At 62.5% G+C, this 68,947-nt stretch overlaps 4 protein-coding genes across 4 annotated transcripts in view; 1 reads left to right on the top strand and 3 right to left on the bottom strand.

Annotated features, from left to right (window-relative positions):
- The window catches only part of CACNA1F (calcium voltage-gated channel subunit alpha1 F), a 21,699-nt gene extending 20,374 nt beyond the window's left edge, over window positions 1–1,325 (top strand). Inside the window, 3 exon segments of the mRNA XM_054001905.1 lie at window positions 13–125; window positions 206–436; window positions 679–1,325. Coding sequence (XP_053857880.1) covers window positions 13–125; window positions 206–436; window positions 679–918 — 584 coding nt within the window. The 3' untranslated portion in view covers window positions 919–1,325.
- Window positions 1,326–5,467: 4,142 nt separating this feature from the next.
- LOC128821038 (lysine-specific demethylase 5C-like) lies at window positions 5,468–39,792 on the bottom strand. The gene is given in 29 exon segments (XM_054001904.1): window positions 5,468–6,021; window positions 7,045–7,230; window positions 8,214–8,413; window positions 9,224–9,281; window positions 10,383–10,907; window positions 11,808–11,942; window positions 12,030–12,209; window positions 12,980–13,118; window positions 14,081–14,442; window positions 15,962–16,058; window positions 16,915–17,062; window positions 17,159–17,270; window positions 17,272–17,284; window positions 18,455–18,636; window positions 21,027–21,221; window positions 23,687–23,806; window positions 23,889–24,051; window positions 25,982–26,163; window positions 28,508–28,549; window positions 28,551–28,667; window positions 29,674–29,793; window positions 31,800–31,958; window positions 32,052–32,230; window positions 34,388–34,511; window positions 34,608–34,742; window positions 34,825–34,995; window positions 36,091–36,213; window positions 36,311–36,388; window positions 39,012–39,792. Coding segments are annotated over 29 exon segments (4,872 nt in total). The 5' UTR covers window positions 39,630–39,792; the 3' UTR covers window positions 5,468–6,012.
- A 3,154-nt stretch (window positions 39,793–42,946) lies between these two features.
- Window positions 42,947–60,709, bottom strand: LOC128821015 (IQ motif and SEC7 domain-containing protein 2-like). Its single transcript, XM_054001872.1, is given in 19 exon segments — window positions 42,947–43,647; window positions 43,649–43,803; window positions 44,542–44,591; window positions 45,584–45,745; window positions 47,488–47,649; window positions 48,700–48,799; window positions 48,902–49,027; window positions 49,963–50,102; window positions 50,630–50,796; window positions 51,314–51,436; window positions 51,524–51,685; window positions 52,503–52,854; window positions 52,857–53,340; window positions 54,026–54,101; window positions 54,157–54,277; window positions 54,309–54,498; window positions 56,224–56,418; window positions 56,420–56,501; window positions 60,590–60,709. Coding segments are annotated over 19 exon segments (3,528 nt in total). The 5' UTR covers window positions 60,655–60,709; the 3' UTR covers window positions 42,947–43,031.
- A 6,967-nt stretch (window positions 60,710–67,676) lies between these two features.
- LOC128820982 (structural maintenance of chromosomes protein 1A-like) overlaps window positions 67,677–68,947 on the bottom strand; it is a 17,726-nt gene continuing 16,455 nt past the window's right edge. The window contains 2 exon segments of the mRNA XM_054001835.1: window positions 67,677–67,714; window positions 67,950–67,974. Of these exon segments, the coding sequence (XP_053857810.1) occupies window positions 67,677–67,714; window positions 67,950–67,974 (63 nt within the window).

Here is a 68,947-nt window from a genome sequence, read left to right on the forward strand (position 1 = left end):
GCTGCCCCCCAGGCCGGAAGCCCTCCTTCACCATCCAGTGCCTGCGACGCCAGGGTAGCTGCGAAGACGAGCCCATCCCGGGCACGTACAACCCCTCGGGCCCGCCCGGCCCCGCCCGGCCGCAGGTACCGCTGGAGATGGGGCACAGACGAGGGGGGGACACGCTGACAGTGTCACCCCCGCACTGACCCCCTCTCGCCCCCAGGGCTACGGCAGCTCCGAGACCTGGCGGCTGGGGGGCTCCTCGCAGGCCTGGGCGGCCCCGGCCCGCGGGCACGTTCTGTACGCGCCCCTCATCCTGGTGGAGGGGGCTCCGGCGGCGGGGGGCAGCCTGCCCCCGCTCAACCGCTGGTTCCCCCCGGCGCCGCTGCGCCTGCGGCCCTGCGGGCCCCACGATGCCCTGGCCCGAGGCTCGGCCGACAGCCTGGTGGAAGCCGTGAGTGGGGGGACATGGGGGGCACATGGAGTGACATGGCTCAGATGGGAGGCCATTAGTGGGGGGACATGGGGGGGACATTACTCGGCCGACAGCCTGGTGGAAGTAGCGAGGGGGGGGGACACTGGGGACACCCCATGGCTTGGCCAGCAGCCTGGTGGAGGCAGTGAGTAAGGAAGGGGACACGCGCACGCCTCCGGTGCCAGTGCCAGCGCCTCCCCCTCTCCCCCCTCCCAACCCAGGTGCTGATCTCGGAGGGGCTGGGGCTGTTCGCCCGCGACCCCAAGTTCGTGGCGGTGGCCAAGCGCGAGATCGCCGACGCGTGCGACATGACGATGGACGAGATGGAGAGCGCGGCCGCCGACCTGCTGACCCGGCGCCGCGCCCCGCCCGCGCCCGCCGTCTACAGCGACGAGGAACCGCTGCGGCCGCCGGCGGAGGAGGAGCTGGCGGACGAGATGGGCTGGGCCGGCGGGGTCTAGAACCCGGCACAACGGGGCCGGGAGGGCTGGCTCTAGAACCCGGCAAACAGGGCTGAACGGGCCGGCTCTAGAACCCGGCACCGCGGGACTGGACGGGCCGGCTCTAGAACCCGGCACCGACGCCGGACCTCGTGAGGGCAAAGTTACCTCAGGAAAAAAAAAAGGGATTTTTATCAGAAAGGTTTTGATTTTTTTCCTCACAAGGAGGGATTTCCTCTGGAAAATGGGTATTTGCCGCACTGATGGGTTTTTTTCCTGAAAAATGTGGGTTTTTCCTTAGGAAAAGGGGTATTTGCCTCAAGGCTCTGGAACCCAGCACCGACGCCGGACCTCGTGAGGGCAAAGTTACCTCAGGAAAAAAAGGGATTTTTATCAGAAAGGTTTTGATTTTTTTTCCTCACACAATGAGGGTTTTCCTCTGGAAAAGGGGTATTTGCTGCACGGATGGTTTTTTTTACTGAAATATGTGTTTTTTTCCCTCAGGATAAGGGGTATTTGCCTCAAGGCTTTAGAACCTGGCACCGACGCCAGACCTTGTGGGGGAAAAGTTACCTCAGGAAAAAAAGGGATTTTTATCAAAAGGGTTTTGATATTTTCCTCACAAAGAGGGATTTCCTCTGGAAAAGGGGTATTTGCCTCACGGATGGGTTTTATCCTGAAAAAGGTGGGGGTTTTTTCCCTCAGGATAAGGGGTATTTGCCTCAAGGCTCTGGAACCCAGCACCGATGCCGGACCTTGTGAGGGCAAAGTTACCTCAGGAAAAAAAGGGATTTTTATCAAAAAGATTTTGATTTTTTCCTCACACAATGAGGGTTTTCTTCTGGAAAAGGGGTATTTGCCTCACGGATGGGTTTTTTTTCCTGAAAAAGGTGGGGTTTTCCCTCAAGAAAAAGGGTATTTGCCTCAAAAAAAGGAAGTTTTTACTCAAAACCAATAAGTGTGTTTTCCTTCAAAATAACCAAACCGTATTTTCCTCAGGAAAAGGGAGGTTTCCTCAAAAAAGGAAGGGATTTACCTCAAAAAAAGGAATATTTTTTTTGGTATGGAACAGAGATATGTGTTAAACGGGGGGGAAATATCATCAGAAAATGAATTTTTTTCCACAGAAAAAGTTTTTTCCTCAAAAAACCCACCCAAAACCACACATATCCCCACATCAACTATTTTTCCCTCCAAAAGGACGTTTTCGCTAAAAAAAAAAAAAAGGGACTTTGCCTCAATTTAGAAAAATGAGGGCGTTATGTAAAAAAAAAAAAAAAAAATTATAAAGAAAGGAGGGGTTTGCCTCAGAAAAAAAAAAACAATAGGTGTTTTCCTCCAGAAAAAGATTATTTGCCTTAAATTTGCTGCTCAGAGGAGGGTTTTCCTCAGGAAAAGGGATGTTTACCTCAAAAAAATTAAAGTTTTTACTCAATAAAGAGAGGGTTTCCCTCAAAGAAAAGAAAACAAAACAACCTACCAAAAAATCCCTCAAAGAAAAGAAAAATTTTAAAAGGTGGAAATATAATTTCCTTAAAATGTGTTTTTTTTCCACTGGAAAAGGTATATTCACATCAGGGAGGAGTGGGGAGGGAATATTCTCAAAAAGGAGGTTTTTATTTCAGGAAAAGGGACATTTAAGACAAATTTGTGTTTCTTCTCAAAAAGGAAGTTTTTACTCCAAAAAGGAATTTTTCCCCTCAAAAAAATTAGGAGTTTTATCTCAGGAAATGAGACGTTTACCTCCTGGGGACAGGGAATTGTTCTCAAAAAGGAATATTCCCTCTTGAAAAGGGATAATTACCACAAAAAAAAAATCCTTTAAAAAAGGTTTTGCCTAAAAAAGTTTTTACTCCAAGAAAAGGAGATGTTTTCCCCTCAAAAAAAAAAAAAAAAAAAGGAGTTTTGCCTCAGGAAAAGCGAGATTTACACCCAAAAAGGAGGGACTGCCAAAAAGAAAAAAAAAAATGGAGGGGGGATTTTACATCAGGAGAGAGGATTTTATCACCTCAGAAAAGGTAAATTTTACATTACAAAGGAGGTGTTTGTTTCCCCGATGAAAGAGGAAATGGGGATTTTACTTCAGGAAAGATTTTACCTCAAAAAGGAGGGTTTTATCTCCACAAAAGCAGAATTTACCTCAAGCAAGGGAGTTCTACTGCAAATAGAGGAATTAACACAGAGGGAGATTTTACTTCACAGAGTGGAGTTTTAAACCAGAAAAAATGATTTTTTTTATCTGAGAAAAAGTGAATTTTACCTTACAAGAGGGGTCTTACCTGAGAGAGGGGGATTTTACCTCAGGAAAGGTACATTCTACCTCAGAGACAAAGTTTTTACCTGAAGAAAGGTCAATGTTTTACTTCAGGAAGAGTAAAATTTACCCCATGAAACAGGGTTTAATTACAAGAAAGAGCATTTTTCACCTCAAGGAGGGGAATTTTACCTCAGAAAAGGGGTTTTTACCCAACGAGAGGTAAATTTTGCCTCACAAAAGAGGGTTTTACCTCACGAAAGAACATTTCACACCCCAGAAAGGGGGATTTTACCTCAGGGAAGGGGTGTTTTACATCACAAAAGTGGATTTTCCCTCAGGAAAAGTAAATTTTACCTCACAGAAGAGGGTTTTACCTTAGGAAAAAACATTTCTCCCCTCAGGGAGGGGGAACTTTACCTCACTCACTGAAGAGGGTTTTACCTCATGAGTGTTCTTCCCTTCAGGAAGGGGGTTTTTATCTCAGGAAAGGTGAACTCTACCTCATAAACGAGGGGTTTACCAAGAAAGGGACATGTTTTACCTCATGGAAGACAGTTTTACCACATTAAAGAACTCTTCACTTCTTTTTATCTGCCTCGGGGCGGCAGATTTTGCCTCAGAAATGTAAAATTTAACTCACTTAAAAAAGGGTTTTACCTCATGAAAAAAAACATTGTTCTCTACATGAAAGGGGCATTTTACCTCAGAAAAGTGGTTTTTTTACCTCAGAAAGGTAAATTTTACCTCACAGAATTAGGTTTTATCTCATGAAACAACACATCACATCTTAGAAGAGGGAAATTTTACCTCCGGAAAGAGGGTGTTTTACCAACGGGGGGAAGGTTTTACCCTCAGCCAAGTGGGTCTTTACCTCAGAAGAGGTAAATTTTACCTCACGAAAGAGCATTTTTCACCTCACGGAGGGGATTTTTTCCCTCAGGATCAGGACTCGCTCCGGGGCTCCGAGCGGAGGTTCCCGCGCCCCCCCCAGCCCCGCCCCTCGCGCGCGCCCATTGGTGGAGCCGGCGGCCAATGGGGAGGCGGCACCGCGAGCGCCCCCACGAGGCTGCGCGGGGCGTTCGAACCCCCAAAACCCCCCAAAAACCCGAACCCCCCAAATCCTGAACCCCCAAAAACTCGAACCCCCAAAACCCGAACCCCCAAAAACCCCCAAAACCCGAACCCCCCAAATCCTGAACCCCCAAAAACCCGAACCCCCAAAACCCGAACCCCCCAAATCCTGAACCCCCAAAAACCCGAACCCCCAAAACCCGAACCCCCCAAATCCTGAACCCCCAAAAACCCGAACCCCCAAAAACCCGAACCCCCCAAATCCTGAACCCCCAAAAACCCGAACCCCCAAAAACCCGAACCACCCAAACCCCTGAACCCCCAAAAACCCCCAAAACCCGAACCCCCAAAAACCCGAACCCCCAAAAACCCTGAACCCCCCAAAACCTGAACCTCCCAAAACACTGAACCCCAAAAACCCGAACCCCCAAAAAACCCTGAACCCCCCAAAACCCGACCCCCCCAAATCCTGAACCCCCAAAAACCTGACCCCCAAAACCCGAACCCCCCAAATCCTGAACCCCCAAAAACCCGAACCCCCCAAATCCTGAACCCCCCAAATCCCAAACTCCCCAAAATCCTGAACCCTCTGAAACCCGAACCCCCCAAATCCTGAACCCCCAAAAACCCTGGACCCCTAAAACCCCCAAAAATCCAAACCCGAACCTCCCAAACCCCTGAACCCCAAAAACCCCTGAACCCCCAAAACCCCTAAACCCCGAACCCCCCTAAAACCCTGAACCCCCCAAATCCTGAACCCTCTGAATCCCTGAATCCCCAGAAATCCTGAACCCCCAAAATCCCAAACTCCCCAAAATCCTGAACCCTCTGAAACCTGAACCCCCCAAAACCCTGAACCCCCAAAATCCTGAACCCTCTGAAACCCTGAATCTTTAAAAATCCTGAACCCCAAAAACCCCTGAACCCCCCCAAAATCCTGAACCCTCAGAAACCCTGAATCCCGCAAAATTCCTAAGTCTCAAAAAACCCTAAACCCCTCAAAATCCTGGACCCCCCAAACCCCAATCCTACCAAAATCCTGGACCCCCAAATCCCAAACTCCCCAATTACCCAAACACCCAAAATCCTGAACCCCAAAAAACCCAAACCCCCCAAAACCCCTGAACTCAAGAACCCTGAACCCCCAAAATCCCTGAACCCCCCAAAACCTCAAACCCCTCACAATAACTCTGACCCCTCCCCAAATCCAGACCCCCCCCCCCAATAACCTCAGACCTCCCCTTTTAACCTCCAAAGTTTAATAATAATAAAAAAAAATCATAATACAATAAAATAAGGCCCCCCCCCCGCCCCCGCCCCCGCTACAAAGAGCTCGAGACTTGTTAGTGTCGGCGGGGGGGGGGAGGGGGGGGCAGGGGGACCCCAAATCCGTCCCCTCCCCCACCCCCACCCCCCCAATCCTATAAAAAACCCGGTGGGGGAGGGGTGGTGGTGGTTGGGGGGGGGGGGCTGGCCCTGCTGTGCTGGTTGGGGCCCCCCCTTCTCCCCATTTTGGGGGGGACCCCCCCAGCTGTGTGTGTGGCCCACCCAACCCCCCCCCCCCCCCCCCCGGGGCTGAACGATACAAAAGAAACAACTCAAATAATTACATCGCTGGGGGGGGGGGAGGGGAGGGGGAGACCCCCCCCCTCCTCCTCCCCCCCTCACCCCAAATTGGGGAGGTTTGGGGGGGGGGGGGTCTCAGGGTTGGGGGGGAGGCCCGGGGTGGCCCCCCCCAGTCCATCCCCACCGTGTCAGCCGCGTCCGTCCGAGCTGGGGGCTCCACGTCACGAGTCCTGGGGGGTTTGGGGTACAGGGTTAGGGGGGGACAGCCCCAAAATTACTGCACCCCATTGAGCCCTGGTTTTGGGGGAACCCCCCCTCCCAAAGGCTCCACCCCATAACTCGCCCCTGTACCCCATAAATTCCCAAATTTTCATCCTGGACCCCTTTCACCCCAGAATTCCACCCCATAACTCACCCCTGTAACCCCAAAATTCCCAAATTTTCATCCTGGACTCCTTTCCACCCCATAATCCCATCACATAACCCCATAACTCACCCCTGTAACCAATAAATTCCCAAATTTTCATCCTGGACCCCTCTCACCCCATAATCCCACCCCGTAACTCACCCTTGTACCCCATAAATTCCCAAATTTTCATCCTGGACCACTCTTACTCCATAATCCCCCCATTAACCCTTTCTGTACCCCACAATCCCCCCATTAACACCTTCTGTACCTCATAATCCCCTTATTAACCCCCTCTGTGCCCCATTAACCCCCTCTATACCCCACAATCCTCCCATTAACCCCTTTGTGCCCCATTAACCCCCTCTATACCACATAACCCCCCATTAACCCCTTCTGTACCCCACAATCCCCCCATTAGCCCCCTTTGTGCCCCATTAACCCCCTCTATACCCCACAATCCCCCCATTAACCCCTTCTGTACCCCATTAATCCCCTCTATACCCCATAACCCCCCATTAACCCCTTCTGTACCCCACAATCCCCCCATTAACCCCTTTGTGCCCCATTAACCCCCTCTATACCCCATAACCCCCCATTAACCCCTTCTGTACCCCATAACCCCCCACTAACCCCCTCTATACCACATAATCCCCCCATGAACCCCTTCCTTCTGTACCCCATAATCCCCCATTAACCCCCTTTGTGCACCATTAACCCCCTCTATACCCCACAATCCCCCCATTAACCCCCTCTGTACCCCATAATCCCCCCATGAACCCCCTCTGTACCCCATAATCCCCCCATTAACCCCTTCTGTACCCCACAAACCCCCCCCCGCGCTCACCCCCGGGGTCTGGGGGCCGGGCGTGGGGCTGTCCCGGGGGTCCCCCCCCTCGGGCCCCCGACTCCTCTTTGGCTCCAGCTCCTCCTTGGCCAGGGAGGGGAGGTGCCCCCGCTCTGCCCGGCGCTTCCGGCGCCTCTCGGGGTCACGGCCGCGGGCTCGAGCCCCCCGACGCTCCGCCTGCTCCAGCTGGAGTTTTTGGGGGGGGGGGGGGGGGGGGGAACACCCCATCAGCCACCCCAAAATTGGGAGTGGAGGGGCTGGGCTGCCAGGGCAAGGCGGGTTTGGGGTGCCCAGGGCAGGGGGAGGTGGTGGAACAGCAGTGGAAGGAGGGATTTGGGGGGTCTCCAAAAAGTTTTGGGGGTCTTCACCCCGAGGAGTTGGTGGGAAGGGGTAAAGAAAGGGAATGGGGAGAGTTTTGGGGTCGCCAGAGGGGATTTTGGGGAGCCCCACCATGAGGAAGAGGGCACGAGGGTTCTGTACCCCTGGGGAAGGTTTGGGGGGTTCTGGGGCAGTTTGGGGGGGTTCTGAGTCCCTAGGGAGAGTTTGGGGTCCCCAGGCAGTTTTGGGGGTTTGTTCTGTACCCCAGGGAGGTTTTGGGGGTGTCTGGGGCAGTTCTGGGGGGTTCTGAGTCCCCAGGAAGGGTTTGGGGGACTCTGAGGCAGTTTTGGGGGGGTGTTCTCTAACCCGGAGAGGTTTTGGGGTCCCCAGGCAGTTTTGGGGGTATCTGGGGCAGTTTTGGAGGTGTGCTCTGTTTTGGGGGTGTGCTCTGTACCCCAGGGAGGTTTTGGGGGTGCCTGGGGCAGTTTTGGGGGTTTGTTCTGTACCCCAGGGAGGTTTTGGGGGTATCTGGGGCAGTTTTGGGGGTTTGTTCTGTACCCCAGGGAGGTTTTGGGGGTATCTGGGGCAGTTTTGGAGGTGTGCTCTGTTTTGAGGGTGTGCTGTACCCCAGGGAGGTTTTGGGGGTACCTGGGGCAGTTTTGGGGGTGTGCTCTGTACCCCAAGGGAGGTTTGGGGTCCCCCGGCAGTTTTGGGGGTGTGCTCTGTACCCCAGGGAGGTTTGGGGTCCCCCGGCAGTTTTGGGGGTGTGCTCTGTACCCCAGGGAGGTTTGGGGGTGTGCTCTGTACCCCAGGGCGGTTTGGGGTCCCGGGCAGTTTTGGGGTGCCCGTACCTCGAGCAGCAGGCGGAACAGGGCCAGCGGGGGCGGGCGCGTGGCCTGCAGCAGCCGCCAGATGCTCTGGGCCTCGTCCAGCGTCACCTCCAGCAGGTCCCCCTCCATCATCAGCTCCTCCAGCGGCCGCCGCGTGCCCTCGGCCAGCTCCAGCACCGGCCCCTGCAGCCGCGGCAGCGCCGCGCTCAGCGCCTCCAGCTCTGCGGGGACATGGGGACATCGTGGGGACACCACAGGGACATGGGGACATGGTGGGGACACCACAGGGACACAGCGTGTCCCCTCAGCCAGCTCCAGCACCGGCCCCTGCCGCTGTGGCTCAGCGCCTCCAGCTCTGCAGGGACATGGGGACATCGTGGGGACACCACAGGACATGGTGGGGACACCACAGGACATCATGGGGACACCACAGGGACATGGGGACACAGCGTGCTCAGCACCTCCAGTTCTGCAGGGACAGTGTGGGGATGTTGTGGGGACACCACAGGGACATGGGGACATGGTGGGGACATCATGGGGACATGGGGACACAGGGTGCGTTCAGCGCCTCCAGCTCTGCGGGGACATGGGGACATTGTGGGGACACCACAGGGACATGGTGGGGACACCACAGGGGACACAGTGTGCTCAGCGCCTCCAGCTCTGCAGGGACATGGGGACATTGTGGGGACATCACGGGGACACAGGGACATGGGGACACAGGGTGTGCTCAGCACCTCCAGCTCTGCGGGGACACCGTGGGGACACCACAGGGACATGGTGGGGACATGGTGGGGACACCGTGGGGACATCACAAGGACACAGGGACATCACAGGGACATGGTGGGGACACCACAGGGACATGGGGACACTGCAGGGACCCCCACAGATCCACAGAACTCTCCAGCCCCCCAGGGATCCGGGGGATCCCCATCTCCCCCGTGCTCCCGGGGGATCCCCGGACCCCTGTGTCCCTCCCCAGTGGGATCTGCTGGATCCCAGCGGGTCCCCGAGGCCCCGACCCCACTCACCCGAGGGCAGGGGCCCGTTCTTCTCCGGGCTGGGGGCGTCCCCGTTCTCCACCGACACCTGGGGGGGGACGGAGGGAAGGTGTTCTGGGGGGCTCAGCCTCCCCCAGCCCCAAAACCACCCCATAACCCCCAGACCTGCCCTGGAGCCCCAAAACCTGCCCCACACCTCCGCATTGCCCCCTAGACCCTTCCACCTTGGTCTGCTCGTTGTGGCTGGCCTTGCACAGGGGCCTGACACACCAAATTCCCCCCAGATCTCCCCAAAATCCCCACAAATTCCCCCAAAACCCTCATAATTCCCCCCAAAATCCCCATAATTCCCCCAAACGCCCCCGATGCCCACCTTGGTCTGCTCACTGCGGCTGGCCTCGCACAGGACTCTGACACCCCAAATTTCCCCCAAATCTCCCCAAAACCCCATAATTCCCCCCAAAACCCCCCAATCCCCACCTTGGTCTGCTGATTGTGGCTGGCCTCACACAGGACCCTGACACCCCAAATCTCCCCCAAATCTCCACAAAACCCCCACAAATTCCCCCCAAACCCCCATAATTCCCCCCAAAACCCCCACAAATTCCCCCAAACCCCCACAAATTCCCCCAAGCCCCCCGTAATTCCCCCCAAACGCCCCCGATGCCCACCTTGGTCTGCTTGTTGCGGCTGGCCTCGCACGGGGCCCTGACACCCCAAATTCCCTCTAAATCTCCCCAAAACCCCCATAATTCCCCCCAAATTTCCCCCAAGCCCCCCGTAATTCCCCCCAAACGCCCCCGATGCCCACCTTGGTCTGCTCACTGCGGCTGGCCTCGCACGGGGCCCTGACACCCCAAATTCCCTCTAAATCTCCCCAAAACCCCCATAATTCCCCCCCAATTTCCCCCAAAACCCTAATAAATCCCCCAAACCCCCTCGATGCCCACCTTGGTCTGCTCGTTGCAGCTGGCCTCGCGCAGGACCCTGACACCCCCAAATTTACCCCAAATCTCCCCCAAACCCCCCGTAATTCCCCCAAACGCCCCCGATGCCCACCTTGGTCTGCTCGTTGCGGCTGGCCTCGCACGGGGGCCCTGACACCCCCAAATTCCCTCTAAATCTCCCCAAAACCCCCATAATTCCCCCCAAAACCCCCATAATTCCCCCGAACGGCCCCGATGCCCACCTTGGTCTGCTCGTTGCGGCTGGCCTCGCGCAGGGCGCCGTCGCTGTCCCCGTGCAGCCGGTGCCGCAGGGCCGCCAGGCGCTCCAGGGGCCCGGCCACCTCGGGCGAGGCCAGGAGCTGGCGGGCACGGTCCTGCCAGGTGATGGCCCGCTCGGTGAGGCACTGCAGGGCCTCGCCCTCGGGCAACCGCACCGGCAGCTTCTGCAGGGCCACCAGCAGCGCCAGGATGGTCTCGAGGCGCGGCCGCCGCGAGCGCTGGCACAGCGGGCACAGGAACTTGGCGTCCCACTCCCACCAGGCCGGCGAGGGCTTCTGGGCGCCCAGGCGGGGCCAGGCCACGCAGGAGCCGTGGAACCAGTCCCGGCAGAGCTGGCACTGCAGCATGCCCGGCCCCGCCGGTTGCCCGCACACGCAGGATGGTGGCCCCGGGCCTGGCAGAGGTGGCGCGGCTTTCTGGGCGTTGGCGTGGCGGAGCCGCAGCATGCCCTCCTTCTCCTTCTGCTCGCCCTCCTTGAACGCCACGATCTGGGGGAGGGAGAGGGGGGTGAGGGGACAGGGATTGGGGAAACGTGGGTGCCCCCCACCCCAAACCCTTCAATGCCAAAATCTGGGGAGCTGAGGGGTGTGAGAAGGAACAAGGATTGGGGAAACGTGGGTGCCCCCCACCCCAAACCCTTCAATGCCACGATTTGGGGAGCTGAGGGGTGTGAGAGGGGACAGGGATTGGGGGAAATGTGGGTGCCCCCCCACCCCAAACCCTTCAATGCCATGATTTGGGGACGTGAGGGGTGTGAGGGGGGACAGGGATTGGGGGAAATGTGGGTGCCCCCCCCACCCCAAACCCTTCAATGCCAAAATCTGGGGAGCTGAGGGGTGTGAGAAGGAACAAGGATTGGGGAAACGTGGGTGCCCCTCACCCCAAACCCTTCAATGCCAAAATCTGGGGAGCTGAGGGGTGTGAGAAGGAACAAGGATTGGGGAAACGTAGGTGCCCCTCACCCCAAACCCTTCAATGCCACGATTTGGGGACGTGAGGGGTGTGAGAAGGAACAAGGATTGGGAAAATGTGGGTGTCCCCCACCCCAAACCCCCGAACACCAAGATCTGGGGTGAGGACAGCAGGGGGTGAGAGGAGACAGGGATTGGGGGAAATGTGGGTGCCCCCCACCCCAAACCCTTGAATGCCAAAATCTGGGGTGGGGGAGAAGCAGGGGGGGGGTGAGAGGGGATAGAGTTGGGGGTCACAGGGTGTGCCCCACCCCAAACCCCTAAACCCCACAATCTAAAGGGAGTAAGGAACGTCAGCAGTGACAGGAATCGAGGTCGGATGTCCCAAACACCCCAATCCTGGGGTGGGGCAGCAGGGACAGGAGCAGTGCCAGCGCTGGGGGTCCCGGGGTGCCCCCCACACCCCCCACTCCTCACCACAGCACCGGGGTCCCGCAGGTCCTGCGCCGACAGCCCCAAGCTCTCGGCGTCCAGCCGGTACAACCCCGGCTCCTGCCGCCACTTGAGCCTCTTGCTGCTGTCCGAGCCGGCGTCGGCGCAGGGACACAGCACCTGGGGGACACCGAGGGGGGGTCAGCGCCCTGCCAGGACCCCCCCCCCTAAAGAAAACACCCCAGAGCCCCCCCCCCCCAGACCCACCTCGAGCAGGGTGTAGCAGGAGTTCTTCTTGAGGAAGGTGCGGGAGGCCTTGTCCCGCCAGGAGTGCGCGGTGCCCACCTGCACCTCGAGCTGCCGCAGCTCCTCCAGCCGCACCGGCAAGTCCCGGCCCACGGCCACCAGCCCCTCCAGGTCGTCCAGGCACGGGTAGTGGTCACCGTTCTGGGGGGACACGGGGTCAGGCGGGGTGGCGTGGGGACACGTGGGGGACGGGAATGGGGTGAGAGGGGGACGTGGGGGTGGGTGGGGATGTGGGAGGGACAGGGGTGAGGTCTTGGTGGGGGACATGGTGGCAGGGACAGGGATGGGACAAGATGGGGACATGGTGGCAGCAGGGACAGGGATGGGGACATGGTGGCAGCAGGGACAGGGATGGGGACATGGTGGGGACATGGTGGCAGCAGGGACGGGGACATGGTGGCAGGGACAGGGATGGGACAGGATGGGTACATGGTGGCAGCAGGGACAGGGATGGGCTCACAGTGGCAGGGACAGGATTGGGGACATGGTGGCAGGGACAGGAATGGGCCAAGATGGGTGGCAGGGACAGGATGGGATCATGGCGACAGGGACAGGATGGGATGAGGACATGGTGGCAAATGGGAGATCCATGGGGACAAGGACATGGAGGTGTCCAGGGGGGACAGGATGGGGACACAGGAGTGTCCAGGGTCCATGGCAGGGACAAAAACGTATCCAGTGTCCATGGGGACAGGATGGGGACACAGGTTCACTGTCCATGGGGGACAGGACGAGGATGTGCCATGCCCAGGATCCATGGGGACAGGGACATGGAGGTGTCAGTGTCCACAGGGACAGGATGGGGACACAAGGATGACCAAGGGTTCAGCCCAGGCACTCAGGGGTGTGCAGTGAGGGGTCCCAGGGGGTCCCAAGCCCCCCTGGGGGGGTGGTGGGGGCGCAGAGCCCACCTGGATCTCCTCAACGTCGGCGATCCAGGCGCGGGCCTTGCCCAGGGCCTCCTTCAGGGCCTGGATGTTGGCAGCAGCGCCGGGATGTTCTCGGCCTCCTTGATGATGGCGGCCAGCGTGGCCGGGGGGGTGCTTCTGCCTGCGGGGGGGTCAGAGCCAGGGACCCCGAGACCCCCCGACACCCCCAGACCCAGGGCAGGAACCCCTGAGGAGTGGCCAAACCCCAAACCTTCATCCCCCTCCCACAGAGTCACCCCCAGCCCCTTTATTTCCTTCCTGGGCACGTGGGGAGCAGCCCCCAGCCCCTTTATTTCCCACACAGACACAGGAGGGGCAGCCCCAGACCCTTTAAAGCCATGGGCTGGAGCCCCCAGACCCTTTATATCCCCCCCAAAGCTATGATGAGCAGCCCCCAGCCCCCTTATAACCCTTGAGAGACACAAGGGGCAGCCCCCCAGCCCCTTTGAAGCCATGGCTGGAGCCCCCAGCCCCTTTCTATCCCCCCCAAAGCCATGAGGGGCAGCCCCCAGCCCCTTTATAACCCTTGAGAGACACGAGGGGCAGCCCCCAGCCCCTTTATTTCCCACACAGACACGTCAAGGGGCAGCCCCCAGCCCCTTTCTATCCCCCCAAAGCTATGAGGGGCAGCCCCCAGCCCCTTTATTTCCCACACAGACATGTGAAGGGCAGCCCCCAACCCCTTTCTATCCCCCCAAAGCTATGATGAGAAGCCCCCAGCCCCTTTATAACCCATGAGAGACACGAGGGGCAGCCCCCAGCCCCTTTGAAGCCATGGGCTGGAGCCCCCAGCCCCTTTCTATCCCCCCAAAGCTATGAGGGGCAGCCCACAGCCCCTTATAACCCATGAGAGACACGAGGGGCAGCCCCCAGCCCCTTTATTTCCCACACAGACACGTCAAGGGCAGCCCCCAGCCCCTTTCTATCCCCCCAAAGCCACGAGGGGCAGGCCCCCAGCCCCTTTATTTTCCCACACAGACACGTCAAGGGCAGCCCCCAGCCCCTTTCTATCCCCACCCAGGGGACACAGGCTACACCCCCAGCCCCCCAGCTCCCCCTGGGGAGGGGTCCCTCCCCGCTGACCTGGCCTCGAGGCACATCTGAGCCTTCTCCTCCCAGCGCTGGGCGATGGTCAGCAGCTCCTGCAGCTCGGCCATGGCCACGTCCACGGCGGGGCTGGGGGCCACGGTGCGGCCGGCCTGGATGAGGCGCGCATGACGGGCAGGGGCACGCGGGCCCCGCGGGGAGCGCAGGGGGTGGCCCGTCACCTCCTCCAGCCACGCGGCCTGGGCCAGCTGCCGCTCCAGCCGCCGGCCCTCGGGCACCTCGACGCCCAGGCGGGCCCCCCGCTCCAGCAGCTCCTGCAGAGCCCCCGGGCCCGGGGGGGGCACGTCCAGCGCCGCCCGCGCCTCCGCCTGGAACGCTTCCACCCGCTCCAGCAGCGCCTGCGCGGGGGACACGGGGACAGGGGCGGCCGTGGGACACGGTGGGACACAGAGGGACACTGCTAGGATACTGTGTGACACTGCTGGGACACCCCTGGGACACTGTGACACTGCCAGGACACAGAGGGACAGCGCTGGGACATCCCCGGGACACTCCTAGAACACTGTGACACCACTGGGACACGGTGTGACATTGGTAGGACACTGTGTGACACCCCCAGGACACTGTGTGACACTGCTGGGACACCCCTGGGACACTGTGACACTGCCAGGACACAGAGGGACAAGCGCTGGGACAAACCGCTGGGACACTGTGTGACACCACTAGGACACTGTTGTGACACCACTGGGACACCCCTGGGACATCGTGTGACACCGCCAGGACACAGAGGGACAGCACTGGGACACCCCTGGGACACTGTGTGACACCACTTAGGACACTGTGTGACACCACTGGGACACCCCTGGGACACTGTGACACTGCCAGGACACAGAGGGACAGCACTGGGACACCGCTGGGACACTGTGTGACACCACTAGGACACTGGTGTGGACACCACTGGGACACCCCTGGGACATCGTGGTGACACCGCCAGGACACAGAGGGGACAGCACTGGGACACCCCTGGGACACTGTGTGACACCACTAGGACACTGTGTGACACCACTAGGACACTGTGTGACACCACTGGGACACCCCTGGGACACTGTGACACTGCCAGGACACAGAGGGACAGCGCTGGGACATCCCCCGGGACACTCCTAGAACACTGTGACACCACTGGGACACGGTGTGTGACATTGGTAGGACACTGTGTGACACCCCCAGGACACTGTGTGACACCACTGGGACACTGTGTGACACTGCTGGGACACTGTGTGACACTGCCAGGACACAGAGGGACAGCACTGGGACACTGTGTGACACTGCTGGGACACCCCCGGGACACTCCTAGAACACTGTGACACCCCTGGGACACAGAGGGACAGCACTGGGACACTGTGTGACAACCCTGGGACACTCCTAGAACACTGTGACACCGCTGGGACACCCCCGGGACACTGGGACACTCCTAGAACACTGTGTGACACTCCTGAGACACCTCTGGGACACCGTGTGACACCCCTGGGACACTGTGTGACACCCCTGGGACAGCGTGTGACACCAAGGGACACAGTGTGACACCAAAGGACACTGTGCGACACCAAGGGACAGCGTGTGACACCCCTGGGACAGCGTGTGACACCCAGGGACACCGTGTGACACTCCTGGGACACCATGTGACACCAAGGGACAGCGTGTGACACCAAGGGACACTGTGTGACACCAAGGGACACTGTGTGACACCCCTGGGACAGCGTGTGACACCAAGGGACAGCGTGTGACACCAAGGGACAGTGTGTGACACCAAGGGACACTGTGTGACACCCCTGGGACAGCGTGTGACACCAAGGGACAGCGTGTGACACCCCTGGGACAGCGTGTGACACCAAGGGACAGCGTGTGACCCCGTGGCACCTGCACGTCCCCGATCTGGTGCATGACACAGGGCAGTTGGTTCATCTGCTCCAGGAACGCCCGCAGCTCCTCCACCGTCAGCGCCGGCGCGGGGACCCTGCGGGGACAGCGGCACTGCTGGGACACCAGGGGACACCGAGGGGACACCGAGGGGACAGCGGCACTGCTGGGACACCAGGGGACACCGAGGGGACACCGAGGGGACAGCGGCACTGCTGGGACACCAGGGGACACCGAGGGGACAGGGGCACTGCTGGGACACCAGGGGACACCGAGGGGACACCGAGGGGACAGCAGCACTGCTGGGACACCAGGGGACACCGAGGGGACAGCGGCACTGCTGGGACACCGAGGGGACACCGAGGGGACAGCGGCACTGCTGGGACACCAGGGGACACCGAGGGGACACCGAGGGGACACTGAGGCGACACCGAGGGGACACCGAGGGGACACTGAGGCGACACCGAGGGGACAGGGACCCTGCAGGGACAGCGGCACTGCTGGGACACCGAGGGGACACCGAGGGGACAGCGGCACTGCTGGGACACTGTAGGGACACAGGGACAGGGATGGGGGACATGGGGACTGATGGAAAGTCTACAGGGACCAGAATGGGGACACGAAGTTGTCCAGTGTCCCTAGGGACAGGACAGGGACACAGGAGTGTCCAAGATGGACAGGGGACAGGACAGGGACATGGAAGTGTCCAGGACCCACAGGGGACAGGACAGGGACACAGGAGTGTCCAGGACCCACAGGAGACAGGACAGGGACACAGGAGTGTCCAGGACCCACAGGGGACAGGACAGGGACACCGAGAAGCACAACAGGGACAGCAAACAGAGCACGCTGAGACTCGGGCTGGACACACAGGGAGAGCGCCCCATGATGGTGACACTGAGCTGCTGGGGACACTCTGGGGACACTCTGGGGACAGCTGGGGACACTCACACCCGGTCTCCTGGGAGCTGATGAGCCCCAGGGCCTCGGACACGCAGCGCTCGGCCTGGCCCAGGCAGCCCTTGAGGCGGTGCAGCAGCTCGTTCTCGGGGAACTTGCGCTCCCTCGCCTCCGACTCCAGCGCCCGCAGCTCCTCCAGCGCTGGCCGGGCACAGCCAGGGGGTCAGGGCTGAGCTCTGAGCCCCCAAACCCCCCCTTTAGAGCCCCCCAAACCCCCACCCGGGACCCCCCACTCACTGCGCTTGCGGCCGTCCTCCACCTCGAGGGCGATGCGCACCTTGTTGGCCCAGGTGTCGAAGGACTCGGCGCGCACCTTGAGCTTGTGCAGCATGGCCGGCAGCTCGTCCAGGTGTGTAGCGGTACCTGGGGGGCACTGGGGGTCACTGGGAGCCCCCCCCGTGCACCCACGACCCCCCCCAGAATGTACAAACAGGACCCCCAGGCTGAGCTCATGGGGTATGGGGGGTGGATTCCGGGCTGGTGAGGGGTAGAGAGACGCCCCAAATCGGCGGAGGTGAGACCCCAGGTTGTGGCTGTGTCCCCCCCCCCCCACCCCACCCCAGGGACACCCCGAGATCTTCAGCACCCCCAAATCACAGCCAGGACTTCATCCAGGGTCACACCAGGACCCACAGACCCCCCAGCTCAACCCCATGTGTGTCCCCAAGGTCACAACAAGGGCCCCAAAACCCATCCCAAATCGCACAGACCCCCCCCCCCCCCAAACCACCCCCATGTCCCCCCCAAGGGCACATCCAAGTCCCCAGCCCCCCAAAACCATCCCAAATCTCACAGACCCCCCCCCAAACCACCCCCATGGGCACATCCCTGGTCCCCAGCCCCCCAAAACCATCCCCACGTCCCTTTCCAGGGGCCCACTGAGACCCTCCAGCCCCCCTGAAACGTCCCCACATCCTGTTATAGGGCACACCAGCCCCCCAAACCCCATCCCAACCCCAAAACCCATCTCCCAGCCCCCCAAAACCCCCTCTCCCAACCCCCAAATCCATCTCCTGGACCCCAACCCCCCTCTTCCACCCCCTCAAAACCGCTCCCCACCCCCCCCAAACCCCATTCAAACCCTCCCAAACCCCTCTCACCCCCCCCCCAATCCCCTCTCCCACCCCCCCCAACCCCATTTAAACCCCTCCAAACCCCTCTCCCATCCCCCAAATCCATCTCCCACCCCTCCAACCCCCTCTCCCAGTCCCCCAACCCCATTCCCAACCCCCCAAACCCCTCTCCCAACCCCCCAAATCCATCTCCCAGTCCCCAAACCCCTCTCTCACCCCCCCAAACCCCATTCAACCACCCCCAATCCCCTCTGCCACCCCTCCAACCCCCTCTCCACATCCCCCAACCCCTTTCCCACTCCCCAAATCCATCTCCCAGTCCTCAACCCCCTATTCCACCCCACCAAACCCCATTCAAACCCCTCTCCCAGCCCCCAAATCCCATTCAAAACCTTCCCAAACCCCTCTCCCACCCCTCCAACCCCCTCTCCCAGCCCCCCCAAGCCCCCCAGCCCCCCACCTGAGGTACTGCTTGCTGCGGGGGCACTTGCAGAGGTCGTCCATGTGGTAGAGGCAGACGAGGCCCTGGGGACAGTCGTAGCAGGCCAGGGCTGACAGGAAACACGTGGTCTTGCACTTGTCACACTGCCGCTCGTCGTCGGGCAGCAGCTCGAAGGCCTCGCGCTCCGCCTCCGTGATGCCCTGGGGGGGGCCAAAAAAACGGACATCAGATCCCCCCCGTGGAGATTTTGGGGTGCCCACAGCACCCCCAATCCCCTCCTGATGCTGTGACTGGGATAAAAATTCTGTCAGATCCCCCCCTGCATTCCTGCTCTGTCTCCGTGATGCCCTGGGGGGGTCAAAAAATGAACACTGGACCCCTCCATGGAGATTTTGGGGTGCCCACAGCACCCACAATCCCTTCCTGATGCTGTGACTGGGATAAAAAATTCTGTCAGATTCTCCCCAGTTCTGTCGCATCCCTCCCTACATTCCTGCTCTGTCTCCGTGATGTCCGGGGGGTCAAAAAATGGACATCAGACCCCCCCCCGTGGAGATTTTGGGGTGCCCACAGCACCCACAATTCCTCCATGATCCCCTGAGAGGGATAAAAATTCCCTGAGATTTTCCCCTGCAGCTCCAACCCTTCCTCCTCTGCCTCTGTGATGCCCTGGGGGGCCAAAAAATGGACATCAGACCCCCCCCGTGGAGATTTTGGGGTGCCCCCAGCACCCCCAAAACCCCCTAAGGGTGGCACAAACACAACCCTCACCCCTCCCCAGAACTTTTGGGGTGCCCCTAACCCCCACATAACCCCCTAAAGGCAGCACAAACACAACCCTCACCCCTTCCCAGAGATTTTGGGGTGCCCCTAATACCCCTTAAAGGCAGCACAAACACAACCCTCACCCCCTCCCAGAACTTTTGGGGTGCCCCTAACCCCTCCATAACCCCCTGAAGGAGGCACAAACACAAACCTCACCCCTCCCAGAGATTTTGGGATGCCCCAACGCCCCCCATAACCCCTAAGGGTGGCACAAACACAACCCTCACCCCCTCCCAGAACTTTTGGGGTGCCCCTAACACCCCCTAAAGGCAGCACAAACACAACTCTCACTCCCTCCCAAGAACTTCTGGGGTGCCCCATAACCCCCTAAGGGTGGCACAAACACAACCCTCACCCCTTCCCCAGAACTTTTAGGGTGTCCCTAACCCCTAAAACCCCTGAGGGACAAAACACAACCCTCACCCCCTCCCAGAACTTTTGGGGTGCCCCCAACACCCCCATAACCCCCTAAGGGTGGCACAAAACACAAACCTCACCCCTCCCAGAGATTTTGGGGTGCCCCATAACCCCCTAAGGGTGGCACAAACAGAACTATCACCCCCTCCCCAGAACTTTTGGGGTGCCCCCAATGCCCCCATAACCCCCTAAGGGTGGTACAAACACAACCCTCACCCCCTCCCCAGAGATTTTGGGGTACCCCTAACCCCCCTAAGGCACAAACACAACCCTCACCCCCCTCCCAAGAACTTTTGGGGTGCCCCATAACCCCCTAAGGGTGGCACAAACACAACCCTCACCCCTTCCCCAGAACTTTTAGGGTGTTCCTAACCCCTAAAACCCCTGAGGGACCAAACACAGCCCTCACCCCCCTCCTCAGAGCTTTTTGGGGTGCCCCTAACCCCTCCATAACCCCCTAAGGGTCACACAAACACAACCCTCACCCCCTCCCAGAACTTTTGGGGTGCCCCTAACACCCCCTAAGGGCAGCACAAACACAACCCTCACCCCCTCCCAGAACTTTTGGGGTGCCCCCAACACCCCCATAACCCCCTAAGGGTGGCACAAACACAAACCTCACCCCTCCCAGAGATTTTGGGGTGCCCCATAACCCCCTAAGGGTGGCACAAACACAACTGTCACCCCCCTCCCCAGAACATTTGGGGTGCCCCAATGCCCCCATAACCCCCTAAGGGTGGTACAAACACAACCCTCACCCCCTCCCCAGAGATTTTGGGGTGCCCCTAACCCCCTAAGGCACAAACACAACCCTCACCCCCTCCCAAGAACTTTTGGGGTGCCCCATAACCCCCTAAGGGTGGCACAAACACAACCCTCACCCCTTCCCAGAGATTTTGGGGTGCCCCTAATACCCCCTAAAGGCAGCACAAACACAAACCTCACCCCTTCCCCAGAACTTTTAGGGTGTCCCTAACCCCTAAAACCCCTGAGGGACCAAACACAACCCTCACCCTTCCCAGAGATTTTGGGGTGCCCCATAATCCCCTAAGGCACAAACACAACCCTCACCCCCTCCCCAGAACTTTTGGGGTGCCCCTAACACCCCCTAAAGGCAGCACAAACACAACCCTCACCCCCTCCCAGAGATTTTGGGGTGCCCCTAACACCCCCTAAGGGTGGCACAAACACAACCCTCACCCCTTCCCCAGAACTTTTGGGGTCCCCAACCCCTCCACCACCCCCCCGAGCGTGACACAACCACCCCCCCCCCGCAGTTCCCCCTCCTCACCCCTCCGTCTCTCGGGGCGCCCCCCCCCACCCCCCAATTTTTTGGGGTGCCCCCCACCTTCTCCAGCAGGGCCTTGCGCAGCTTGCGCTCCTCCTGCACGAGCACGAACATCTCCTTGTGCACGGCGGCCGCCAGGTTCAGGTCCAGCTTCTCGGGGCTCGCGGCCATCTTGCAGATCAGCTCCTCGTGCGAGAAGACGCAGTAACGGCGCAGGCGGCGGTAGTGCTCGATGCACTGCCTGCCCGCGGGGAGCTGCACGGGATGGGGGGGTCAGGGGGATCCCCAAAATCTGGGGGAACCCCTAAAGGCAGCCCTGAACCCGGCTGGGCTGAGCCCTCAAACTGGGAACCCTCAAACTGGGAACGCTCAAACTGGGAACGCTCAAACTGGGAATACTCAAACTGGGAACTGAGTCCCTCAACTGGGCAGTGCTCGATGCACTGCCTGCCCGCGGGGAGCTGCACGGGATGGGGGGGTCAGGGGGGCTCCCCAAAATCTGGGGGGGACCCCTAAACACAGCCCTGAACCCGGCTGGGCTGAGCCTGCCAACTGGGAATACTCAAACTGGGAACCCTCAAACTGGGGAACTGAGTCCCTGAACTGGGCAGTGCTCGATGCACTGGAGGGGATGGGGGGGTCAGGGGGCTCCCCAAAATCTGGGGGAACCCCTAAAGGCAGCCCTGAACGCGGCTGGGCTGAGCCTTCAAACTGGGAACCCTCAAACTGGGAATACTCAAACTGGGAACTGAGTCCCTGAACTGGGCAGTGCTCGATGCACGGCCTGCCCACAGGGAGCTGCACGGGATGGGGGGGTCAGGGGAATCCCCAAAATCTGGGGGGAACCCCTAAAGACAGCCCTGAACGCAGCTGGGCTGAGCCTTCAAACTGGGAACCCTCAAACTGGGAACCCTCAAACTGGGAACCGAGTCCCTGAACTGGGCAGTGCTCGATGCACTGCAGGGAGCAGAAAGGGATGGGGGGGTCAGGGGGCTCCCCAAAATCTGGGGGAACCCCTAAAGACAGTCCTGAACCCGGCTGGGCTGAGCCCTCAAACTGGGAACCCTCAAACTGGGAACACTCAAACTGGGAACACTCAAACTGGGAACTGAGTCCCTGAACTGGGCAGTGCTCGATGCACTGCACGGGATGGGGGGGGTCAGGGGGGTCCCCAAAATCTGGGGGAACCCCTAAAGGCAGCCCTGAACGCGGCTGGGCTGAGCCCTCAAACTGGGAATCCTCAAACTGGGAACCCTCAAACTGGGAACCCCTGTGAGTCCCTGAACTGGGCAGTGCTCGATACCCACGGGGAGCTGAAAGGGATGTGGGGGTCAGGGGGCTCCCCAAAATCTGAGGGAACCCCTAAAGACAGCCCTGAACCCGGCTGGGCACCCCCAAACTTCAGGGACCCCACACCCTGTACCCCTCAACACAGCCTGGAGTTTCTGGGGGGTTCCCTTCAGGCCTTTTTTAGTTCCTTTTATTGCACATTTTATTGTTTCCCTTGAGATTTTAGTTTTTCTTTTTTCCATTCCTCCAGGTTTTTTTTTTTTTTATTCCCCCTGGATATTCTGTGCACCCCCCAGGTACTTTCTGTGCCCCCAGGTATTTTTGTGTTCCCCCAGGTACATTTCCTGCCCCCCCAGGTACATTTCCTGCCCCCACCAGGTACATTTTCTACCCCCTAGATATATTTTCTCCCCTCCCAGGTACATTTTCTGCCCTCCTAGCTACATTTCCTGCCCCCCCAGGTACATTTTCTGTCCCCCTAGCTACATTTCCTGCCCCCCCCAGGTATATTTTCTGCCCCCTAGGTGTATTTTTCTACCCCCCCCAGGTATATTTTCTCCCCTCCCAGGTGTATTTCCTGCCCCCCCTAGCTACATTTCCTGCCCTCCCAGGTACATTTCCTGCCCTCCTAGCTACATTTTCTCCCCTCCCAGGTATATTTTCTGCCCCCCCTAAGCACATTTCCTGGCCCCCAGGTACATTTTCTACCTCTCCAGGCACATTTTCTGCCCCCCTAGGCACATTTTCTACCCCCCTAGCTACATTTCCTGCTCTCCCAGGTGTATTTTCTACCCCCCAGGTACATTTCCTGCCCCCCCTAGGCACATTTCCTGCCCCCCTAGCTACATTTTCTCCCCTCCCAGGTGTATTTTCTACCCCCCAGGCACATTTTCTGCCCCCCCAGGTATATTTTCTACCCCCTAGGTATATTTTCTACCCCCCTAGATATATTTTCTCCCCTCCCAAGTATATTTTCTCCCCTCCCAGGTACATTTCCTGCCCCCCTAGCTACATTTCCTGCCCCCCTAGGCACATTTTCTACCCCCTAGGCACATTTTCTACCCCCCTAGCTAAATTTCCTGCCCCCCCCAGCTGTATTTTCTGCCCCCCTAGGCACATTTTCTGTCCCCCTAGCTACATTTTCTGTCCCCCTAGCTACATTTCCTGCCCCCCAGGCACATTTTCTGCCCCCCCAGGTATATTTTCTGTCCCCCTGGGTACATTTTCTGCCCCCAAGGTACATTTTCTGCCCCCCCCAAGTATATTTTCTACCCCCTAGGTATATTTTCTACCCACCTAGGCACATTTTCTGCCCCCCTAGCTACATTTCCTGCCCCCCAGCTACATTTCCTGCCCCCCCAGGTATATTTCCTGCCCCCCCAGGTATATTTTCTGCCCCCCCCGGGTATTTTGGAGCCCCCAGAGCTCACCCAGTCGGCCGTGCAGAAGTTGACAGCCTCGGCAAAGTTGTAGCCCTGGTTGAAGCCGCTGTGGTAGGCGCGGGGGAAGGTGATGACGAACTCGCCGGCGCATTGGTTGGTCCGGACCACCTGGGGACACACCTGGGCTCACACCTGGGCTCAGCAGGCTGTGACAGGCTCCAGGGGGGCCGGGGGACACCCCCCAACTCACGGGGACGCCGTGGGCCATCAGGGTGTTGGGGTTCATGAGGGTGACGAGCTGGTGCAGGAGGTCGGGCTGGCTCTCGAACAGCTCCGGCGTCAGCTTCTTCATCACCTCCTCCAGGTGCTCGGCCGCGAACGACGGGACCCCGTACCACGTCTTGGGCTCACCCCTGGGGATGGACACCCCAAAAATGTCCTGATCCCACCCCAAAATCCTCCTGATCCCACTCCAAAATCCTCCTGGTCCCACCCCGTACCACGTCTTGGGCTCACCCCTGGGGACGGACACCCCAAAAATGTCCTGATTGCACCTTAAAAACCTCCTGATCCCACGCCAAAATCCTCCTGGTCCCACCCCAAAAACCTCCTGATCCCACCCTGAAAATCTCCTGATCCCACCACAAAAATCTCCTGATTACACTCCAAAATCCTCCTGATCCCACCCCAAAAACCTCCTGATCCCACCCCAAAAACCTCCTGATCCCACCTCAAAAACCTCCTGATCCCACTCCAAAATCCTCCTGATCCCACCCCGTACCATGTCTTGGGCTCACCCCTGGGGATGGACACCCCAAAAATGTCCTGATTGCACCTTAAAAACCTCCTGATCCCACCCCAAAAACCTCCTGATCCCACCCCAAAAACCTCCTGATCCCACCCCGTACCACGTCTTGGGCTCACCCCTGGAGATGGACACCCCAAAAATGTCCTGATTGCACCTTAAAAACCTCCTGATCCCACCCCAAAATCCTCCTGATCCCACCCTGAAAATCTCCTGATCCCACCCCAAAAACCTCCTGATCCCACCCCGTACAACGTCTTGGGCTCACCCCTGGGGATGGACACCCCAAAAAAGTCCTGATTGCACCTTAAAAACCTCCTGATCCCACGCCAAAAGCCTCCTGATCCCATCCTGTACCACCCCAAAAACCTCATCATCTCACCCCAAAAATGTCCTGATTTAACCCTAAAAACCTCCTGATCCCACCCCAAAATCCTCCTCATCCCATCCCAAAAATGTCCTGATTCCACCCCAAAAACCTCCTGATCCCACCCCAAAAACTTCCTGATCTCACCCCAAAATTCTCCTGATCCCACCCCAAAAACCTCCTGATCCCACCCTGTACCATCCCAAAAACCTCATCATCTCACCCCAAAAATCTACTGATTTCACCCCAAAAATCTCCTGATTTAACCCTAAAAACCTCCTGATCCCACTCCAAAATCCTCCTGGTCCCACCCGTACCACGTCTTGGGCTCACCCCTGGGGGTGGACACCCCAAAAATGTCCTGATTGCACCTTAAAAACCTCCTGATCCCACCCCAAAATCCTCCTGATCCCACCTTGAAAACCTCCTGATCCCACCCCAAAAATCTCCTGATCCCACCCCAAAAACCTCCTGATCCCACCCCAAAAACCTCCTGATCCCATCCTGTACCACCCCAAAAACCTCATCATCCCAACCCTACCACATCTTGGGCTCACCCCTGGGGATGGACACCCCAAAAATGTCCTGATTGCACCTTAAAAACCTCCTGATCCCACCCAAACACCCCAAAGTCGCTCCCCTGGCACCCCAAACACCCCAAGGTCACTGCCCTAACCCCCCAAATGCCCCCCAAACACCCCAAAGTCGCTCTCCTGGCCCCCCAGATGTCCCCCAAACACCCCAAAGTCACCCTTCTGACCCCCTAAACACCCCAAAGTCACTCCCCTGGCCCCACAAATTCCCCTCTAACACCCTAAAGTCACTCCTCTAGCCCCCCAAATGCCCCAAAATCGCTCCCCTGGTCCCCCAAACACCCCAAAATCACTCCCTGGCCCCCCAAACACCCCAAAATCACTCCCCTGGTCCCCCCAAACACCCCAAAATCACTCCCTGGTCCCCCCAAACACCCCAAAATGGCCCCCTTGGCCACCCAAACACCCCAAAATCACTCCCCTTGGCCCCCCAAACACTCCAAAATCACTCCCCTTGGCCCCCCCAAACACCCCAAAATCACTCCCCTGGTCCCCCCAAACACCCCAAAATGCCCCCTGGTCCCCCAAACACCCCAAAATGCCCCCCCTGGCCCCCCAGTGGCCCCCCCAGTGCCCACCAGTGGAGGTAGTTGATGGAGTAGCTCCAGTGGTCCTCGATGTGCCAGCAGAAGGCCGAGAACACCATGCCCACGTAGAGCCAGGGCACCTTCATGCCCGAGATGTCGGCGTTGATGTGGCACAGCACCGACTGCTGCAGCACCGGCATCACGTTCAGGTTCCAGCCGCTGCCCGCGTACTCCTGGGGACAGCGGGGACGTCACCCGGGCACGGGGACGTGGCATTGCCACCCATGGGGACAGCGTCACCCGGGCACGGGGACGTGGCACTGCCAGCCCACCATGGGGACAGCGTCACCCGGGCACGGGGATGTGGCATTGCCACACCATGGGGACAGCGTCACCCGGGCACGGGGACGTGGCACTGCCACCCCACAGCATCACCCCGCCATGAGGACAGCATCACCTGGGCATGGGGACACCCCCAGTCCGAGGGGACAGCGTCACCCGGGCACAGGGATGTGGCACTACCACCCCCACCACAGGGACAGTGTCACCCGGGCATGGGGACGTGGCATTGCCACCCCATGGGGACAGCGTCACCCAGGCACAGGGACGCGGCACTGCCACCCCAACACAAGGACAGCATCACCTGGGCACGGGGACGTGGCACTGCCACCCCACCATGGGGACAGCGTCACCCGGGCACGTGGCACTGCCAACCCCTGGGGACAGTGTCACCCGGGCACTGGGATGTGGCACTGCCACCCCACCACAGGGACAGTGTCACCTGGGCACGGGGACTTGGCATTGCCACCCCCACCATGGGGACAGCATCACCTGGGCACAAGGAGGTGGCATTGCCACCCATGGGGACAGCGTCACCCGGGCACGGGGACGTGGCACTGCCACCCCACAGCATCACCCTGCCATGGGGACAGCATCACCTGGGCATGGGGACACCCCCAGGACAGCATCACCCCCCATGGGAACAGGGGCACCGAGGGGACAGCGTCACCCGGGCACGGGGATGTGGCACTGCCAGCCCACCACAGGGACAGCGTCACCCGGGCACGGGGATGTGGCATTGCCACACCATGGGGACAGCGTCACCCGGGCACGGTGACGTGGCACTGCCACCCCACAGCGTCACCCCGCCATGGGGACAGCATCACCTGGGCATGGGGACACCCCCAGTCCGAGGGGACAGCGTCACCCGGGCACAGGGATGTGGCACTACCACCCCACCACAGGGACAGTGTCACCCGGGCACGGGGACGTGGCATTGCCACCCCATGGGGACAGCGTCACCCAGGCACAGGGACGCGGCACTGCCACCCCCACACACAAGGACAGCATCACCTGGGCACGGGGACGTGGCACTGCCACCCCACCATGGGGACAGCGTCACCCGGGCACGTGGCACTGCCAACCCCTGGGGACAGTGTCACCCGGGCACCGGGACGTGGCACTGCCACCCCACCACAGGGACAGTGTCACCTGGGCACGGGGACTTGGCATTGCCACCCCACCATGGGGACAGCATCACCTGGGCACAAGGAGGTGGCATTGCCACCCATGGGGACAGTGTCACCCGGGCACGGGGACGTGGCATTGCCAACCCACCATGGGGACAGTGTCACCCGGGCACGGGGACGTGGCACTGCCACCCCACAGCATCACCCTGCCATGGGGACAGCATCACCTGGGCATGGGGACACCCCCAGGACAGCATCACCCCCCCCATGGGAACGGGGGCACCGAGGGGGACGGCGTCACCTGGGCACAGGGATGTGGCATTGCCACCCCAACATGGGGACAGTGGCACCATGGGGACAGGGGCATCCTGAGGGACACCAGCACCCCCATCGTGGGGACAACGGGGATGCCGTCACCACAGGGGACAGGGACATGGCATCACCCCCCATGGGGACAGGGGCCACTGGGTCACCCCCCATGGGGACAGGGGCACCCACGGGGACAGCATCACCCCCCATGGGGACAGGGGCCACTGGGTCACCCCCCCATGGGGACAGGGACACCCATGGGGGCAGCATCACCTCCCATGGGGACAGGGACACCCACAGGGGACAGCATGGGGACACCCATGGGGACAGGGACACCCACAGGGACAGCATCACCCCCCCATGGGGACAGGGGCCACTGGGTCACCCCCCATGGGGACAATGACACCCACAGGGACAGCATCACCTCCCATGGGGACAGGGACATTGGGTCACCCCCCATGGGGACAATGACACCCATGGGGACAGCATCACCTCCCAATGGGGACAGGGGCCACTGGGTCACCCCCCATGGGGACAATGACACCCATGGGGACAGCATCACCCCCCAATGGGGACAGGGGCCACTGGGTCACCCCCCATGGGGACAGGGACACCCACAGGGACAGGGACACCCACGGGGACAGCATCACCCGCCATGGGGACAGGGGCACCACAGAGGACAGGGGCCACCGGATCACCACCCCCATGGGGACAAGGGGCCCAAGGGTCACCCCGCCACGTGGCAGTGCCCCGGGAGGAGGTGCCCGTGTCCCTGGCAGGGGACAAGGCGCTGTCCCACCTCCTCCTCGGGGGACAGGCGCCGTTTGCCGTCGCGCACGGGGGAAGCCGGAGCCGAACTCCTTGGAGTGGATGTCGGCGCCGTACTCCACGGTCACGTCCTCCTCGATGCTGTTCACCAGGCGCCAGAACTCCTTCTCCACCAGCTCCGTGGGCACCATCTGCGGGCAGGGGGCTTCAGGGGAAGGGTTTGGGGGGATTTTGGGGGGATTTGGGGGGTTTTGGGGGCATTTTAGGGGGTTTTGAGGGGGCATCTGGAGGCTGTTCACCAGAACTCCTTCTCCACCAGCTCCGTGGGCACCATCTGTGGACAGGGGGCTTCAGGGGGGGCAAGGGAAGGATTTGGGGGCATTTTGGGGGGATTTTGGGGGGTTTTGGGGGCATTTTGGGGGGGTTTGAGGGCATTTTGGGGGGATTTAGGGGGTATTTTAGGGGGTTTTGAGGGGGCATTTGGAGGCTGTCCACCAGAACTCCTTCTCCACCAGCTCTGTGGGCACCATCTGTGGGCAGGGGGCTTCAGGGGAAGGCTTTGGGGGCATTTTGGGGGGATTTTGGGGGGATTAGGGGGCATTTTGGGGGGGTTTTGGGTGAGATTTGGAAGTTGTTCACCAGGCGCCAGAACTCCTTCTCCACCAGCTCCGTGGGCACCATCTGTGGGCAGGGGGCTTCAGGGGGGGCAAGGGAAGGGTTTGGGGGCATTTTGGGGGGTTTTGAGAGCATTTTGGGAGGTTTTGAGGGCATCTTAGGGGGTTTTGAGGGGGCATTTTAGGGGGTTTTGAGGGGGCATTTGGAGGCTGCCCACCAGAACTCCTTCTCCACCAGCTCCGTGGGCACCATCTGCGGGCAGGGGACAGATCTGGGGGCATTTTGGGGGTATTTTGGGGGTATTTGGGGGCATTTTGGGGGTATTTGGGGGCATATTGGGGGTATTTTGGGGGGATTTGGGGGCATTTTGGGGGGTTTTGGGGGGATTTGGGGGCATTTTGGGGGGTTTTGGAGACATTTTGGGGGGATTTGAGTGGCTAACATAGACATGCATGTTGAACTAGTCGGCCTTGAAGGCGTCACCCACCTCCCCAAAGGGAGGGGAGCTCAAGGGAGTCTGGGGGGGGCCCAGGGGAACCTGGGGGGGTTTTGGGGGGCCCGGGGGGGTTTTGGGGCGCTCACGTGGACGGGCATGTTGAAGTAGTCGGCCTTGAAGGCGTCGGCCATCTCGCCGAAGCTCTGCAGGGTGTACTCCCGCGTGGCCTGCTCGAAGCCAAACGCCTCCGGGGGCCGCTTGCACTCCTGGGGGGACACCGGGGGGGTCAGGGGGCTTGGGGACACCGGGGGGTCACTGGGGACACTGGGAGGGGTCATTGGGGACACCAGGGGCGGTCAGGGGGCTTGGGGACACTGGGAGGAGCCATTGGGGACACCATGAAGGGTCATTGGGGACACTGGGACAGGTCAGGGGGGACACCGGGGGGTCACTGGGGACACCGGGAGGGGTCATGGGGGACACTGGGGGGGGTCAGGGGGTTTGGGAACACTGGGAGGGGTCATTGGGGACACCGGGGGGGTCACTGGGGACACTAGGAGGGGTCATTGGGGACACTGGGAGGGGTCAGGGGGCTTGGGGACACCAGGAGGGGTCAGGGGGCTTGGGGACACCGGGGGGGGGTCACTGGGGATACTGGGGGGGGGGGTCACTGGGGACACCAGGAGGGGTCATTGGGGACACCAGGGGGGTCATGGGGGACACTGGGGGGGGTCATGGGGGACACTGGGGGTCAGGGGGGTTGGGAATACTGGGAGGGGTCACTGGGGACACCGGGAGGGGTCACTGAGGACACTGGGAGGGGTCATTGGGGACACCAGGAGGGGTCAGGGGGCTTGGGGACACCGGGAGGGGTCATTGGGGAAACCGGGGGGGGTCACTGGGGACACTGGGGGGGGTCATTGAGGACACCAAGGGTCAGGGGGCTTGGGGACATTAGGAGAGGGCATTGGGGACACCGGGAGGGTCAGGGGGCTTGGGGACACCAGGGGGGGGTCACTGGGGACACTGGGAGGGGTCACTGGGGACACCAGGGGGGTCAGGGGGTTTGGGGACACTGGGAGGGGTCACTGGGGACACCGGGAGGGGTCATTGGGGACACCAGGGGGGGGTCACTGGGGACACCGGGAGGGGTCATTGGGGACATCAGGAGGGATCATTGGGGACACCAGAAGGGGTCAGGGAGCTTGGGGACACCAGAAGGGGTCACTGGGGACAGCTCCAGGTACTTGGGGCACCCTACAGAAAGCACCTCAGGGGGTCTCTAACCCCATAGACGGGGGTCCCCAGCCCCACAGACAGGCCTGGATGGGATTTGGGAACCCCCACCCCACAGATCAGAGGAACCCAAACCCCCCCTGAAAGCCAGGACAGCACACAAGGGGGGGTCTGGTCCCAACCCCACAGATCAGGGGGTCCCTAAACTCACATATCAGGGGGTCCCTAAACCCCACAGATCAGGGGGTCCCTAAACCCCTCAGATCAGGGAATCCCTAAACCCACAAATCAGGGGGTTCTTAAACCCCACAGATCAGGGTGTCCCTAAACCCCACAGATCAGGGAATCCCTAAACGCACAGATCAGGGGATCCCTAAACGCACAGATCAGGGGATCCCTAAACCCACAGATCAAGGAATCCCTAAACCCCACAGATCAGGGGGTCCTTAAACCCCACAGATCAGGGGATCCCTAAACCCACAGATCAAGGAATCCCTAAACCCCACAGATCAGGGGGTCCCTAAACCCCACAGATCAGGGGGTCCCAGCCCCACAGATCAAGGGATCCCTAAACTCACAGATCAAGGAATCCCTAAACCCCACAGATCAGGGGATCCCTAAACCCCTCAGATCAGGGGGTCCCTAAACCCACAGATGGGTCCCTAAACCCCACAGATCAGGGGGTCCCTAAACCCACAGATGGGTCCCTAAACCCCACAGATCAGGGGATCCCTAAACCCACAGATCAAGGAATCCCTAAACCCACAGATCAGGGGGTCCCTAAACCCCTCAGATCAGGGGGTCCCTAAACCCACAGATGGGTCCCTAAACCCCACAGATCAGGGGGTCCCAGCCCCACAGACAGGCCTGGATGGGATTTGGGAGCCCCCACCCCACAGATGAGAAGAACCCAAACACCCTCAGAGCACAGGACACCACACAAGGAGAGGAGGGGGGGATGTGTTCCCCACCCCACAGCTGGGACGTGACCCACACCGGGGGGGGATCCCAGGGGGTGTCCCCATGTCCCCCTCACCGCCATGACGCATTTGGGGCAGCGCCAGATGCCCTTGGGGATCTCGGGCAGGGGGGGCAGCAGGCAGAAGATGTGGTAGTTGTCATCGCAGCCGTCGCACAGCAGCAGCTTGTCGTCCTCGTCGCCCCGCGAGCAGATCCGGCACACGTAGGAATCCACCTGGGGTGGGTGGGGGGGGGGAAAAGGGGGATTTTGGGGTGGGGATTTGGGGTCTGAGGGGTCCCACCCCCAGCTCAGGAGAGCCCTACTCACGAACTGGCTGTTGCTGTGGCTGCGGCGCAGCCTCATGGTCATCTTGGTGCAGGGCTCGGGGCTGTGGCGCAGCTCGTCCCGCCCGTCCCGCGCCCCCGGCGGCACCGGGGACCCCCGGGGCTCCCCCGCCGGCTCCTCCTTCACCACCACCGTGGGGGGGCACTCGGGGCCATCCTTGTCTGCGGGGAGGGGGGAAAAGGGGGTTACTGGGAGAGGTTGGGGGGTTATAGAACAATTGGGGGGTGCTGAATTATGGGGGTTACTGGGAGAGGTTGGGGGGTTACAGAACAATTGGGGGGCGCTGAATTATGGGGGTTACTGGGAGAGGTTGGGGGGTTACAGAACAATTGGGGGGTGCTGAATTATGGGGGTTACTGGGAGAGGTTGGGGGGTTACAGAACAATTGGGGGGTGCTGAATTATGGGGGTTACTGGGAGAGGTTGGGGGGTTACAGAACAATTGGGGGGTGCTGAATTATGGGGGTTACTGGGAGAGGTTGGGGGGTTACAGAACAATTGGGGGGTGCTGAATTATGGGGGTTACTGGGAGGTTGGGGGGTGCTGGATCGTGGGGGTTACTGGGAGATTTGGGGTAACTGGAAGGTTGGGGGGTGCTGGGAGATTGGGGGGTGCTGGGAGATCAGGGGGTGCTGGATCATGGGGGGTTACTGGGAGATTGGCGGGTTACAGAACAATTGGGGGCTACTGGGAGATTGGGGGGTGCTGGGAGATTGTGGGGTTACTGAGCAATTTAGGGGGCTACAGAACAATTGGGGGTTACTGGGAGGTTGGGGGGTGCTGGATCGTGGGGGGGTTACTGGGAGATTGGGGGGGTTACAGAACAATTGGGGGTTACTGGGAAATTTGGGGTTACTGGGAGATTGAGGGGTGTTGGACCGTGGGGGGGTTACTGGGAGATTTGGGGTTACTGGGAGAGGTTGTGGGGTGCTGGATCGTGGGGGGGTTACTGGGAGGTTGGGGGGTTAAAGAACAATTGGGGGTTACTGGGAGATTGGGGGGTGCTGGGAGGTTGGGGGTCACTGGGAGATCAGGGGGTGCTGAATCATGGGGGGTTACTGGGAGACTTGGGGTAACTGGGAGGTTGGGGGGTGCTTAGAGACTGGGGGGTTACTGGGAGATTGGGGGGTGCTGGGAGATTGTGGGGTTACTGAGCAATTAGGGGGTTACAGAACAGTTGGGGGTTACTGGGAGGTTGGGGGTGCTGGATAATGGGGGGGTTACTGAGCAACTGGGGGGTTACAGAACAATTGGGGGTGCTGGATCATGGGGGGTTACTGGGAGGTTGGAGGTTACTGGGAGGTTGGGGGTGCTGGATAATGGGGGGTACTGAAAGATTGGGGGGGGTTATTGAACCTTTGGGGGGGTTCTGAACCACTCAGCAACTGGGGGGGTACTGAACTATTGAGGGGTTGCAGAAAAACTGGGGGTTACTGAGAGATTGGGGGTGTTACTGAGACTTTGGGGGGTAACAGAACAATTGGGGGGTGCTGAACCTTTGGGGGGTTACTGAGAGATTGGGGGGTAGCGAGCAATTAGAGGGGTACAGAATAACTGGGGGGTGCTGAATGATTTGGGGGGGGTTACAGCACCATTGGAGAGTTACTGAACCTTTTGGGGGTTACAGAATCACTGGGGGGTGCTGAATTATTGGGGGGTTACTGAGCAATGGGGAGGTGCTGAACTATTGGGGTGTTACAGAAAAATTGGGGGAGCTCTGAACCACTGGGAAGTCCTTGAGCAACTGGGGGGTTACAGAACAGCTGGGAGAGTTTTGAATTCTTGGGAGGTTTTTGAACCCTTGTGGGGTTATTGAACAACTGGGGAAAGGGACCTGAAAAATGGGAGGGGGTGTCAAAAAAATGGGACGGGGCAAAAGAGGAGGAGAAAGGGTTCCCTAAAGAACTGGGGGGGAAAGGGGTCCCTAAAGACTGGGAGAGGGGTGTCTGTCCCACTAGGAAGAAATCTGTCCACAAGTAACTGGGGAGAGGAGGTTCCTGAAGAATTGAGAAGGAGACATCCCATAAAACCCGTGGGTGTGCGAGGGCATCCAAAAAAAAATAAATGAGGAGAGAAACTCTGGGAAGTGTGACCCAAAAGAGAGAGGAGACAGGAAGGGAAAAGTCCCTGAAGAATCCAAAAGAATTTGGGAGACACCTCAAACAAACTGTGGGCAAAGAGGCTCCCGCAAGAACTAGGGGGGTGTGCCAGAATAAAAACCAAAAAAGATCCCAAAAAGACACAGAGGTTCCCAGAAAGATTTAAGGGGTCCCAACAACCCCTGCACCCCCACATAATGGAGGGGGGGGTCCCCAATACCTTTCTTCCTCAGGGTCTTATCCTTGGCCACCAGCCCCAACCCCAACATTTTGGGCCCGGCCCCGTAAATCTGCAGCTTCTTCAGCTCGGGGTTCTTCTCGATGTCCTCCTCCGTGGGCTCGGGCTGCGGGACAGCGGCGTCAGGGGACGATCCCAGGGTGGGATTCAGAGATCCCAGGGAAGGTTTTGGGGATCCCGGGGAGGGATTTGGGGTGCCCACCTCCTGCTGCAGGCGCTTGGCACGCCGGCCGTAGCTGTTGAACTTGGAGGGCTGCACGGACTGGCGCAGGGGGATGCTGTGGGGTTTGTACTCCCGGTCCTTCTCCTCGCTCTCAAAGGGCCGCGCGTGGCACTGCTGCAGGGAGTGTGGGGGACCCTCAGCGTGGCCTGGGGTCTCCCCCAAGACCCCCCCACCCCACCCAAAACCCTGCGCTCACCACCAGGTTGGCCCCAGACTGGTACATCTCGTAGGGGTAGATGATGCGCTCGTAGTGCGCCCGCAGCAGCGAGCCGATGTTCTTGCCCGACGGGTACGAGAGGCGCTGGGCCACCCGCGCCCACCGCCGGTCCTTGCAGATGGCCTCGTAGCCACCCTCCTCCATCACCACCTGTGAGGGGACACTGAGCGCTCAGGGACACCCCAGAGCCACCCCAGAGCCACCTGCAGCCCCCAGAGCCACCCCAGAGCCACCCAGGGCCACCTATGTTCCTTGCAGATGGCCTCGTGGCCACCCTCCTCCATCACCACCTGTGAGGGGACACTGAGGGCTCAGGGACATCCCAGGGCCACCTAGAGCCACCCAGGGCCACCCCCAGTCCCTGCAGATGGCCTCATGGCCACCCTCCTCCATCACCACCTGTGAGGGGACACTGAGGGCTCAGGGACACCCCAGAGCCATCCCGGGCCACCCCCAGTCCCTGCAGATGGCCTCGTGGCCACCTTCCTCCATCACCACCTGTGAGGGGACACTGAGGGCTCAGGGACACCCCAGAGCCACCTAGAGCCACCCAGGGCCACCTCAGAGCCACCCAAGACCACCCCAGAGCCACCCAGGGCCACCCCAGAGCCACCCAGGGTCACTTGTGCCCATGGCTGGTACTTGTGCCCCCTCGCCCCCATCACCACCACAGAGTACCCCAGAACTGGGCACGTTCCCCCAAAAATGGGGACGTGACCCCCCCCTAAATGGGGACATTCCCTCCATGGGGGCAGTGAACTCCTCTAAAAGCAAACATTTCTTCCCCCCCAGAGAAATAATTAATTCTCTGCTTAGAAAATACTCCCCCAAGAAAAACAATTACACCCCCCAAAACAGAAAGATTCTCCCACACGACTAACCCCCTAAAGAGAAAAATATCTTCCAAAAGAGCAAAATACTCCTCAAAAACACAATTAAACTCCTAAACGGGAAAATTAAATTAAATTCCTAAATGGGAAAACACCCCCAAGAAGGGCAATTAACCCCCCCCTAAATTAGAACATGCCTCCCCCCCCAATAAAAAATAAACCCCTGAAGGAAAAATCACCCCCCAGATCAGAAAACACCCCTAAATTTGGGGGAATGAACCCCCAAAATAGGAAAACACTCCCCCCAGCAGACAATTACCACTGAGGGGAGGCCCTTCCCCAACCTGCCCCCCAGGTGTGACCCCCCCGGGCAGGGCTGGGGGTCCCCATTTTGTGCCCCCCCCCCACCCCTCACCTTGCTGAGGCTGTAGAGGTCGAGGATGCGCCGCTCCACGTTGGGAATCTTGAGGGAGGAGCCCTGGATCTCCCAAAATTTGGCGATCTGGTCCAGGTAGTTCAGCTTCACCCGGGTCTGCGCCTGGAGGAGGAGGAAATGGGGGTGCAAAGATGTGGGTGAGACCTGTGCACACCCCAAAATCAGCCCCAAAACCCCCCCCACAACCTGCCCCACTCACCTCCAGCTCGTTGAGCCGCTGGATGCGGGGGGTGAACCTGAAGTTGTCGACCTCGACAGCAAAGGGGGGCTGCCAGTCCTGGGGGGGGGCAAAGGGGGGGTCAGGGATGGGCAGAGGGTCACACAGCTCGAGTTTGGGGGGGCAGCAGCTATGCCCCCCCCCCCCCCCGGTGTGGCATAAACCCCAAATTTGGGGGGGGGGGGGGCGGTCAGCAGCAACACCCCACCCCCCCCACAAGTCCTGCAGGGAGAATGCACAGCTCAAATTTGGGGGGCAAGGGGGGGGCAGCAGCCATGCCACCCCTCCCCCCCCCGTCCTGCACGTGCAAGGAGAAATTTGGGGGGCACAGGGAACAAACAGCCCAAATTTGGGGCACACAGCTCAAATCTGGGGGGCACAGAGAACAAACAGCCCAAATCTGGGGTGGACAGCCCAAATCTGGGGGGCACAGAGAACACACAGCCCAAATTTGGGGCACACAGCCTAAATTTTGGGGGGCACAGCTCAAATTTTGGGGGGCACAGAGAACACCCAGACCAAATTTTGGGGGACACAGGGAACAAACAGCCCAAATTTGGGGGGCACAGAGAACACACAGCCCAAATTTGGGGCACACAGCCTAAATTTTGGGGGGCACAGAGAACGAACAGCTCAAAGCTGGGGTGCACAGAGAACACACAGCCCAAATCTGGGGGGCACAGAGAACACACATCCTAAATTTGTGGGGCACAGCTTAAATCTGGGTGGCACAGAGAACAAACAGCCCAAATTTTGGGGGGCACAAAGAACAAACAGCCCAAATTTGGGGGCACAGCTCAAATCTGGGGGGCATAGAGAACACACAGCCCAAATTTGGGGGGCACAGAGAACACACAGCACAAATTTTGGGGGGCACAGAGAACAAACAGCCCAATTTTTGGGGGCCACAGAGAACACCCAGACCAAATTTGGGGGGCACAGAAAACACACAGCCCAAAGTTGAGGCACATGGCCCAAATTTTGGGGGGCACAAAGAACACCCAGCCCAAATTTTGGGGGGCACAGAGAACACACAGCCCAAATTTTGGGGGGCACAGGGAACAAACAGCCCAAATTTGGGGCGCACAGCTCAAATCTGGGGGGGGCACAGAGAACAAACAGCCCAAATTTGGGGCACAGAGCCCAAATTTTGGGGGGCACAGAGAACACACATCCTAAATTTGGGGGGCACAGCCTAAATCTGAGGGACACAGAGAACAAACAGCCCAAATTTTGGGGGGCACAGAGAACAAACAGCCCAAATTTGGGGGTCGGCGGGGGGGTGAGCACCCACATCCTCCCACAGGAAGATCAGCCCTGTTGAAGACCGGGGGGAAAAACGGGGTGTTGGGGGGGGGGACCCCAGCCCAAATTCGTGCCCCCCCCCGCAGCGAGGGCCACCCCCGCACCCCCCGTGGCGGGGGGGGGGACACCGGGGGTGCCCCCGGGGCCGGTGACGCCAGCACGGCCCGGCCCTCCCGGAAGCCCTTCCCTCGCCGAGCAGGGGGGACCGGCTCGGCCTGTCCCCCCCCCTCCCCAAAAAAGGCGACACGGCGACAAAGGGACCCCCCCCCGCTGCGGGGACAGAGCGCGACCCCCCCCAAAAAACAGGAAACCAACCGGGGAATGGAAGCGGGGGGGGTGGGGATGGGGGGGGGGGGGGCGCAGGTGGCGGCCGAGCCCCCCCCCCACCCACCCAGGTGCCCCCCCCCGGTTCCCCCCCATGCCGGGGGTCGCTGGCCGAGCCGGGGACCCCCCCCCGGAGCGTCCGGACCCCCCCCGCGCCCGCAGACAAAGGCTCGGCGCTGGCGCCATATTGGCCGTGTCACTGTTGTTGTTGTGAGGCCGCGGGGGGGGGCGCGCCGGGACCCCCCCGGAGGGCACCGGGATCCCCCCCCGGAGCACCGAGAACCCCCCCGGTTCTCCCCCCTACACAAGCACGAGGGGTCCTGGGGGGGGGGGGGGACATGGAATTGGGGGGGGGGGGGCGGCTGGGTGCCCTCCCCCATCACGAGGTTTGGGCTGTGCAGGACCCCCCCCCCCCAAAAAAAACCAACCCCAGGCGGGGTTACCCCCCCCCAGGGTATCCCTAAAGGGGGGAGGGGGCATTTATACCCCCCCACATTTGGGTCACCCCATCCCCCAAATCCATAACTGCCCCCCCCCCCCCGGGGTATTTTCCCCCCACGAGGATGCAGCAGGAGCATGGGGGGGGGGGGTGAATTAATCTCCTGGTGGGGTTCATTATCCCCCCCCCCCCAAATTAAAAATTACTCCGGGGGGGGTCATTAACCCGCTCCCCCCCAAAACGACAAATTACTCCGGGGGGAGAATTAAACCCCCCACCCCAAGTGGGAACGTGCCACGCCACGGGGGCAACCCCAACACAAAATAACCCCCTAAAAGCAATTATCCCCCAAAACAGAAAATATCCCCCCGCCCGCGCCGAGACAAACACCCCAAAATGGGGGAGGGGGGGCAATTCCCACCCCCCAAATTCAGAAATGATCCCACCAAGGGGACAACCTGAGGGGGGAGTGGGGGGGTGCCGACCCCAACCCCACAGCCGAGGGACGCCGACCCTGGTGGGGAGGACCCCCAGCGCCCCCCCCCACCCCAGAACGGGGGTTCCCCACAGCGCGGGGGTCCCCAAAACCCCCCCCGGAGCCCCCCCAGTACTCACGGCCGGGGGTCGGATTTTGCAGATGCCGCTTTTCTCGGCGATCGGGCGGATCTTGGCGATGTAGCCCAGGGGGTCGCTGAACTCGGCCCAGCTGGGCTCGAACACCGGACACTCCGGGGGGGGCAAAAAGTCCTCGGGGGGCTCCGGTTCGCCCGGTAACCACGGCGAGCCCCACTCCCCGCGCTGCTCCGGGCCGGCCCCGCCGCGGGGACCCCCGAGGGGCCGCCGGGCCTTGTCCTCGGGGCCGGGCCGCTCCCCGCCGCGGGCCCCGCGCTCCTCGGCGGCTTTGCGGGGGCTCCGCTCCTCGCCCGGGGGTCGCCCCCCGGGCCCTTTGCCAGGTCCCCCGCCGCCCTTACCCCGCGGCTCGCCCCCGGCCCGGGGGGGGCGCGGGGCGCTCGCGGCCTTCTCGTCCGCCGCCGCTTTGGAGGGCGCTGCCGCCGGCCGGGGGGGCCCCGCGTCCCCGGAGGGCTCCGGGCCCCCCCACTCCGCGCCGCGGCCCCGCTTGGGCTCCTCGTCCCCGTCGGGCGGCGGGGGGGGGACCCACGGCGGGGACCCCCCCGGGCCGGGCCCCCACTCGGCCCAGCCGCCCCCTGCGCGCTGCTGCTCCTCCTCCTCCATCCCTCGCACCGAGGGGAGCGGGGGGTTCCCGGGCTGCCCGCCGGGACCCCCTCAGGGGGCCATGGAGGCCCCGCCGCCCCCGCGCCGCCCCCTCACAGGCCGCGGGCCGCCTCCCCCCCCCACCTCCAGCCGCGGGGAAACGGGGGTCAGGACAGCGCCCGCGAGCTCCGCCGACCCGCCGGCCCCTCCGCGACCCCTGCGCCGCCCCTCCGGCCCGTCCAGCCCCGCCGCCCCGCGCTCCGCCCGCCTCACACCCGAGGCCTGCCCGGTCCCCCCGGCCGGGCCGCCGCCGCCATCTTGGATCCTCCTCCTCCTGCCGCCCGCCCCCCGCCCGCGCGCACGCGCGCACTGCGCAGGCGCGGCCGCGCACGCCGCCCCGAGCGGTGCAATGAGTCCGCGTGTCCTTCCGCCGCGGGACCGGGACTAGCGCCGAGCGCCGCCACAGCGCCGCGACTGCCGGCGAGAGCGGGAACAGAGAGAGGGGAGAACAGCACCGGAGCCTCCCCGCCGCGGCCCGGGTGGCGGGAGGCGGTGTGGCGGGATGAAGGACGGAGAAATAGTCCTCAGGCTCCGCCCTCTCCGCGGCGGAGGGATTCGCGGCACCGCTCGCCTCCGCGGCTGGGTCAGCGGAGGGTCCGGGACTTGTTGTGCACGTTTAAAGGGACGCACGGCGCATGCGCGCCCGGCGGCCGCGGGGAGGGCGGGGTTCCGCTGAGGGGGCGGGGCTTGTTGATGCCACGCCCCTGTAAGCCACGCCTCCACGCCCTCCCCGAGACCCCCATGGGCCCTATAGACCCCTATGGACCCCCAGGGACCCTTATGGGCCCTATAGACCCCTATAGACCCCCAGGGACCCTTATGGGCCCTATAGACCCCTACAGACCCCCAGGGACCTTTATGGGCCCTATAGACCCCTATGGACCCCCAGGGACCTTTATGGGCCCTATAGACCCCTATAGACCCCCAGGGACCTTTATGGGCCCTATAGACCCCTATGGACCCCCAGGGACCTTTATGGGCCCTATAGACCCCTACGGACCCCCAGGGACCTTTATGGGCCCTATAGACCCCTATGGACCCCCAGGGACCTTTATGGGCCCTATAGACCCCTACGGACCCCCAGGGTCCCTCATGGATCCTATAGAGTCCCATGGACCCTATAGACCCCTATGGACTTCCCAGGACCCCCACTGACCCTATAGACCCCTATGGACCCCCAGGGACCCTTATGGGCCCTATAGACCCCTATGGACCTTTATGGGCCCTATAGACCCCTATAGACCCCCAGGGACCCTCATGGATCCTATAGAGCCCCATGGACCCTATAGACCCCCGGGACCCCTTTAGAATCTATAAACCCCCATGGACCCCCCACGAATCCCTGCAGATCCCCAGGAACCCTATGGGCCCTATAGGACCCAGGGGCCCCTGTGGAACATACAGACCCCCAGGGAACCCTTTGGAGCCTATAGACCCCCCACCCCTATGGAACCCCCTGGACCCCTCTGGAGCCCGACAAACCCACAGGACGCCCGTATCTCCTATAGTCCTGCAGCCCCGAAGGATCCCCAGCACCTATAGAAACCCTGTGGCCACTATAGGGTCAGGACCCCTACAGCCCCCAGGACCCCTATAGACCTCAGGGACCCCCATGGCCCCCATGGCCCCTATAGACCTCAGGGACCCCCATAGCCCCCATGGTCCCTATAGCCCCCAGGACCCCTATAGGCCTCAGGGACCCCTATAGCCCCCATAGCCCCTATAGCCCCTATAGACCTCAGGGACCCCCATAGCCCCCAGGATCCCTATAGGCCTCAGGGACCCCTATAGCCCCCATAGCCCCAAGGACTCTATAATCCCCATGGCCCCTATAGGCCTCAGGGACCCCCATAGCTCCCATGGTCCCTATAGCCCTCAGGACCCCTATAGGCCTCAGGGACCCCTATAGCCCCCATAGCCCCCATAGCCCCAAGGACTCTATAATCCCCATGGCCCCTATAGCTCCGATAGCCTCTATAGCCCTCATGGCCCCTATAGCCCCCATAGCTTCTATAGCCCCCAATGTTCCCTATAGCCCCCCAAGGACCCCTATAGGCCTCAGGGACCCCCATAGCCCCTATAGTCCCCAGGACCCCTATAGGCCTCGGGGACCCCTATAATCCCCATGGCCCCTATTGCCCCCATAGCCTTGAGAGACCCCATAGCCCCCATAGCCTCTATAGCCCCATGGCCCCTCTATCCCCAAGGACCCCCATAGCCCCCATAGCCCCTATAACTCCCAGGACCCCTATAGCCCCAACAACCCCTATAGCCCCCATGGCCCCTATAGCCCCAAGGACCCCTATAAGCCCCATGGCCCCTCTATCCCCAAGGACCCCTATAGCCCCCATAGCCCCTATAACACCCAGGACCCCCATAGCCCCCATGGCCCCTATAACCCCCAGGACCCCCATAGCCCCCATGGCCCCTTTAGCCCCCAGAACTTCCACAACCCCATGGTCCCTATTACATCCCCTGTACCTCCCAGACCCCTTCCACCCCCTGTCCCCCTCCCCACCCCATCCCCTATAGCCCCCATAGGCGTGTCCTGCCCCCCCCCCACCCCCAGCCCCCAAAGAAGCGCTGGCGGGCGGGGCCGGCCGGTCCGTTTATGAAGCATCAAATATACAGTCTCTTATATACAGGGCCCGGCGCGGGCGCATGCGGGTGCCTGGGGGGCTCCCCGGGGGGGCCCGGCCGCCTGGGACCCCCCCCCCAAAACCCCCGGGGGGGACCCCAGGCGGCCTGGGGGGGGTTTGGGGGGGGAAGAGGAGGAGGAGGGGGGGGAGGTTAAAGTGCCATGTGACATTCAGCCTGAGCTGGGAACGAGGGGAGGGGGGGGTTTGGGGGGGGTGGGGGGGCAGCATCGCTGCCGGACCCCCGGGATGGCGGGGGCGGGGGGGGGGGTCACTCACCCGGTTGGCCGGGGACCCCCCCCCCCCCTCGCTCCCGGGGGGGGGCGCGAGCAGCCAAACACGAGCCACGTGCAGGTTTTTTGTTTGGTTTTTTTTTTTTTTGGGGGGGGGGGAAGGTGGTGGGGGACATGGGGGGGGGGTTACAAAAATAACCACCGCGTCCAGCAGGCCGGCGGGGGGGGGGGGGGCGTGGGGAGGGGGGGGGGGCTCAGACCACCGTGCTGATGCGGTTCCCCCCCTTGGGTTTGGGGGGGCCCTGGCCGGCCTGGGCCAGGGGCGAGGTGGGGCCGGCGGGCGAGTGGGGGCTCAGGGGGGTGTGGGGCGATGGGGGCGGCAGGGGGGGGTAGGAAGGGTGGGGGGGGATGGGCGAGTGGGGGGGGCGCGTGGTGGTGGTGATGGTGGTGATGGTGGTGATGGGGAGGGGGCGCCGCCCCCCCTCCGCCCCCCCTCAAAGCCCCCCCGGCCGGGCCCCCCACTCCGCCGCCCCCCCCCCCCGAACACGAAGTGCTTGGCGGGGGCGGGGGGCGGCGGGGGGGTGGTGGTGCGGGGGGGGCCCGGGGGGGTACGCGTGGGACAGCCCGTGGTGGGCGGGGGCGGGGCTGTAGAGGGGCAGGGGGGACAGCGGCTGCCGGGGGGCTCCGGGCGGGGGTCCCCCCCTTTTGCCGGGCCGGTGCAGCGTGTAATGGGGGTGCGGGGGGGGGGAACCCCCCGCCGGGGGGGCCGTGCTGCTGGGGGGGGCGCCGACAACGGGGGGGTGGGCCCGCCGTGGAAGCGCGGGGGGGCCCCGGCGGCGATGGCCGGCAGCGGCGGGGGGGGCGCGGGGCGGCTGGGAGGGGGCGGCTGCTGCGGGTACGGGGGGGGCGGCGGAGGGCCCGGGCCCCCCCCCCGCGCCCGCCGCGGCCCCCCCGGGCCCGTGGCAGTACTGGGCGTGCAGCGCCTGCAGCTTGGAGGGGCCCTCGGGGGGCGCGGCGGGCGGCGGGTGGTGGTGGTGGTGCGAGGAAGACGCCGAGGAGGAGGAGGCCGAGGCCGAGGTGGGACCCCCCGCGCCGGGGGGGGGGCCCCGCGGGGCCTTTGCCGCGGCGGCTGCCGAAGAGCGAGCCCAGGAAGGACGAGGAGTTGGAGACCGGCCGGGCCGGGGGCTTGTAGCCCCCCTCGGGGGCTCCCCCCGGCCCGCCCGGGCCCCCCCGCGCCTGCGGCCGGGGGCTGCTGATGATGGAGCCCTGAAAGGGGGCGGGGTCAGGACGGGAAAGCCACGCCCCTCTCGGGGATTGGCCCCGCCCATTGGTGGGGCAGCCCCGCCCCTTCTGTGTGCAAGCCACGCCTCCAAGCAACAAGCTGAGCCCTCATTGGTGGATAGGCACATCCATCATTGGTTGGCCCAACCCCCTAGGGCGCGCACAAGCCACGCCCCATCCGCACAGGCCACGCCCCCTTTCCAGGCGAAGGGTGGTCTGTAACCTGGGGGCGGGGCTAAAGTGGGCGGGGTTTGGGTGTGGCATTGAGGGCGTGACAAGGGTGTGGCACTCGGGGTGTGGCATGGGTGTGGCACTCAGGGGGTGGCACTCAAGGGGTGGCACTCAGCGTGTGGCACTCGGGGGGTGACAAGGGTGTGGCACTCAGGGTGTGGCAGGGGTGTGACATTAGGGGGTGTGACATTCCGGGTTGTGACACTCAGAGGTGGCACTCAGGGGTGGCACTCAGGGTGTGACATTAGGGGTGTGACACTCAGGAGGTGTGACAGGGGTGTGACATTGGAGGTGGCTCTAAGGGGGTGGCACTCAGGGGTGGCACTCAGGGCGTGACAGGGGTGTGACATTAGGGGTGTGACATTCAGGGGTGGTATTCAGGGTGTGACACTCAGGGGTGGCACTCAGGGCATGACAGGGGTGTGACATTTAGGGGTGTGACATTCAGGGGTGGCACTCAGGGTGGCACTCAGGGTGGCACTGTCCCCTCACCTCGATGGTGCTGTCCAGGGACCCCACGCTGTTCCTCCGGCCCCGCTTGCCTGGGGGGGGGGGGGGGGGGGGAGCAGTCAGGGGAGACCCCCGGGGACCCCCCCAGGACACCCCAAATCCCCCAGGGCACCCCAAATCCCTCAGGAGACCCCACAGGAATCCCAAATTGTCCCCAAAACCCCAAATTCCCCGTGGGGCACCCCAAATTCCCCACCAGGGGACCCCAAACCCACAGCCCAGGACACCCCAAACCATCCCAGAGGACCCGAAACTCCACAGGGGACCCCAAAACCTCTCCAGAGCATCCCAAAATTCCCCTGTGGTAACCCCAAACCCAACCACGGACACCCCAAACTCTCCAAGGGACCCCAAATTTCCCCCGTGGAGACCCCAGACTCCTTCCCAATCCCTCCCAGCCCTTCCCAGTTCCTCCCAGTCTCTCCCAGCCCCTCCCAGTCTCTCCTAATTCCCCTCCCAGTCCATCCCAGTCCCTCCCAGTTCCTCCCAGTGGCTCCCAGTCTCTCCCAGTCCCTCCCAATCCCCTCTCACTCCCCTTCCCAGTTCCTCCCAGTGGATCCCAGTCCATCCAAGCCTCTCCCAGTCCCTCCCAATCCCCTCCCAATCCCCTTCCCAGTTCCTCCCAGTGGCTCCCAGTCTCTCTCAGCCCATCCCAATTCCCTCCCAATCCCCTTCCCAGTGGCTCCCAGTGCTCCCAGTGGCTCCCAGTCTCTCTCAGCCCATCCCAATTCCCTCCCAATCCCCTTCCCAGTGGTTCCCAGTAGCTCCCAGTCCCTCCCAGTCTCTCCCAGCCCCTCCCAATCCCCTTCCCATTTCCTCCCAGTCCATCCCAGTCTCTCCCAGTCCCTCCCAATCCCCTTCCCAGTGGCTCCCAGTCCATCCCAGTCTCTTCCAATCCCCTCCCCATCCCCTTCCCAGTGCTCCCAGTGGCTCCCAGTCCATTCCAGTCCCTCCCAATCCCCTCCCCATCCCCTTCCCAGTGGCTCCCAGTGGCTCCCAGTGCTCCCAGTGCTCCCAGTCTCACCGCTGTCGGACAGGTCCCGCAGGGAGCTGCTCAGGGCGCTCCGTTTGAGCCCCTCGGCCCCGAACGCCTCCTCCAGGCTGCTCCGGCTGAGCCCGTTCAGCGCCTCGCGGGGGGGGCCCGCGCCCCGCGGCCCCGCCACGCCCTTCTGCTTCTCCAGCTCCGCTGGGGGGGACCAGTGACACCAGTGACCCCCCAGTGACCCCCCCAGTGACACCAGTGACACCAGTGACACCAGTGACACCAGTGCTGACCAGTGCCCCGCGGCCCCGCCACGCCCTTCTGCTTCTCCAGCTCCGCTGGGGGGGACCAGTGACACCGGTGACACCAGTGACACCAGTGACACCAGTGCTGACCAGTGACACCGGTGACACCAGTGACCCCCCCAGTGACCCCCCAGTGACACCAGTGCTGACCAGTGACACCGGTGACACCAGTGACCCCCCCAGTGACCCCCCAGTGACACCAGTGCTGACCAGTGACACCGGTGACACCAGTGACCCCCCCAGTGACCCCCCCAGTGACCCCCCAGTGACACCAGTGACACCAGTGACCCCCTAGTGACCCCCCAGTGACACCAGTGACACCAGTGCTGACCAGTGCCCTGCGGCCCCGCCACGCCCTTCTGCTTCTCCAGCTCCGCTGGGGGGGACCAGTGACACCAGTGACACCCCCAGTGACCCCCCCAGTGACACCGGTGACACCAGTGACACCAGTGCTGACCAGTGCCCCGCGGCCCTGCCACGCCCTTCTGCTTCTCCAGCTCCGCTGGGGGGGACCAGTGACACCAGTGACCCCCCCAGTGACACCAGTGACCCCCCAGTGACACCAGTGACCCCCCAGTGACCCCCCAGTGACACCAGTGACACCAGTGACACCAGTGACCCCCCCAGTGACACCAGTGACCCCCCAGTGACACCAGTGACCCCCCAGTGACCCCCCAGTGACACCAGTGACACCAGTGACACCAGTGACCCCCCCAGTGACACCAGTGACCCCCCAGTGACACCAGTGACACCAGTGACACCAGTGACCCCCCCAGTGACACCAGTGACCCCCCCCAGTGACACCAGTGACACCAGTGACACCAGTGACACCAGTGACCCCCCAGTGACACCAGTGACACCAGTGCTGACCAGTGCTGACCAGTGCCCCGCGGCCCCGCCACGCCCTTCTGCTTCTCCAGCTCCGCTGGGGGGGACCAGTGACACCAGTGACCCCCCCAGTGACCCCCCCAGTGACACCAGTGACCCCCCCAGTGACACCAGTGACCCCCCAGTGACACCACTGACACCAGTGACCCCCCCAGTGACCCCCCCAGTGACACCAGTGACCCCCCCAGTGACCCCCCAGTGACCCTCCAGTGACCCCCCAGTGACCCCCCAGTGACACCAGTGACCCCCTAGTGACCCCCCAGTGACACCAGTGACACCAGTGACCCCCCCAGTGACCCCCCCAGTGACCCCCCCAGTGACACCAGTGACACCAGTGCTGACCAGTGCCCCGCGGCCCTGCCATGCCCTTCTGCTTCTCCAGCTCCGCTGGGGGGGACCAGTGACACCAGTGACACCAGTGACCCCCCCAGTGACCCCCCAGTGACACCAGTGACCACCAGTACACCCCCAGCATTCCCAGGCCCCTTTTCCAGCGCTCCCACTGCTCCCAGTGCTCCCAGTCCCCCTCCCAGTGTTCCCAGTGCCCCTCCCAGTGCTCCCAGTGCCCTTCCCTGCACTCCCGGTGCTCCCAGTGTCCCTCCCAGTGCTCCCAGTGCTCCCAGTGCCCTTCCCTGCACTCCCGGTGCTCCCAGTGCCCCTCCCAGTGCTCCCAGTCCCCTTCCCAGTGCTCCCAGTGCCCTTCCCTGCACTCCCAGTGCTCCCAGTGTCCCTCCCAGTGCTCCCAGTGCTCACCCTCCACCCGGTACTTCTCCATCTCCTGCACCTCGGCCACGGACTCGCGGAGGTCGCTGGCGAAGCGCAGCCGGTCCTGGGGGCTCGGGGCGTTGAACACGATCAGCACCTTGCGCTCGCCGCCCGGCGCCGCCGACAGCAGCTTGATCCCAAACTGGTAATCTGGGGGGGCACTGGGGTCAGGGACCCCCCCAAAGGGACAGGGACACCCCCAAAGGATCACCCAGCTTGATCCCAAACTGGTAATCTGGGGGGGCACTGGGGTCAGGGACCCCCCAAAGGGACAGGGACCCCCCCAAAGGATCACCCAGCTGGATCCCAAACTGGGAATCTGGGGGGGCACCGGAGTCAGGGACACCCCCAAAGGGTCAAGGACACCCCACAGTGTTCTTTGGGGTGCTGCAGGGTTCTTTGGGGTGCTGCAGGGTCCCATAGGGTGCTATAGGGCTCTTTGGGGTGCTGTGGGGTCCCATAGGGTGCTGTGGGGTCCCATAGGGTGCTGCAGGGTTCTTTGGGGTGCTGCAGGGTCCCATAGGGTGCTATAGGGCTCTTTGGGGTGCTGTGGGGTTCTTTGGGGTGCTGTGGGGTCCCATAGGGTGCTATAGGGTCCCATAGGGTGCTGCAGGGTTCTTTGGGGTGCTGCGGGGTTCTTTGGGGTGCTGTGGGGTTCTTTGGGGTGCTGCAGGGTCCCATGGAGTGCTGTGGGGTCCCATAGGGTGCTGTGGGGTCCCATAGGGTGCTATAGGGTTCTTTGGGGTGCTGCAGGGTCCCATGGAGTGCTGTGGGGTCCCATAGGGTGCTGCAGGGTTCTTTGGGGTGCTGCGGGGTTCTTTGGGGTGCTGCAGGGTTCTTTGGGTTGCTGTAGGGTTCTTTGGGGTGCTGCGGGGTCCCATAGGGTGCTGTGGGGTCCCATAGGGTGCTGTGGGGTCCCATAGGGTGCTGCAGGGTTCTTTGGGGTGCTGTGGGGTCCCATAGGGTGCCATAGGGTCCCATAGGGTGCTGCAGGGTTATTTGGGGTGCTGTAGGGTTCTTTGGGTTCCTGCAGGGTTCTTTGGGTTGCTGTGGGGTCCCATGGAGTGCTGTGGGGTCCCATAGGGTGCTGCAGGGTTCTTTGGGGTGCTGCAGGGTCCCATAGGGTGCTATAGGGCTCTTTGGGGTGCTGCAGGGTTCTTTGGGGTGCTGCAGGGTCCCGCGGGGCGCCGTGGGGCTCACAGGCGTTCTGGAAGAGCTGCATGTGCATCTCCACCAGCGGGAAGCTCTGCCGGAAGCTGTAGGTCACCAGGATCTTCTTCTTCTGGAAGATCTTCGTCACCTGCCGAGGCCACGGGGTCACCAGGGACCCATCTCCCGGGACCCCCCTGCATCCCCCGGGGGTGAGCCCACCCCGGGACCCCCCCCGGGACCCCCCGCTCACCACCAGCAGGTCGTTGAAGAGGAAAACCTCGCGCTGGTGCAGCCCCAGGCGCTGGGGCCGGTTGGGGTCGGGCACCTCGTAGAGTTGGCAGCAGCAGACCAGGCGCCGGTGGGGCAGGGACAGCACCTGGGGACAGCGGTGGGGTCACACCTGGGGTGGGACACGGCCAGCCCAGCCCCGCCCCGGGGTGGTGATGGTGCCCTCGGACCTTCACTGGGGTCACCAAGAGCATGGACACCCCATTGGGTCACCCCGAAGGGTCCCACGTGGGTCACTTCATGGGTCACCCCAAATGTCCCACAGGGGTCACTTCAAGGGTCACCTTGAATGTCCCACAGGGGCCACTTCAAGGGTCACTCCGAATGTCCCATGTGGGTCACCCCATTGAGTGTCCCACATGGGTCACTTCAAGGGTGACCCCAAATGTCCCACAGGGGTCACTTCAAGAGTCACCTTGAATGTCCCACAGGGGTCACTTCAAGGGTCACCCCAAATGTCCCACATGGGTCACTTCAAGGGTGACCCCAAATGTCCCACAGGGGTCACTTCAAGGGTGACCCCAAATGTCCCACAGGGGTCACTTCAAGGGTCACCCCAAATGTCCCACATGGGTCACTTCAAGAGTCACCTTGAATGTCCCACAGGGGTCACTTCAAGGGTGACCCCAAATGTCCCACAGGGGTCACTTCAACAGTCACCCCAAGTGTTCCACATGGGTCACTTTGAGTGTCCCCCACTGGTCGCCCCAAATGTCCCACATGGATCCCATACAATGTCCCCCATGGGTCACCTGGATCATCCCCCATGGGTCACCTGGAATCTGTCCCTTGGGCCACCTGGAACCTGCCCCATGGGTCACATCCCTCCCACAGGATCTCCTGGAATGTTGGAACATCTCCCATGGGTGGCCTAGAACATCCTCCCCACCACAGGATCACCTGGAATGTCTCCTTTGGGTGGCCTAGAACCTGTCCCATGGGGTCACCTGGCACACCCCCCGTGGGTCACCCCCCCCCCCCCCCGGGTGCCCTGGCCCCCGTCCCACCCCCGAGCCCACCCACCGGTTTCTTGCCGACGATCATGCGCTCCACGGCCTGGACCTGGGACACGTGGTCGTCGTTGGTGCGCAGCTCGCGGCTCTGGATGCGCTGGTAGATGCCCACCAGCATGTCCCGGGGGATGTCCTCGCCATTGTCCACCCCTGCATGACACCCGGCCCCGCTGTAGAACCCGTGTCACATGGAACCACTCCAGAACCCACAACATCCGTCCCCCACTCCAGAACCCTCAACTGGTGGTTCTGTTCTAGAACACACAACTCCTGACCCCGCCCCAGAACTTGCTTGGCACGGGCGGATCTAGAACCCATGACACCAGGTCTGGACCCATTCTAGAAACCCACCACCAACCACCCCCAGCTCTGTTCTAGAATCATCTAATCCAGAGCCTGCAGCTCATAGACCAGCTCTAGAACCTGTGACATCTCTCCCACGCTAGAGCCCACAATGTCAAGACCCGCTCTAGCACCCATGTCCTCTTGAACCCACAGCTACCAGAACCCTCTCTAGAACCTGCAACACCTGACCCAATCTAGAACCTACAACACCCAGGCCCACCTAGAATCCGTAACACCGGACCCTGCTCCAGAACCTACAACTCCCGGGCCAGCTCTAGAGCATGCAACACCCAGCCCTGCTCTAGAACCCACGTCCCTGGGCAGGGCCTCACCTCGCAGGTTCTTGATGAAGTCCTCGAGCTTCATCTTGCGCTCGGCCTTGACGCTGGGGCTGTACATGTCGGTGTTGAGGAGGATGATGGCGAAGGCCAGGATGAAGATGGTGTCCGGGTTGCGGAACTGGCGCAGCAGGGCCGCGTTACACACGCAGTAGCGCTGGCTGCGGGGCGGACAACCCCCACGGCCCATGGGGTCACGGTGCCCCACGGCCGGCCCCGCCTCGCGGGGTGGCCTCTGCACCCCACAGCCACCCTTAGGTGTGGGGCAGCACCCCAATGGCTGTAGGGTCACCTAGAACGTGGGCCAGCACCCCCATGGCCCTTCCTTGATCCACAGGGTCACCTAGAATGTCACCCTGTGGTCCAGGGGCCATGCCCCAGTGTCCTGACGGTCTGTAGGGTAACCTAGAACTGCCCCTGGTCCCACAGGTGCCACCACCCCCTGGTGTCCCCCCTCAGCCCCATAGGGTCACCTAGAACGCCACCCCACGGTGACCACACCACCGTGTGCTGCTGGTGGCAGGGGCAATGCAGGGGGCACGTGGGGACACAGGGACGTGGGGACACTGGGACGTGGGGACGTGGGGACGTGGGGACGTGGGGATATGGGGACATGGGGACGTGGGGACACGGGGACGTGGGGACACGGGGACGTGGGGACAGGGACCCACCCCTCACCTGAAGGCCTCGATCAAGCGCTCAACCTTCTGCGCCTCCCCCTGCACCCGGATGTGGGACTGGAACTTCCGCAAGGCCTCGTCCAGCTCCATCCCGGAGAAATCCATCTCGTCCACCACGCAGCTGCCGAGACCCCGCGGCAGGGGGTGGGTCTGGGGGCCGCCCTGAGCCCCGGCGTGTCCCCCGTCCCCCGGCGCGTCCCCCCCTTACTCGAGGACGTCGCGGTTGAACTGCTTCTGGCGGTTGCCCAGGAACTCGCCGATCATCTGCCGGCTCAGGCCCTTCCGCTCCAGGATGAAGTGGGCGACGCCCACGGGGGTGTCGGACAGGAACCCCCTCTCGATCAGGTACTGGATCCCCTTCTCCGGCTTCCTGCGGGGGGTGGGCGTGTGGTCAGCCGTGGTGGTCACTCTGGCTGTAGATGACCCAGAACGTCACCTGCCCCCGGCTCTAGGGTCATCTCTGGGGTCACCGGAGGGTCACCCTGGTTTGGGATCACCTGAGGTGATGACATCTGCTTCCCCAAAGGGTCACCTGGAACACTGTCATGTCTTGAGCACTGGGTGACCTGGAATGTCACCGTAGGGCTACCTAGAATGTCACCGGTGATTTACCTAGAACATCACCATAGGGATACCTGGAACATCCCCTGTAGGGTTACCTAGAACATCACGGTGGGCCACTACAGGGCCACCTCAAACACCACCTTGTCCTTGTCACCATGGCTATCATGTCCTTCCCTAGGGCCACCCAAGCCACCTTGCTCCTCTCCAGGGCCACCAACATCCCCCTGTCCTCACTATAGGGTCACCTAGAACGTCACTGTGGGGTTCTACAGGGTCACCTCAAACATCCCCCCGTCCCCACTATAGGGCCATCCAGAACATCACCGTAGGGTCGTCTAGAACATCATCATGGGGTCTACAGGGTCACCTCAAACATCCCCCGTCCTCGCTATAGGGTGACCTAGAACACCACCCTGCCCTCGCTATAGGGTGACCAAGAACATCCCCCTGCCCTCGCTATAGGGTCACCTAGAACATCACCCTGCCCTCACCGAGGTGTCACCAACAATCCCACCCCAGCCCTCCCCTGGCGACCGTGGCAGCGCCGCGCGGCCCCACCGCCGGACCCCCAGACCCCACCCCACGTCCGGCACAGACCCCCCCAGACCCCCCCAGCCCCTCACTTGTTGAAGAGGTTGAGGCCGATGCGGTACTGGCGCCGCTGCACCACGTCGTTGTTGAGCGCCGGCGAGTCCCAGCTCTGCCGCGGCTCCCGCTGGTACGTGGCCTTGCCGGGGGGTCCGGCGGTGCCGGGGGGCTGCGGGGGGGCGGTGGGCGGCGGGGGGGGCGGCGGGGGGGGCCGGCGCAGGCTGTCGCGGGACGAGGAGCCCGAGGAGCAGTTGAGGGTCTCGTTGGAGTTGGAGCTGCTGCCCAGGCTCTCGTTGTCCCCCTCGGAGCCCTCCTCGGCCGCGGGCGGGGGGCGGGGGGCCGGGGGGCGGCGGGGGGGGGCCCCTCGGGGTGGAAGCAGCGGTGGGGGGGCCCGGAGCGGGGTAAGGTGCCCCCCCCGGTGCCCTCGGGCTCGTAGGGGCCCCCCCGGTTGATGGAGCCGCGGTCCGAGCGGTCACTCAGGTCGGCCGAGCTGTCGCTCGGGGGCTCCACCGTCAGCAGCGGGGGGTGTCCCCCCCCGGCCCCCCGCCCCCGGCACTCCAGGCACGGGGGGCCCCTCCGGGGGGGCTCCTCGGGGCCCCCCCAGCGCTCGGCCGGGCCGGGGGGGTTGGCGGGGGGCGGCGGGGGGGGCGGTGGGGCGGGCGGGGGCGGCGGCCCCCCGGTGTCGGGAGGGGGCTCGGGGCTGGGGGGTCTCTCCGGGGAGCGGGGGGAGCCGGGGAGCCCCTCGTCCAGGTACAGGGTGACGTCGCTGGCGGAGGTGGCCGCGCTGTCCCCCGCGGGCGGGTCCGGGGCGCCGGGGGGGACCCCGCGACCCCCCCCCAGCGCCTCATCAATGGAGGCGGCCAAGGACTTCACCTGCGGGGACAGGACCCCCCCGTGAGCCCCCCTCTGCGCACCCCTCATGGGCTCCGGACCCCCCATATTGGCCCCTGTGACCCCCCACGACCTCCCCAAGACCCCCAAATCCCTGTGGCCCCCCCATGGCCCCTGTGGCCCCCCCACGATTCCCTTTGTCACCTGTGACCCCAATGGCCGCTGTAATGTCCATGCTCTTGTGACCCCCTGACCCCCGTGACCCCTGGCACCTCCTGGGACCCCCATGACCCTTGAACCCCCATCCTCATGACCCCCCTGACCCCATAACCCTCATGGCCCCTTTGACCCCATAATCCTGCGACCCCCCATGACCCCCCTGACCCCATAATCACCAGGACCCCATAACCCCCATGATCCCCCCCCGACCCCATAAACCCCATAAGCCCCATGACCCCCCCGACCCCATAACCCCCATGACCCTGTGACCCTCATGACCCCTCTGACCCCATAACCCCCAGGACCCCATAACCCCCCCAACCCCAAACTCCTATAACCCCCAGAACCCCCCAGACCCCATAACCCCCATAACCCCCCCGACCCCATAACTCCTATAACCCCCATAACCCCCGTACCCCATAACCCCCATAACCCCCTGACCCCATAGCTCCCATAACCCCCATGACCCCCCCAACCCCATAAGCCCCAGGACCCCCCTGACCCCCACCTGCTGCGCAAACGCCTCCTCCAGGTCGGCGCCTCCGGGCCCGAAATCGGCCGAAGCCGAGAGCTGCCGGGGGGGGCTTCCCGCGCCCCCCACCCCGGAGCCCCCCCCCACCGCCACCCCCTCGCCGGGACCCCCCGCCCCCATCCAGGCCGGCCCGGCAGGACCCCCCGTAACGGGGCGCGCGCCGCGGCCCCCCCAGGACGCCCTCGTCCAGCGAGGCCGGTTTGCCCTGGAAGTAGGGCGGGGGCGGCGGGGGCGGCCCCGGGGCGGGGGCCGGGGGGGCCGCGGTCGTACTCCTCGAAGGAGAACTGGAGGCGCAGCCCCGGCAGCGCCAGGCGCCGCGCCCGGCCGCCCTCGCTGCGCAGCCGCTCGAACTTCTGCGCCATGCGGTAGCGCCGGAACGCGGCCTGGATGGTCCGCGCCGCGCGGCGCGAGCGGAAATAGCCGCCGTACTTGCGCTCCAGCATCTCCACCTGCGGGGACACGGGGACACGCGTGGGGACGTGGGGACATGGGGACGTGGCAAGGGATGTGGGGACATGGATGAGGATGGGGACGTGGGGACACACGTGAGGACATGGGGACATGGGGACGTGGGGACGTGGCAAGGGACGTGGGGACGTGGATGAGGGTGGGGGTGTAGGGACACATGTGGGGACGTGGGGACACGGGGATGTGGGGACGTGGGGATGTGGGGACGTGGGGACATTGGGATGTGGCAAGGGACGTGGGGATATGGATGAGGATGAGGATGTGGGGACACATGTGGGGACGTGGGGACACGGGGACATGGGGATGTGGCAAGGGATGTGAGGACGTGGATGAGGATGAGGATGTGGGGACACGTGTGAGGACATGGGGACGTGGGGACACACATGGGGACATGGGGATGTGGCAAGGGACGTGGGGATGTGGCAAGGGACATGGGGATATGGATGAGGATGGGGACATGGGGACATGCGTGGGGACATGGGGACACGGGGACATGGGGACATGGCAAGGGACATGGGGATGTGGCAAGGGATGTGGGGATATGGATGAGGATGGGGACGTGGGGACACGTGTGGGGACATGGGGACATAGGGACATGGCAAGGGACGCGGGGACGTGGCAAGGAATGTGGGGATGTGGCAAGGGACGTGAGAATGTGGATGAGGATGGGGACATGGGGACACACGTGGGGACATGGGGACGTGGCAAGGGATGTGAGGACGTGGCAAGGGACATGGGGACGTGGATGAGGATGGGGGTGTGGGGACACGCATGGGGACATGGGGATGTGGGGACATGGCAAGGGATGTGGGGACATGGCAGGGGATGTGGGGACATGGGGGCATTGATGAGGATGGGGACATGGGTGAGGACATGGGGACAGGGATGATGATGGGGACATGGGGACACGTGTGGGGACACGGATGGGGACATGGGGACATGGGGACATAGCAGGGGATGTGAGGACATGGATGAGGTTAGAGACATAGGGACACGCGTGGGGGCAGGGACAGGGATGGGGACATGGGGACGTGGCAAGGGACATGGATGAGGTTGGGGACATGGGTGGGGATGTGGGGACAGGGATGGGGATAGGGACATGGGTGGGGACATGGTGACATGAATGAGGATAGGGACATGGGTGGGGACGTGGGGACAGGGATGGGGATAGGGACATGGGTGGGGACGTGGGGACATGAATGAGGAAATGAGGATAGCGACATGGGTGGGGATGTGGGGGATGTGGATGAGTATGGGGACACAGGGACACAGGGACACAGGTGGGGACATGGGGACGTGGATAAGGATGGGGACATGGATGGGGACAGGAGGATTTGGGACATGGATGGGGACAGGAGATGAGGACATGGGGACATGGACAAGGGCATGGGGGCGTGGGGATGGGGACATCAAAACATGGATAGGGACATGTGGCCATGGGGACCGGGAGGGGACAGGGAGGGGACAGGGCAAGAAAAGGACACAGGTGAGGCAACAGCCAGGGCAGGAGGGTTGGCAGCAGAGAGAGGGGACACGGTGGCCTCATATGGGGACAGGGAGCATTGCATGGGGACAGGAACCATGACGTGGATCTGGGGGCCACCACGCGTGGGCTGTGACCATCACACAACCAGGGCCCATCCCAGGGGTGTCCCCAGGTGTCCCCAGGGGTGTCCCCAGGGGTGTCCCCAGGTGTCCCCAGGTACCTTCTTGTCCTGCAGGTCGGTGGAGAGCTCGTAGCTGTCGCTCAGAGCCTTCGGCCTCTTGCTCTCCTCCTCCTCCTCCTGCTTGCGCAGGGCCACGCTGGCCGGCTGGGGGGGCAGCCGGGGCCAGGCCACGCCCGAGGAGCCCCCCCCGGGGCCGCCCCCGGCCCCCCCCCGGGCCTTGGGGCGCCGGCTGGGGGAGGCCCCGGTAGGGGGGGGGTCTCCCGGGGCTGTCGGGCACCGGCCCCCCCCCCTCGCTGCCCGGGGCTTCGCCGTCCACGCTGCGGGGACACCGCGTCACCCCCATGTCGGGACCCCCCCAGGACACCCCAAAACCCCCCAGACCACCCTCAGGACCTCCCCGGGACCCCCCAAAACCTCCCTGAGACCTCCACAGGTCCCCCCGAGAGCCCTCAAAGAGTCTGGAGCCACCAATGGGGACACAGGGACACGGGGACATGGGGACAGAGACACAGGGACAAGGGGACAGACAGACGGACACATGGACATGGGACAGATGGATGTGGGGACACAGGGACACAACTTGGGGACACAGGGACAGATGGACGTGGCCAATGTGGGGACACAGGGACAAGGGGACAGACAGATGGACACATGGACATGGGACACATGGACGTGGGGACACAGACATGGGGACACATAGACACAGGACACACGGACACGGGGACACATGGACACAACTTGGGGACACAGGGACAGATGGACGTGGCCAATGTGGGGACACAGGGACAAGGGGACAGACAGACGGACACATGGACATGGGACACGTGGACGTGGGGACACAGACATGGGGACACATAGACACAGGACACACGGACACGGGGACACATGGACACAACTTGGGGACACAGGGAACTGGGGACAGACAGGTGTGGGACACACAGACGTGGCCAACACGGACACAAGGACACAGACATGAGGACATGGATGTGGGACAGATGGACATGGCCAGACTGGGGACACAGGGACACCTGGGGACAGAGGGACACGGGGACACTTGGAAATGACAGACATGGGACACACGGGGACACACGGAGATGGGACGTACGGACATTGGGACACAGGGACAGGGGACAGAAGGACACATGGGGACACATGGACATGACACAGGGACATGGGGACATGACAGATGTGGGGACAGGGACACGGACACACGGTGTGCGGCATACAGACATGGGGACACACGGACATGGGGACATCGGCCATATGGACATGGGTACACACGGACACACGGACATGGGGACACACGGACATGGGGACACATGGACACAGGGACATGGGGACACATGGACATGGGGACATCAGCCATATGGACATGGGTACACACGGACACACGGAAATGGGGACACACGGACATGGGGACACAGGGACATGGGGACACAGGGACATGGGGACACAGGGACACAGGGACATGGGGACATCAGCCATATGGACATGGGTACACACGGACACACGGACATGGGGACACATGGACATGGGGACACAGGGACACAGGGACACATGGACGTGGGGACACAGGGACATGGGGACATCGGCCATATGGACATGGGTACACACGGACACACGGACATGGGGACACACGGACATGGGGACATCGGCCATATGGACATGGGTACACACGGACACACGGACATGGGGACACACGGACATGGGGACACATGGACACAGGGACATGGGGACACATGGACATGGGGACATCAGCCATATGGACATGGGTACACACGGACACACGGAAATGGGGACACACGGACATGGGGACACAGGGACATGGGGACACAGGGACATGGGGACACAGGGACACAGGGACATGGGGACATCAGCCATATGGACATGGGTACACACGGACACACGGACATGGGGACACATGGACATGGGGACACAGGGACACAGGGACACATGGACGTGGGGACACAGGGACATGGGGACATCGGCCATATGGACATGGGTACACACGGACACACGGACATGGGGACACACGGACATGGGGACACATGGACATGGGGACATCGGCCATATGGACATGGGTACACATGGACACACGGACATGGGGACACAGGGACATGGGGACACAGGGACACATGGACGTGGGGACACACAGACACACTGACATGGGGACACACGGACATGGGGACCTGGGGACACACGGACATGGGGACATGGGGACACACGGACACATGGACACACAGACATGGGGACATCTGGACATGGGGGACATCGGCCACATGGACACAGGGACACACGGACATGGGGACACACAGACATGAGGACATTGGCCATATGGACAGGGGGACACAGGGACATGGGGACATCGGCCATATGGAAATGGGGACACACGGACACACGGACATGGGGACACACAGACATGGGGACACAGGGACATGGGGACATCGGCCATATGGAAATGGGGACACACGGACACATGGACATGGGGACACACAGACATGGGGACACAGGGACATGAGGACATCGGCCATATGGACATTGGGACACACGGACACACGGACATGGGGACATCGGCCATATGGACATTGGGACACAGGGACACATGGACATGGGGACACAGGGATATGGGGACATCGGCCATATGGACATGGGGACAGACAGACACACGGACATGGGGACACACGGACATGGGGACATTGGCCATATGGACATGGGGACACATGGACACACAGACATGGGGACACATGGACATGGGGACACAGGGACATGGGGACATTGGCCATATGGACATGGGGACAAACGGACACACGGACACAGGGACGTGGGCCCTATGGACACGGGGACACATGGGCATGGGGACATCGGCCATATGGACATGGGGACAAACGGACACATAGACACACGGACATGGGGACACATGGACATGGGGACACAGGGACACAGGGACACATGGACATGGGGACATATGGACATGGGGACATAGGGACACACGGACACGGGGACATGGGGACACACAGACATGGGGACATCTGGACATGGGGACACAGGGACATGAGGACATTGGCCATATGGACATTGGGACACAGGGACACACGGACATGGGGACATTGGCCATATGGACATTGGGACACACAGACACATGGACACACGGACATGGGGACACATGGACATGGGGACACAGGGACACGGGAACATGGGGACATGGGGACATGGGGACACACAGACATGGGGACACAGGGACATGGGGACATGGGGACACACAGACATCGGCCATGGGGACATTGGCCATATGGACATGGGTACACACGGACACACGGACATGGGGACACACAGACACACTGACATGGGGACACACGGACATGGGGACCTGGGGACACACGGACACATGGACACACAGACATGGGGACGTCTGGACATGGGGACATCGGCCACATGGACACGGGGACATGCGGACATGGGGACACACAGACATGGGGACACAGGGACATGGGGACATTGGCCATATGGACATTGGGACACACGGACACATGGACACACGGACACATGGACACACGGACATGGGGACACATGGACATGGGGACACAGGGACACAGGGACACAGGGACACGGGGACATGGGGACACGGGGACATGGGGACACACAGACATGGGGACATCGGCCATATGGAAATGGGGACACACGGACACACGGACATGGGGACATTGGCCATATGGACATTGGGACACACGGACACATGGACACACGGACATGGGGACACATGGACATGGGGACACAGGGACACGGGAACATGGGGACATGGGGACATGGGGACACACAGACATGGGGACGTCTGGACATGGGGACATCGGCCACATGGACATGGGGACACACGGACATGGGGACGTCTGGACATGGGGACATCGGCCACACGGACATGGGGACACAGGGACATGGGACATTGGCCATATGGACATTGGGACACACGAACATGGGGACACACAGACAGTGGCCATACGGACATGGGGACACACGGACACGGGGACACACGGACATGGGGACACAGGGACACGGGGACACACGGACACAAGGACACGCGGACACACGACAGGGGCGTACGTGCACGCACGGCCACGGGGGACACACGGACACAGGGACAGACGCGTCCCCTCCCCCCCCAGCCCCGCGGGGACCCAGCGCCGGAATTTGGGGCGGGGGGGGGGGGGATGGAGCAGAGCGGGGAGGGGGGGTCCCCAAAACTCCGGGGGGGGGGGGGGCCCAGGCAGGTGAGGAGGGGGGGGAGGGGAGGGGGGAGGGGGACGAGGGAGGCGCCGCGCGGGGGGGAGGGGGAGGGGAAGGGTTTGGGGGGGTCCCGGGGGGGGTCTCGGGGAGTGCCGGGGGGGGGTCCCGGGGGGGGTCCCCGACTCACCCGTGCAGCAGCCGCTGCCGGAGCGGCCCCCGCCGCCGGTCGGCCGTGCACTGCAGGCACCACATTTTTGGGGGCGGGGGGGGGGGGGCACCCCCAAAAATATGGGGGGGGGGGGGGGACGGACACACAGACACAGACACGGGGACACCCCCGGGAGGGGGGAGGGGTCCCGGGTGGGGGTGGGGGAGCCCCCGGCGCCTCCGCAGCAGAACCAGGGCCCGGGCCGGGCGGTGCGGGGGGGGGGGGGGGGGGGGAGGAGCCGAGGAGCGACCCCCCCCCACCCCCCCCTGCCCGCTCTGCGCGTGCCCGGACGCCGAGACCCCCCCTGGATTGGGGGGGGGGGAGGATTTGGGGGAGGGTCCTGGGGAGGGGGGGGAGGACGCCTGGGTCCCTCTGATGTGGAATGGGGGGGGGGGGTCGTGTGTGTCCCCCCCCCCCAAAAAAAAAAAAATAACCAAACCGCGGGGGAGCCCAGATTGGGTGGGGGGGAAGAAAATTGGGGACCCCCCCCCTGCATCAACTTGGGGGGTCCCCAATGGGGGGAGGCGCCCTCGGGCCCCCCCCAGGCCGGGGGTCCCCAAAGGGGGTTGCGGGGAGGTGTCCCCGTCGCGCTGCGCATGCGCGGAGCTCCCCCCCCCCATGGATGGCGGTTGCCATGGCGACGCGGCGGGCGGGGGGCGGCGGTTGCCATGGAGACGCGGCGGGGGGATGGCGATGGGGGGGGGGGAGGGAGGGGAGGGGGGGTTCCCCCGGGGGGAGGGGCTCGGCCGCTGGGTCCCCCCACGTAAGCCCCGCCCCCAGCCCCCCCCCGGCACCGCCCCCTCCCCAAAAATAGCCCGAGGAGGCGCCATGATGGAGGCGTTGCCATGGCAACCGCCCCCAAACAGCGGCCGGGGGAGGAGCAGGCGGCGCCTATAGGGACCCTATAGAGCCTGGGGAATGTAGGGATCTATAGGGATCTATAGGGATCTATAGGGACCCTATAGAGCCTGGGGGCTGTAGGGATCTATAGGGATCTATAGGGATCTATAGGGGTCTATAGGGACCCTATAGAGCCTGGGGCTGTAGGGATCTATAGGGATCTATAGGGGTCTATAGGGATCTATAGGGATCTATAGGGACCCTATAGAGCCTGGGGAATGTAGGGATCTATAGGGATCTATAGGGATCTATAGGGATCTATAGGGACCCTATAGAGCCTGGGTTCTGTACGGCCCCTATGGGGGTCTATATGGACCCTATAGGGCCCTGGGGTCCGTGTGGCCCCTATAGGGATTTTATATGGCCCCTATAGGTCCTGGGGGTCCCTATGGCCGCTATAGGTCCCGGGGGTCCCTATGGCCCCTATAGGACCCGGGGGTCCCTATGGCCCCTATAGGACCCTGGGGGTCCCTATGGCCCCTATAGGACCCGGGGGTGGAGGTGTGGGGGAGGGGCGGCTCTTACCTGCGGGCGGGGGGAGGTTGGAGCAGCCAAAGCACCTGAGGGTGGCACCTGGAGGGGGGACAGGGGACAGACAGGGGGACAATGGACAGGGGACAGACAGATGGACATGGGGACAGACAGGGGACAGACAGGGGGCAATGGACAGGGGACAGACAGATGGACATGGGGACAGACAGGGGACAGACAGGGGAACAATGGAAGGGGGACAGACAGATGGACATGGGGACAGACAGGGGACAGACAGGGGGGACAGTGGACAGGGGGGACACAGATGGACAGGTGGACAATGGACAGGGGACAGACAGGGGGACAGACAGGGGACAATGGCCAGATGGACACGCGGACAGACAGGGGGACAATGGACAGGGGACACAGGGACAGACAGGGGGACAGACAGGGGACAGGGGGATGGACAATGGGTGACAGGGGACAGTGGCCCGGGGGGTGATAGAGGGGGGGACACACGGTGGGGACAGACGGACAGCGGGGGACAGTCAGGGGGATGGGGGACAACGGGGGACAGACGGACAGCGGGGACAGTGGACAGAGGGGAGGAGTGACAGGGGGACAGACAGACAGACGGACGGAGGGGACACTGGGGGACAGACGGACGTGGGGGACAGTGGCCAGGGGTGACGGACGGGAGGAGAATGGCTACGGGTCACTGTGGCAGGACGGACAGACGGACAGGGATGGACAGGGATGGACAGGGATGGACAGCAGGGGGGATGGACAGATGGACAGACGGACAGGGATGGACAGGGATGGACAGACAGATGGAGAGGGATGGACAGGGATGGACAGCGGGGGGGGGATGGACAGACGGACAGGGATGGACAGGGATGGACAGACAGAGGGACAGGGATGGACAGAGGGAGGGCACGGACAGACGGACAGATGGACAGGGATGGACAGCGGGGGGATGGACAGACGGACAGGGAATGGACAGGGATGGACAGACAGAGGGGACAGGGATGGACAGAGGGAGGGCGCACGGACCAGACGGACAGATGGACAGGGATGGACAGCGGGGGGGATGGACAGACGGACAGACGGACAGGGATGGACAGGGATGGACAGGGATGGACAGCGGGGGGGGGACAGACGGATTGGGGGGGGGGGGGGCGGTTTGAGAGTTGGGTGGCAGCGGACAGACGGACACGGCGAGCGGGTGCACGGATGGACGGACGGACACGGACGGACAGGTGGACACGGGGGGCACACGGATGGACGGACAGACGCCCGAGCCGGGGGGGGGGGGGAGGGGTTGGTGGGGGAGGACACGGATGGACAGACAGACATGGGGGGGATGTGGACGGACAGACGGACACGGGGGGGGGGGACAAGGATGGACATGGTGGGGGACACGGACAGACAGACGGACACGGGGGGGGCGACACGGACGGACAGACGGACACGGGGGGGGGGACACGGACGGACAGACGGACACGGGGGGGGGACACGGACGGACAGACGGACACGGACAGGGAGGAGAGAGAGGAGAGAAACGAGTCAAGAGCCGGAGGGGGGGGACGGACACACGGACACGGCGGGGGGGGGGGAGGGGGAGTGGGACACGAGGGGGGGGGAGGGGGACACGAGTGGGGGGAGGGGCGGGGGGAGGGGCAGGGATCCAGCGGATCCCGGGGTGGGGGAGGGGCCCCACGGCGGCGGGGGTCCAGGCCTGACCCCCCCCAAACCCCCCCAGGGTGGGACCCCCCCCCCCCCCAAATCCCCACTTTGGGGGGTCCCGGGTGTCCCCTCCCCCCCCCACCCCAGTGTCGCACTCACGTCATGGGGGGTCCGAGCTGGGGAGGGGGCTGGGGGGGGTCCGGGGGGGGTTTTGGGGTGTCCAGGGGGAGTTTTGGGGTGTCCGGGGGGGGTCTGGGGGGGTTTTTGGGGTGTCTGGGGACGTCCGGGGGTGTCCAGGGGGAGTTTTTGGGGGTGTCCGGGGAGGGTTTGGGGTGTCCAGGGGGAGTTTTTGGGGTGTCCAGGGGGAGTTTTTTGGGGTGGTCCGTGGGGGGTTTTGGGGTGTCCGGGGGGGTTTTTGGGGTGTCCGGGGGAGTAGGTTTTTGGGGTGTCCGGGGGGTTTTGGGGGTGTCCGGGGGTTTTTGGGGTGTCCGGGGGGGGTTTTGGGGTGTCCGGGGGTTTTTGGGGGTGTCCGGGGGGTTTTTGGGGTGTCCGTGGGGGGTTTTGGGGTGTCCGGGGGGGTTTTTGGGGTGTCCGGGGGAGTTTTTGGGGTGTCCGGGGGGTTTTTGGGGTGTCCGGGGGTTTTTGGGGGGTGTCCGGGGGGGGTTTTGGGGTGTCCGGGGGTTTTTGGGGTGTCCGGGGGTTTTTGGGGTGTCGGGGTCCCTCAGAGCTGCCGGACTGAGCGCAGCCCCTCCCCCCCCTTTCCTGTCCCCCCCCGGTCCGGAAGGTCCCGGGCGGAATTCCGGCCCCTGGAGCGCGGGGACCGGGACCAGAGGGGGACAGGGAGGGGACAGGGCAGGGACAGAGGGGACAGGGGAGGGACAGAGGGGACAGGGACATGGGGACAGGGACAGGGGACAGAGGGGACAGGGAGAGGACAGGGACATGGGGGACAGGGACATGGGGGACAGGGAGGGGACAGGGACATGGGGACAGGGATAGGGACAGGGACAGGGATGGGGACAAGGACGGGGACACCAGAGTCACAGCCCGGGACAGGGACAGAGGGGACAGGGATGGGGACAGGGATGGGGGACATCGGAGTCACAGCCCAGGACAGGGACAGGGACGGGGACAGGGATGGGGGACAGGGACGGGGACACCAGAGTCACAGGCCCGGGACAGGGACAGAGGGGACAGGGAGGGGACATGGAGGGGACACGGCCCGGCACACCCGCGCACGGGGACACACGGCCCTGGCACGGGGGTGTCACCACCTGGCACGGTGCCACACGGTGTCACACGGTGTCACAGTGTCACACACAGTGTCACATGCGGTGTCACACGGTGTCACACGGTGTCACAGTGTCACACACAGTGTCACATGCGGTGTCACACACGGTGTCACACGGTGTCACAGTGTCACACACAGTGTCACTGCTGCCACACCCCGGCACAGCCCTTGCACAGGGGTCACACGAAGGTGTCACACCTGGCACAGTTGTCCACACTCGGTGTCACACACAGTGTCATGCTCAGTGTCACACACAGTGTCACGGTGTCACACGGGGGTCACGCAAGGGTGGGACACCCTGGCTCAGTGGCACTGTCAGTGTCACACTCGTGTCACACTCGTGTCACGCTGCCCGTGGTGTCACACTCAGTGTCACCCTGCCCGTGGTGTCACACTCGTGTCACGCTGCCCGTGGTGTCACAGTGTCACCTGCCCGTGGTGTCACACTTGTGTCACCTGCCCGTGGTGTCACACTCAGTGTCACCTGCCCGTGGTGTCACACTCGTGTCACGCTGCCCGTGGTGTCACAGTGTCACCTGCCCGTGGTGTCACACTTGTGTCACCTGCCCGTGGTGTCACACGCGCTGTCACATGCTCTTGCACAGGGGTGACAAACGGCCGTCACCCCTGGCAGTGTCACCACTGTCACATGGCTCCTGCACGGGGTTGCACAGGGCGTCACACGGTGTCACACACGGTGTCACACACAGTGTCACACACTGTCACAGCCAATGACACACGGTGTCACACACGGTGTCACACACGGTGTCACAGTGTCACACACTGTCACAGCCAATGTCACACGGTGTCACACACGGTGTCACACACAGTGTCACACACTGTCACAGCCAATGTCACACGGTGTCACACACAGCCAATGACACACGGTGTCACACCCAAGGTCACACACAGTGTCACAGCCAATGTCAGACAGTGTCACACCCAGTGTCACACACTGTCACAGCCAATGACACACGGTGTCACACACAGCCAATGACACACGGTGCCACACCCAAGGTCACACACAGTGTCACAGCCAATGTCAGACAGTGTCACACCCAGTGTCACACGGTGCCACACAATGTCACACAGTGTCACACAGTGTCACACACAGCCAATGTCACACACTGTCACACCCAGTGTCACACAGTGTCACACAGTGTCATACCCAGTGTCACATGGTGTCACACAATGTCACACAGTGTCACACGGTGTCACACACAGACAATGTCACACAGTGTCACACCCAGTGTCACACAATGTCACACACAGCCAATGTCACACAGTGTCACACCCAGTGTCACACAATGTCACACAGTGTCACACACTGTCACAACCCAATGTCACACGGTGTCACACACAGCCAATGTCACACGGTTGTCACACCCAGTGTCACACAGTGTCACACAATGTCACACCCAATGTCCACACGGTTGTCACACAGGGTGTCACACAATGCCATCCAGTGTCACGCACAATGTCACACCCCACAATGTCACACCCAGTGTCACACCCAGACTCACGTGATGTCATCTGGTGTCACACACAGTGTCACACACACAATGTCACAGTGACACACCCAGTGTCACATGATGTGACATCCAGTGTCACACCCAGACTCATGATGTCACATCCAGTGTCACATAATGTCACACATACAATGTCACACCCAGTGCTACATGTCACACCCGCTGTCACACCCAGTGCCACACACAATGTCACACGATGTCACATCCTGCTGTCACACCCGCTTGTCACACACAATGTCACACCCAGTGCCACACCCAGTGTCACACCCAGTGTCACACCCACTGTCACACCCACTGTCACACCCACTGTCACACCCGCTGTCACACACAATGTCACACCCAGTGCCACACCCAGTGCCACACAATGTCACACGATGTCACACCCAGTGCCACACCCCGCTGTCACACCCAGTGCCACACAATGTCACCACCCAGTGCCACCACCCAGTGCCACACAATGTCACACGATGTCACACCCAGTGCCACACCCGCTGTCACACCCAGTGCCACACAATGTCACACCCAGTGCCACACGATGTGTCACACCTGCTGTCACACCCAGTGCCACACCCGCTGTCACACCCACTGTCACACGATGTCACACCCAGTGTCACATACGATGTCACACCCCAGTGCCACACGATGCCACACCCAGTGTCACACCCAATGTCACACAATGTCACACACCCGCTGCCACCCCCCGCCCTCGCACACCCCGGCACAGCCCTCGCCCCCGCGCTGTCACCCGCGGGTGTCACCCCCCTGTCACTGTCACCCGCGGTGTCCACCCCCCTGTCACTGTCACCCCCCTGTCACTGTCACCCCCCTGTCACTGTCACCCCCCCTGTCGCTGTCACCCGCACGGTGCAGCCCCTCCCCCTCCGGGGGCAATTTTGGGGCGATTTTGGGTTTTTTTGGGGGGGGGTTGGACCCGGCGCCGGGGGGCGGGTCCCGTCACCATGGCAACGCCCCCCCCCCCTTTGTCGCCTCCCCCGGCGCTGTCGCCGCTGTCACCGCCCGCGCTGTCGCTCGGCAACGCCGCCCCGGCCACCGCGCGGCCCCGCCTGTCGCGACATGACACGGGCCCGTCGCGACACTGTGACGCGCCATCCCTATCGCGGCGCGCCGGGGGCTGCCCTGATATATCCGCCCTGTCGCGATATATCAGCCCTGTCGCGACACATCGGCGCTAGCGCGGCGGGCCGGCCCCATCGCAGCGTGTCGGACCTGTCGCGACATGCGGGGGGGGGGGGGGGGGGGAGGGGGGGGATGGCGGGACAGAACTGCCCTGTCGCGACAGAACGGCCCTGTCGCGACTCACCTGACACCTCCCCCCCACCCACCCCGGGGAGGGGACCCAGGCGTCCGGGGGGGGGGGGGGGGTGGGGGAGGGGGGGGGAGGGGCAGCGGGGGGAGGGGCGCGCTCAGGGGGGCGGGGGGGGAGGGGCAGCACTGACCTCACTGTCCTGGAGCTGTCGCGATCCGACCTGGGGGGGGGGTCAGGGGGGAAATGGGGGGAGGGGGGGGGTCAGTGAGGGGCGGGGACCCCCCTCCCCCCCCCCCGGAATCCCCCTCCCCAAAACCCTCCCGCCCCCCCCAGATCCCCCCCAAAAGGGTCCCTCCCCTCCCCTCCCCCCCCAATGTCCCCCGGGTGCCCCCGGAGCGACAGACGGGACCGGGGGGGGGGGGGCGGGGGGGCTATGACGTCACAGCCCCTCCCCCCCCCCCCCGCGGGTCCCGCACCTGCTCCTCCCCCCCAGGGGGGCCGGATTTGGGAGGGGCCCGCATCCAAAAAAAATCCCGATTTTGGGAAGGGAATGCTGAATCCCACAAATCCCGGATTTTGGGAATCCCGAATCCCACAAATCCCCGATTTTGGGAATCCCAAATCCCACAAATCCCGGATTTTGGGAAAGGAATCCCCAAATCCCCCGATTTTGGGAATCCCGAATCCCACAAATCTCAGATTTTGGGAATCCCGAATCCCCAAATCCCGGATTTTGGGAAAGGAATCCCAAATCCCGAATTCACAAATCCCCGATTTTGGGAATCCCGAATCCCACAAATCCTCGATTTTGGAAATCCCCAAATCCCCATATCCTGGATTTTTGGGAAATGAATCCCAAATCCCGGATTTTGGGAATCCCGAATCCACAAATCCCGGATTTTGGGAAAGGAATCCCAAATCCCGAATTCACAAATCCCCGATTTTGGGAATCCCAAATCCCACAAATCTCAGATTTTGGGAATCCCGGATCCCCAGATCCCTGATTTTGTAGGGTGGAAGGGAGGAGTCCCCGATCCGAAATCCTGGATTTTGGGAAGGGAATCCCAAATGCTTGATCCCCAGATCCTCGATTTTGGGAATCCCAAATCTCACAAATCCCCGATTTTGGGAATCCCAAATCTCACAAATCCCCGATTTTGGGAATCCCCAAATCCCCAAATCCCCGATTTTGG

The sequence above is a fragment of the Vidua macroura genome, chromosome 33, assembly GCF_024509145.1.
Source record: "Vidua macroura isolate BioBank_ID:100142 chromosome 33, ASM2450914v1, whole genome shotgun sequence".
NCBI classification, from domain to species: domain Eukaryota; kingdom Metazoa; phylum Chordata; class Aves; order Passeriformes; family Viduidae; genus Vidua; species Vidua macroura.